A 72,089-nucleotide genomic window follows, 5' to 3' on the forward strand; every position below is an offset into this window, starting at 1 on the left:
CAATTTGTCTTCATCCGGTCGATCTTCTTCCATGGTGGAATCAGTAACATTTACACTTTGAGAGTCAGTGGGAAAATGCATTTCTTCGCCGTGCCATATCCATGTTGTATAGCATCTTAGAAAACCATCACATATAAGATGTTCTCTAATTTGAGTTGCGTTCAACTTTCTCCCATTCAAACAGTTCACACAAGGACATCTAAACTTCACTTCATCATCACTTCTCCCCTCATTACGTTGCGCAAATTGTATAAATCCCTCTACACCTCTCTCGTACTCAGCACTAATACGTGGTAAATTAATCCAATTTCGATCCATATTCCTAAATATTACATAAAAAGATAATATTTTAAGGTTTATAAATAATACAAGAACTACAACACACATTACCAAAACTATAGCAAAAACCATACCATACATTACCAAAACTATAGCAATTTCATGCATTACCAAAATTTTAGCAAAAACTATACCATACATTACCAAAACTATAGCAATTGTTATTATGCAAAAACTAATGAAGAAATCATGTTAAGAATGCAAAAGGGCATAAATACCTGGAACAGGGGCGGCGAAAAAGCTTGGTGCAAGAAAAACGAAATGGCAGCGGAGAGGAATGACAGGCGTTTCAAACGATTTTGATCGGCTAAAACTGTTTTTTATCGTCAAAAATGAGAAATGAACGAACAATTTTAAGTTTAAACGGTCAAAAATGAGGTATCGGAGATGATGGGTGTCGGAGGGAGAAGAAAAACGCGAAACAGAGAGCGCGCACGCGAAGAAGACGACACTGTTCCAAGTTTTATTTTTTAACTCTGAACTGGAGAATCTACCGTGGTTCACTACTTAACCGCGGTATAATATGGGTATATGTCGCGGTTTCACGCCCAACCGCGGCATATACTGATTAAAAAAATTAACCTAAATGGCATTTTTGAAATTATTTTCAAACTATATGCAGCGGTTCAGCGGGCAACCGCGGTATATACCTCGAAATATTTCAAATTCATTTTAAATTAATTTCAGGTAGGAGAATAGGTCGCGGTTGCTCGTAGAACCGCGGCCTATACCCCTGTAACGTGCTGAACACAACTGTCTCCCCAACTGCCTTTTGGGAAATTTCAGTAGATGACAGGGGTATATGCCGCGGTTGCTCTGCGAAACCGCGGCATATACCCCTGTAACTTCTGAAATTCTCTGACTAGCAGAGAATTTGAGAAGTTATTGCGGTATATGCCGCGGTTTCTCTGAGGACCGCGGCATATACCCTTGTAACTTTTTAAATTCTCTGACTCAGTCAGCCCCTGCAATAAATTGGCAGGGGTATATGCCGCGGTTGCTCTGAGGAACCGCGGCATATACCCTTGTACTTTTGAAATTCTCTGAATCAGTCAGCCCCTGCAATAAATTGGCAGGGTATATGCCGCGGGTGTCCAGAGAACCGCGGCAGATACTCTGTTATTTAATTTTTTATTCACACGTGGCGTCAAAGGGGATGGTTGACTGGAGTATATGACGCGGTTCCGCTCTGAACCGCAGCATATGTTTTCGATTTATTTACAAAACTGCCACCGCGCACCATTATGCTGCGGTTTCCGGTGAACCGTGGCATAATGTGCGCTGTAAAAACCCAATTTTTTACTAGTGCTAGATTTCCCCGTATGTGTCCATATCGACAAAATCAATAATCATGACATCGAATGAGTTAAACAATGCATGCTTTGAGCAAAGTGGAAAAACCCTAACTATGAATGAAAGAAAGCATGTATCTCAAATAAGATGTTTAAACACAAATTCCATATATGAGAGCTTCAAAAGATTACATTCATTCCCCAACAATAAGAAGAGTTTAGTTCACCATATTCATGGTGAAACTAGATGAACAATAATGAAATAGTGAAAGATAGAACCCTAGAAAGTTGAGTAGGTAGCCTTAGCATCCAAGATCTTCCTCCAAGGGGTGGAAAGGTGTGTGTTTACTTCTTACTCTGCCAAAGATACAAACCCTAGGACGTCAAAAAGCTTATATACTATTCTAATTAATATAGAAAATTAGGCTCAAGCCCATAAAGTAACAGAAAACTGGTCCAAGCCCATTTAGAATGGCGCTCAGCGGTATTTTACCGCTAAGCGGTACTAGCGCATGATCCATTTTGCCCCCCAGCTGTTGTTTTGCCCCTCAACGGTGATTTCGGCACCTGAAAACTGTCGCTCAGCGCAAAATTATCGCTCAGCGCCACTCGGTCGCAACTTTTTCTGCATTCTGGTTGACTTTTCAGCATTGTGGTTGACTTGTTGGCTTTTCTGGTTTCTGGTTGACTTTTCAGCATTCCAATCATTCGGTACTTCAATTCTTCTTTCAAATCATTCAATTAGCCTACAAAATCAAGGGAATCTTGCACAAAACCATTAAATTCACCTTCAACTCTCTTATTCACAAAACTAAAGCAAAAATATGAGTTCAAGCTAGTTTCTAAGTCTTAAAGGTTGCTTTTGGTATCAATTTTAAGCATAAAAATAACGGTGTTTCAACCGTTATCACCCAACAACATATTCATCCATATATTTCAATTCACGTGTTTTGTTTCTTCTCGCCCATTGATCATCACATGCATACATATTTACTTTTCAGTCTTTTGCATTTGAAACTTACAACAATTTGTTCATAGGATCATGATATTTCAACAACTTTTTTTAACAATTTTTTGACAACAGAACACTTGTCACCATTTTATTGGTTTGCTTGAATTTATTTTCAAAATAATATTTAAAACGGATCAATCATAAGTCACCACGTATGCGTTGTCAAAAAGTTGTCAAAAAACAGTTGTTAAAATAACTTTTTCCTTGTTCATAAGTCCTAATTAATCAATAAATCACATAACTGTCTAGGTCGTGAGTCCTTTGGGAGAATGATACTTGGTCTTACCAGGTTTATTACTTGATACGATTCGGTTACACTTGCCGAGGGTTAACAAGTTTTTGACTCCGTTTTCGGGGATTGAAAAATTTGTTCACCAAGTTTTCGGAGCCGTTGTCGGGGACTCGTGGTTTAACTAGTCTATTTGTGTGATTTTTTATTACTTTTGACTTGATTTTTTAATTTTGTATTTTCTGTTTTTATTTTTCTATTTTTATTTTTTGTTTTTATTTTCTGTTTTTATTTTTCTATTTTTATTTTCTGTTTTTATTTCCTATTTTCCTATATTTTCAATTATATCTTTTGATTTTTTTTATCTATCTTCTCTATCTTTTTGTGCTATCAAATATTTTCTAGAGTTTTGTGCCAAATGCTTGCAGGATGCAATTCGGACAAGAATTTAACTGTATGGGCACTCAATTCTACCAAAGTAATCTTAACCACTAATGGGAACCTCACTCGAGTACAGATCAAAGCCAATTTTGGCAAGCTGCCGGACAGTTTAAGAACCAATCACAACAATAATGGCAGCAACAAAGCTCTCTATCAGAAAGTTTGAGAACCGTTGTTGTCAAGATACCACAGAACCATGTTCAATCCCATCCATTGCTTCATGATCTACTATAAGCTGGAACGAGCCATCAACTGGACACCTAATCGATCAATCATATATCAACAACTAATGTCATACGCTTACTTAAGGAATATTTGCTTAAAGTAATGACAAAGCCTCCAAGACAATAATGATCAATTCAATCAGAATGCTCTACCAACATGACCGATCAATGTTTATTGTTGGTTCAGAATATTGTTGTTGTGGTCTATTGGCCCATCGGTCCATATACATAATTACCCTCAATTTCAATTTAGTTATTTAGTTATCCAATAACCAATCATTTCATGAAGCATCATCATAGTTTTAGTTATCCAAATTGTAAGCATAATTATGTTTTTTTCTTACTTCTTAATCTTCTAAATCACATGTCTTCTATTATTACCCTTCTTTTCCAAGGGACATAGAATCGCAAGTGTAGCCTTAAAAAGTTCCATGTTACACATTGATATCCCTACTCATTCAAGTTTCATATTAAGTTTTCCTTACTAAATAAGCATCTTATATATATATTTCATATCCCTTTTCACTAGCCACTTGCCGTGGAATTCTTAAGATCTTCAATTCAAAAAGTCTAACCCTAATTTTAAACGTGTAATCACTAAAGTTTGAAAAACATATTTACTTCACATACCACCGTCCTCAATCATTTAAGAAAAACAAGTTTCTTAAACTAGGTTTTACTCCAAACAAGGTATATTTTCTTTATTACATTTATGACAAGAATGTCTTACTATATATCCACACATAAGATAATAACATAATGTAATCAATTCTAGTTTTCTCATCTTTGACTTTTTCATTTGACCGACCAGCCAGATTTATAATTTTATTTCAATTCTATGCATGTGAAGTGATGATGTGAAGAACTATCTATATAAGCACCATACCCCATTGCCATTTTCATCAACCAAAAATCTCTTAGACCTTTCAAACCTAAAAGCTAAACAAAAGCTTCACTTGAAACCTAACTTTACATGGCACAACTCAACCTAACATTTTTTCTTGTGATCTTCCTCTCTTTCTCCTTCTCATTTCTTGCCACCCCAATTGAGCCATCATCATTGACAAGGCACCCTCTACCCTAATCTATGCATCCGTTGTCTTTCCCAATATGCCAAATCCCACTTAAATGGCCCACAACACTTGGCTCAACATGCTTTATCAGTGAGCCTCTCTAGGGCACTGCACACAAAAGGGTACCTTCTGAAAGTAGCAAAGGAGCTTCAAGCCATCAAGAGAAACAAAAGAGAGTACCTAACAGTGCAAGATTGTGTGAACCAAATAACTGATAGTGTGGAACAAATTAACCAAGCCATGAAAGAACTGCGTAGCTTCAACAAACATGATTCAAGCATGAATGATAACATGTGGCACATAAGCAATGTTGAGACATGGGTGAGCACAGCTTTGACAGATGCCAGTAGTTGTGTGTACTCATTTCCTGGGAATAGAATGAGTAAGAAAGTTGCTGCTATTAAGGTTAAGGCCAAGAATGTTGCAGAAGTTACAAGTAATGCTCTTTTCTTGTTCCATAGATATGCATCTACCTTCCAGAAAGCCACAATGAACACCAGTAATTCCTAACTTGGAACCTAACTTGGTTTATCTTGTTACCTGTTCATGTGTATGACACATGTTTTTTCTTTGGGTGGGTTATGATTCCTGTTACTTATGGTGTAATCATGATATTGATAAATTAATTTGATCATTATTTATGTTTATGTGTGCTATTAGCAAATTGTTATTGATTATCAGGGTCAAGGGAGAAATTTCCTTTAGGCTTCGAAAGTTATTTAAAAATTATATGTTTATATCAAAATGAGTTTAATTTTTATTTTTTAGTTTGAAAAAACACTACCAACTTATCCAAGAGGAAATTAATGACTCATTTTGTAATTTGCGATTTGACAAGTAAAAACAAAACTAGCTTTATATTAATGATAACTCTTGCAATAGCTATATATATTGTCGTTATTTTTATCTTCTTAATTATATCCATTTTTTGTGTAAGTAGTCTTGCAATTGTTATTTTTATCATTACTAGAAAATTATCTTTGGAGTAATTTACTAAATATATATATATATTATATTACGTATTAGGAAATGTAATGTATAAGGAAAAGAACATTGCAGTGAAAGGAATGTTATTCTTAACGTAAGAATGCGAACATAAATAACATGGTATGCTGAAACATAGTGTCAGAACCCATTTAAAACGCACCCAAAACCCTCTGAGCGGACGCCAGGTGTCAAGCAAAGGAAGTCTGAGATTCAGAAAGTGGAAGACAGGTGTGTGTCACAGATTGGACGAACGTTTTAACGGTAGAGTAAAACTGAAATTTTCTAAGTTTCGTGCCACTTCTCTGCATGCAACCTCTCTTCCAAATTCTGAAACTTCATTTTCTCCTCCTTCTCTCTAAAACCTCTTCCTTCTCTCTACAAAATCTCACCCTTTCTCTTCTCCGATTACCACTCAGACACCGTTGAAGCACTCCCGACGTTAGAGCTTTTGTGTAAACCGATGGGTTTATGATTCTGAGTCGGTGAGTCTCTTTTTCTCTAGTACGTTCGGTTACGTCTTGCATGCAACTATTTGGTTATGGTCGTCTGAGTGGGTGGTAGTTGTTTGAGTGTTTCTGGTTTTTCTCTGTAGTTCAGTATCCCTAACAATGTGATCGTCGAACGTTAGTTTTGTGAGAGATGAAAATGTAGTCTTCTTTGCGCAGTGAGAGAGGAAAAATGGGTGGGAATTTTGCCGCTCTTTTTACCGACGGATTTTGTTCGTCGGTAATTACCGAAGGCTTTACCGACGGATTTGGTGTGTCGCAATTACCGAAGGCTTTACCTACGGATTTTGTTCGTCAGGAATTACCGAAGGCCTTACCGATGGATTTTGACTTTTGATAATTACCGAAGATGAAAATCCGTCGGTAATCACTTTTTTTACATTCGTCGATAAAATTCGTCGGTAATGCATCCTTTATCGACCGAAATGATTCCATCGATAAAGTTTCGTCGGTAATTCCATGTATTTTTGTAGTGTACTAAAATTGGTATCCATTATATTTATCAAGCATTTTCTCTATAAGTTAGTAGTAGTTGGTCTTACACCAAGTGCTCGTGCTGAGTAAGTGTTTAGTCTTACACCAGGCACTCTTTCTCCTTTCTGTAATATATATATATATATATATATATATATATATATATATATAATAAGAACGTTCGTCCAAACTCAATAGGGTTCGCCCTTTTCGGTGCTCAGTCTTTGACTAGCATTCTGATTGTTCTTGATGTTTAACTCATTCAAAGGCTAAGCATATTTATTGACGTTTGGTTTATTCACCGGATCCAGTTAAGTACCTTATTTAATGTCCCTCAGTGTCTGTCTAAATTGGTTCCAGCCTAGAGTTTTAGTACTCGGCCTAGGCTTGTTGGTGTTCGGTCTAACTCGTGAGTCAGTTCATCCAATTGGCTCACTTAGTATATAAACGTTTGGTTCTAGTCATTCTCGAGAAATATTATGTTAATCACTCCCTTTCTTAAACCAATGATTCTCTCTCTCTCGGTTTTGGTCCGCTTGGAACAGGAGACCTTTGGTGTCACTCCAAGCGTTCGATCTTGTTCAGAGTACAAGTTAACGTTCGACATTTGGTATCTTCAGAGACTTTTATTCAAATTGATCTCATTGAGGTCTTATTAATGAAAGATGATGAAATATGATGTGTACGAAATGAATTGGATTATGAACGAGCGTTCCGGGGAGGAATAGCTCATGAATGAATATTGGAAATTTGGTAAAGTATGAATGTGGGCATGCTACGCTGGCGGTTCATCCTGATATTCCGTGATTACTCGTTCTCACGTAGAGAAGGGTAAGTCATGAGTGGGAATGGCAGGAGGTCCTAGTCCTTATGGTTAATTTGGACAGATAGGACTAACCTCGGGTGGCAGCTGTTGAGGGTATCCCAGTTACTACATCACCCGGGTGCACGAACGTCGTAGCTACACATAATTCATACAGTCCGAACAATCAGTCTAGTATTAGGCTTTGCATGAGCGAGTGATGAATTATTTTGTTTGGTTTTGATTGTGTGAAATATATGTTTGTACATGAATTAAATTACATAAGCTTACCCTATGTTTCATGTCTTGTCTGTTTTGTGCGATCGGTTGTCCTTCTGTTGCAATGATCATCCATGTGGATGTGAGCAGAAGGAGACGAGCTGCTAGAAGAAGTGCTGGAAGAAGAGAATTTAGTTGAGGTAGAAGTTAAGACCGAACAGTAGAACCGTTCGGTCAGTTTATTAACTTAGTTTTAAGATGATCGTTCGATCATCTTTTCCCTCTTCTTTTCATAGGACCGTTCGGTATAGTCTTTTTTTGTAAACCATTCGGTCGGGGTTTGCTTATGTAGTTCGATTTTAATTTTCTAGTTCTTTCTGTAAGGTCGTTCGGCCACAAGCTTACTTCTCTATTATGTAAGACTTAGCTGTAATATTATTAAATGTGATTATTCTATTATATAGTTTTACACTGTATTTTTGGGATGTTACACATAGGTATGACAAAACTATATTATTAAATATGTTTTTAATATTTAAACTTCGTTTCGAAATTAAAATTTATTTTGATATAAAATTTTAACCTATTTTATTTTTTAAAATTTTAAAAATAAATAAATATATTTTTTTAATTTAATTATTATGTTAATTTTTTTATGTGTCACTTGACATGTAAAAAGATATTAAATAATTGAATTAAAAATTTATATTTCTTTATTTTTTAAATTTGAGAACAAAAATGTATCAAAATTTAAACATTGGACGAATTTTAATTTTATATCAAGTTCGGACACTAAAAATATATTTAATTTTATAATTAATTATATTAATTATATTAATTATATTAATTATATTTGATTTGGTTACCTATTAAATTTTCGTAAGTGAAATAAAACTTAAACAAAATCAACTATGTTTTCTGAAAAACTAGAGCAAACCAAACTACCTTGTTTTCTGTTTATATTTTATGTTCAATATTTTTTTAACTTGGAACAATTTGAGTTTGGTAGAGCATACTCTGCTTTGGTCAGTTATCTAGAATTGCATTCGTTGATCATATTGTACTAGTAATTATTAACAAACTTAGGTTTTGAAAACACTCGTTCGAAGTATACAATCACTTGATAACATTTTTATGAAATAATGTAAGAACAATGATTCTTTTCATAGGAGCGGCACCAAATATTGGTTTAGTTATTACTTTGTTATTTTAATGTTATGGTATGAGGAAGCTTTCTTTCTCCTAATTTTAACTGATCTTTTTTATTTTGGACATTGTCGTAAATTTGTAGCTAGATCTAATTTTGTACATAGGTTACACACGTTTATGAATATATATTTTTCTTTGCGGATCAAAAGACAATAAGAAAGATTGTCATATTGTTGTAATATTGTTCATTGTCAACTTATTATCACTATTTTCAACAATAAAAAAATAAAAACATCCATCTTCTATTAAAATTTTCCCGATATAGAAATTACAATTCGCCAAACTTTACAAAGTGAATAGTCATTGAAATATAAAGATTTAATTATACCACATTTTTAAAATTCGAAATTTATAATAAAAGACTTATACTGATTCTTTAAAGTGCATTTATTTAACATTTAGATTTACTTTCCATAAAAAGAGAAGCGAAAAATATATTTCAGCAACTTATAAGCAAAGCTAAACTTTGAACAGAAGCACTTCAAATAATGAATAATAAGAAAAAACTGTGGAACTATTTCTGTCAAATGAAAACATGTTTAAAACAATAATCTTGATGATTAATTTGCATTGTTCAGGGAAGATAAGATAGAACTGATTATCACATAAATAATGAAAATGTTGCAAGAAATAGTACGTAAACAAGACATTAACCCAAAAATGTGGTAATTAAGACCTGGTGTTCAAAACTTGGCTAAAACATCATTATTGCCTTAACTACCAGAGCATAGAAAGAACACAAGGCAAAATTGTTGAATTAATTTTCACCTAAACAAAAATGAATTTTGCTTCTGTTTCTTTTTGTATACCTTACAAACACAATACCCAAAAGAGCCAACCAGAGAAATAGAGCAAAGAAATTCTTCCTATATTTAGAAACTGTGAGCATCTGTCCTCGTATTGATTCACCCAATTAAGAATTTAGCCAAGGAAAAACATCGGGTGATGTCTGCAACCTCTCTGTTAGAACTTCAACACCAGTATCTGTCACCTAATTATGATGAAAGCCATGAACTATTAAATAGGTACAATCAGCTAAAAACAGTCATGAACTACTAATGTATACACAATAAAGATAAAGAAACCACCATGGCTTTAAATCCAATTGAGAGGTGTAGAATTCAGATATTTTGCATGAGATTATAGGTTTGAACCCGCAATATACCCAAAAATTTAAACCTACATTGAACCAAGACATTTTTTGTTCTCTGGTATCTTAATAGTTTGCAAAGGCTTAGTCTCGCATGTTTGTATCACATCAATATCATTAACATTATATATAGAGGTGAGAAACTAAAGAACTAGTGGTTAATGAAAACTCCAACCAAAATTTAAAATTTCCATCATTTTCTCTAATTTATTATCACCTTTCAGCTCATCAAGACCGTGACAAAATGAAGAAAACAGATAGAATACTGTAATAGGACTCGGGAAAAAAACATAAATGGACTTACCAAAAGAGTGTGCTCAAATTGAGCACTTCGTTTACCATCAGCTGTAACAGCAGTCCATCCATCAGGCCACATACGATCACGCCAGACACCTATTAAAAAAATAATCTTACAACTGTTGCATGTATATCCATTCGTTATCTATTTAAGCGATTATAGAAAGTGTAAGCATACCAGCATTGATCATTGGTTCAATTGTAAAGGTTTGTCCAGCCTTCATCACACCAACTGCTTTATTTCCTGTTAAGTGGTTAAGGTGTATACATTCCACATGTTCTCTTTCTACTTTCTAGCTTTATTCTTTGTTGAAAGGGATAGAAAAGCAAGAGGTTCACATTGGATGATGTTTCAAGCAAGTGATGTTATGTACAAGATGATTGTCAATAGGAAGTGAAAGTCTAACATCTATACAACAATTTCTAAGTTTACAAGCCCTTTTATATGCCTAAGAAAAAAACAATTGGTCACTTTATATTAAAATAAATGTGTATACTGTGCTGAATGATAAGATCAATCAGAGGATGCAAAAAATAATTTCCAAAAAAAGCATTTCAATACCTTTGAATGCTTAAAAACTAAGGAAGGATACTAGCATAATGAGGAATGTTTGGTGCACAGTGGAAGAGCTCTCCAATTCCATGACCACAGTATGATTTTACCTAAGTGGAAAAAAACTAACAGAAGATAAGAATTCACTATAGTGAACTAATAACAATAAATAGATTAAGAAAATAAAGAAGCAAAAAGTAAAACATTACCACTGAGAAGCCAGACATTGAAGCATGACGATTAATAACTTCACCAATTTCACGGAATCTTATCCCAGGTTTAACTAAATTTAGCCAAAAAAGATGGATCAGGGTCCCCTAGTTTAAATTACTAAAATATTATATATACATTTTAATTATAAAATATTTCAAACCAAATAAACACAATATAATCCGAATGCAAAATGCATGCTTGTATGGTCATCCATAAACATCATTTATTAATACTTTCAATACATACTTATCTACAACATACCGAGTAGCTCATCCAGTATGATTCACTACTTTTTAGATTATTACAAATAGAGGATATGAGAATGTATTTTTCATGATTGATAATAATAAATAAGTCTTATTTTAAACTTGGTGTCAGAGCTCTAAATCTAGGGGCTCTCCATTCCGCTGCAACAGAGTCGCACCGCCGCCGCTGTCCGACCACCGCTGCTGCCGCCGTTGGTTGGGGTTGTTGATAGGGCAGAAAGGTGCGCCCAACACCGGCGATCACAACGCCGGCGCGTGTAGCCCACACGCTCACCTCCGGCGAGACCCACTCGCCACCGCCGCCACAGACAGGGTCGTCGGAGCCTCCTGAGTCTGTTCCTGGGGTCGGTGACGTCTCGTTTGGCCTATATTTGAGCATATATGATTTTGAAGGTTTTGCTCCTCTTCTCGGTGTGACCCACACGCCGTCATCGTCTCGGAAAAGGTCACCGGAGACTCCTAGTTCCGTTCTACAGGATGTTTGAAGTAAAAAGGGTTCCTTTGGGAGTACCTAATGACCTACCAAATATAGGAGGTACCGATCGGTTGGACGGTCAAAATTACTTACAATGGAGCCAATTTATTCGAAGGGTTCTCAAGGGTCTTTCAAAACTTGATCACATAGATGGAGGAGGACCAGAACCTGATGACACTTATTTCTCAATTTGGGACAATGAAGATTCATTAATTATGACTTGGATGTGGCAATCCATGATTCCTGAGATAAGGAGAAATTATATGTTGCATTCTTCTACAAGAGAAATATGGGATGATTTACAGAGCACTTTTTCTTTAAAAAAGGATCTTGCTGCTTACTATGACATTGAGTACAGGATATTTAATACAAAACAGGGCTCCCTTTCCGTATCAGAATATCACGGAATCCTAAGTGGTCTTTGGATGGAATTCGAACAGAACCAAACAATAAAGATGTGTAAAACAGATGCTGCTGCTCTTGCTGAATTCATTGAAAGGGGAAGAATCTTTAAATTTCTCCAGGGCTTGAATCATGAGTATGTCCCAATCCGGGTTCAGATTTTTGGAAGAGAAAAATTACTATCCCTGTCAGAAGTTTTTTTTTAAGGTAAGAGGAGAAGAAACTCGGAGAACTGTCATGCTAAATGGAGAAACTAGAGCGCTTGGAAGCAATGGTTGAATCAATGAGTAAGCCCTCTGGATCATGTACTCTGTTCATAAAAGGTAAGATTTGTCTCAATAGTGTTGGTCAAGTGTCTCAAGGTATTTGGATCCTTGATTCAGGTGCAACTGATCATATGACACCATTTAGTGGGTCTTTCGACTCATGGTAAAAGCAATAAAGCACAACTTATTATAGTTGCGAATGGTCAGGGTATACCTATATGAGGCTCTGGGAATATAATTTTGGACTCATCTATTATATTGAAGGATGTTTTACATGTTCCTCAATTAGCTAATAGTCTTATCTCTGTGCAAAAACTCACAAAGGATTTAAATTGTTCAGTAACATTTTTTCCAACTTATTGTGTTTTTCAGGACCTTGCCACGGGGAAGACGATTTTAACTGCTAAGGAGCAAAGTGGGTTGTATTTTTTAGAGTTTGATGACCAAAACAACACAAATTATGAGTCAACAAGCTACATCTGAGACGTGGGCAAATTCCCAAATATGGCTACATCATCAAAGGCTTGGGCATGTTTCATTTAGTCTTATCAAGTCCTTGTTTCCCCATTTGTTTACCAAAGAGTCTGTTGAGTCTTTTAATTGTGATATTTGTCAATTGTCAAAACACCATCATGCATCTTATCCTATTAGTAATAAAAAGAGTATTTCACCATTTGATATAATTCAGGGTCTTGTCATAGATTTTATTTCCGGAGCCAAATGGTTTGTTACCTTTATTGACGATTGTACCGTGTCACATGGACATATCTTATGAAAAATAAATCCGAAGTTTTTCAACTTTTTGTTAATTTTTCCATCTTGTCCAAAATCAATTTGGAAAAAATATCAAAAGAATTAGGTTTGATAATGGTACTGAATATGTGAATCATGAATTTCTCAATTTTTTGTCTCATAATGGTATTGTTCATGAACTCACCTGTGTTAACACCCCTCAACAAAATGGGGTTGCTGAAAAAAAGAATTGTCATCTTCTTGAAGTAACTAGAGCTATTCTTTTTCAAATGTCTGTTCCAAAAAACTACTGGGGAGAAGTTGTGTTAACTGCCACATATCTCATCAACACGTTACCCACTCGTATCTTAAATGGCATTAGTCCTATAGAGTCTATCTGTCAACGCCAACAGAAGGCAGGAAGACGAACGTACCGAGGGGAAAAACAGTGGGAGGAAACGGGTGGAGCTGCCCGTCTTCGAGGGGATCGATCCGCTAAACTAGATCAATCGCGCAGAGAAATTCTTTGACTTACAAGGGGTATCAAAGGACGAGAAGGTCCGATTAGCATACAGAAGTATGGAGGGTAGCGCAGGGTACTGGTTCCGATTCTGGAGGGAGAAGGCCAAGAACCATTCTTGGGCAGGATTGAAGGATGTGTCGATGGTAAGGTTTGGAACCATTGTTGAGCGTTTGGCAACATCAAAACAGACGGGGACGGTGGACGAGTATGTACAATACTTCAAGATATGGGCGGGTCGAACGAAGAGGGTGCCGGACGAGCAGCTGTTAGGATATTTTCTTAAAGGATTGCAAGAGGACATTCGGAATCAAGTCCGACCGCATGACCCGCAGGAATTGATGGTGGCGATGCGGATCGCAAGGGGTGTTGAAGAATTCCATGGAGGCGAAAAGGAGAGGAGCGGCTGGATCTGAACAGGAGAGGACTAACAGATTCACACGATAGAGGACTGTTGGATCCGAATGTGAGAGGACAAGCAGAACCGAACGGGAGAGAACCGCTGGATCTGAATGTGAGAGGACAAGCGGAACCAAACGGTCAAAGGCCGAACGGTCTTACAGTCAAAACGATCTCCCAGTCATTGGTTGAGCGGTCCGAGGCCATGAGCGATAGCCCAAGGCGATCGGGAGTTATCAAGCGGTCTGAGGCCATAGAAGACCAGTCGTTTGGGGGACGAACAAGCGGTGAGGTGACACAGTCCGAGGTTAATCGCTTATAACCCAGGCGGATCGAGTGTTGTCGAGCGGTTCGAGGCCATGCGCAATAGCCAATGTCGATCGATGGTTGACGAGCGGTCCGAGGCCAATCACCTAGGCCGATCAGGAGCCGCCGAGAATGCGGTGTCAGTATGGAGAGAGGAAAGAAGAGAGGAACTTCTGCAGGACATCAAGAAAGCACAACAACCCTCAAATAAAGGAGAAAATTCAATACAAACCCAACCTTCAAAGAACTTAGAAGACAAGACAAAACAGGGGTTCAAGTCCTGAGAGCAAAAATCCAAGGATTTTTCTTGGGAAGATCTTGTAGCAACTCTGCCAAGGGTTGTTAATGCAAGCCAAATGGTTGAAAGGAACAAGAGCCAAACGGTTGAAGGGAAGGGGAAGGAGACGAACGGTATAAAGGCAGGGGGAGCGAGCTGAATGGTATAAGAAGTTATTTTACCGGGAAGAATAAGAAGCTCCTCACCTTCAAGGAAATAATGAAAACACGAAAATGGTCACATAAATTTTGTCTCTCATTTTGACCACCACCCAAACCTCCAGACTTGAACTGGAGGGCAGTAGCCAGTGGGTGCCTTTCATAGGGTAACACGATGTGGAAGAGGAGCCCGGAAATCAAGCGTCACGGTTCCAACCTTGAGGACAAGGTTGTTTTGCAGCGAGGTGTAATGTTAGGATATAGAGTAAAAGGATATAATGGGTAATGGGTTTAGGATAGAAGGTGGAGAAATTGTATAAATAAGACCTTGTTATGTTGTCAGGGGCATCATTGAGTATTATTTTGTAAATCTGGACTTTGGCTAGAAGAGGGGGATCAGGCCTCCGTTACGGCTAAGGAGGGGATTAGGCATTAGCGCTATCAGCGTACATCATTCTCAATTTCAATATAGAAACCCATTCTTTCATTGTTCTTTCTATCTTCTGAGTGTGTTCTTGTTAGGTTCCAAACCTAGGTACCTAACAGGTACACATGAGAGATAAGACAAACAAGAGATCCATGACTGCTATAATGTTTCAAAAATACAATCATATTTGAAACTTAAACAACATATAGAAACATTAAAATTGATATCAAATGGATATATACCAATGGATATTGCCTTCTCCAAGCACTCATAAGTGCATTTTACTAGTTGGCGAGACTCTTCGTCAACATTTCCTACAAAGTATGTTTCATTGAGATCTCCTGCATAACAATTAACAAAATTATTCAATAATCAATTTATGAACTTCAAGCGAAACTGTGAAACATATATATGGTAAGCAACTTACCATGGACACCTTTATAGTACACAGTGACATCAACATTTACAATGTCACCATCCTCAAGCTTCCTGCATAATGACTATATTATAAAGAGAATCTCTAAAGTTTAATCTTATAATCTCTCAGTGAGTCTGTTAGGTTTCTCGGAAAGAAACCTACTCAAAAACAACACTCACACAACAATCAATGGTACACTCAAGAAAAAGAATAGTATTTGTATTCAATTCTCAAGAAAACATGTACAACTAATGTGTCCTGTAACTATCAAATGAAAGATACTCAACCAACCCCTTTACAAAACTGAACTCAACCCTTTATACACAGTTCCCCTTCCCGCCTTACCTCTAACTGTTAAACAGTTAGGCAGTTAGGTAATTAGTGCTTTCTCCTTCTCTCATACACTCTCCACTCTCTAGCATTACCCGCTGCTAGATGTGCAACCTTGGCCTCAAGGTTGAAATCCAGATATTGATCCTGGATCATTGAAACATCTTCCCATGTCGCCTCATTTCTTCCTCTTCATGCCATTCCACCAGTATCTGTTGCACCACATCCTCCCCTAACTGCGCTTGTCTCCTATATAAGATACGAAAAGGGCCAAAAGGTTGGTCCATCTGCTTGGAGATCTGGTTGGTAGTTCCTTTTCAACATTCCTAGTACCTACTGCCTTTTTCAACTGGGACACATGAAACACTAGATGGATCCTGGTTGTTTCTGGTAATTGGAGTTCTAGGGAGGCGCAAGGGTGGGGAATGGGAGTAGGATTGAAGAGCAATTGTCTTGGAGACAACCGAGCGGAGAGGTGACACTGTCCAAGGCCAATCGCTACAACCCAGGCCGATCAAGAGTTGCCAGCGGTCCAAAGCCAATCGCTATGACCCAGGCCGATCGGGAGTCGTCGAATGGTTAGAAGCCAATCACCCAGGTAGATCGGGAGTCGCCGAGCGGTCTGAGGCCAATCACCCAGGTAGATCCAAAGTCGCCGAGCGATCCGAGGCCAATCACCTAGGCAGATCGGGAGCCGTCGAGAGTGTGGGGTCAGTACTGAACACCCACAATATGTTGGATCCAAACAAGAGAGGACGACCGAATCCGAACAAGAAAGGACTACCAAATTCGCACGGAAGAGGACTATTGGACCCGAACGGTCTTACAGTTATAGTCAAAGGCCGAACGGTGTTACAGTCAAAATGGTCTCCAAGTCATTGGCTGAACAGTCTTACAATTAGAATGAAGGCTGGGTAGGGAAAGGTGGATGGAAGAATCAATGCCCGGGAGAGAAGGATGGATTCTATGAAGAGGTGGACCAGAAAAGAAAAAAGGGGCCTTGCGCTTGATACACCCGCAGAGGGGAAAGAGTTGTTTGAAGCATTAAAAGACATTGAAGACCATTTCCTCAGGGCTTATGATTCTGGAAAAGAGGTGACCAAAATGTTGGAAGCTAATAAAATCCAAGAAGAATGGAAGTCATTGGTGGAGGAATTGCCACCACCCAAACCTCCAGACATGAATTGGAGGGCAGTTGCCAGAGGGTTCCCTTCGTATGATTACACGATCATGAAGAGGAGCTAGGAGATCAAATTTCACGATTCCAACCTTGAGGACAAGGTTGTTCTGCAGCAGGGTGTAATGATAGGATCTAATATGAGAGGTTATAATGGGTAATAGATGTAGGGGAGACAAAACAGTTTAGGAATTAATTGTGTTGGGTAGTTAGAAGTGGGTTGCCTCTATAAGAAGGCAAGGGGGGTCTGGTAGAGAGGACACTTATATGGTCTAACATTCACCGAATTTGTTCCTTCTTGCAACGTTAGCTAGTGCACCTTGTCCCTGTCAGGAAGTAGTCCCTCGGGCTTACAAAAGACCTCTGACTGAAGCTCTAAGATTTGCTCCAGTTCCCCATTTTGCTTCCCAATTAGCCTTGTTCTTGTCCTTCCACTTGCCCACGTTCCATCTTCTCCAGACTCCATACCAGGGCCATGTTTCCACCTCCTTCATTTTCAGCAGTGCCTCGGGTTCCATCAGCACGGTCTTCTTCCCAACTCTCCCTTGCAGCTTCATTGTCTTTGGTTGGGTGAGCCCTTCGGCCGAAATGACTAATAACTCCATCAGTTTTTGTTCAACCTCGACCACCTCCTCTTCAGCATCCTCTTCTTCATCCTCTGCCAGTATTACTACTTGTAAGCTCCTCTCTGAGCAATGGTGCTCAGGGCTAAAAGGGCCCCCACACCTAAAACAATGCCCTTCCTCCCTCCACTTCAAGAATTCTGTTAAGGCAAATTTCTCGAGTTCTGCCACCTATTATCACTGCCCACTGTGTTTCCGCCCCTCGACGCACTGCTTCCCACGTTTCCTTCCCTCCTCATCGACCCCACACTCTCCGTCGCACATGTCCTCCCGAGGTTGCTTCTTATAGGCTCAGTTCTCGTCACCATGCCTCCTCCTCCCGTCTAATGCCCCCAAGAAGGAGTATTCTTGGTCGTTGCCCAACCACTCGCCCTCGACCCGCGTTGTGCGTCTTCAACATCGCGCGCAATCCTTATTGCTACTATCAGTTCTTGAAGATCGTGGGGTCTTATTTGGCACAGAAGCTCCTACCTTATCCTAGCCAGAAAATAACCCAACAGTTGTTCGTCCGAAAGCACCTTGGTCTGTCCCACCAACACGTCGAAATCTTGCACATATTCCTCCACTGTACCAGTTTGCTTTATCGCTGCCAATCTCTCAAAAATTTTGCCCCAATTCCTGCCTCCAAACCTGATAACCATAGCCTCTTTCAGACCCTCCCAAGATCGATTCCTACCCTTTTCTTTCCAGAATTTGAACCAATACCTTGTGCTTCCCTCCATGCTAATATACGCCAATTCGACCTTCTCCGATTCTGTCACCCTCCGGATCTCAAAAAACTTCTCTGGCCGGTTTATCCAATTCAGTGGGTCATGTCCTTCGAAAATGGGTAACTCCACCCTTCTCCGCTAACTGGGTGGCCCCGGTTACCATTAATAGACCCCTGACTCCTGTCTGAATTCCCATCCATTTGTCTGGTTTGCCCTCCCGTGATCCTTATCAATTCTTGCAAGTCTTTGCGCATCGTCGTTGAGTCTTGACGAATTGCCACCGTTTCCGCCTTCAAACCGTCCATGGCGATCTCCATATGTTCCAACTGTCCCTCGACTACCTTCATGCGCCCCTCCATTCTGATCTTCACGCTCAATAGGATCCGACAGGTCAGACCAATTGTTACACAACACTCACACACAACAATCAATGGTACACTCACGAAAAAGAATAGTATCTGTATTCAATTCTCAGGAAAAGATGTACAACTCGTAACTAAGGAGCCTAATCCCCCTCCCAGGACAATGTGCCCTACAACCCTTTATACACAGTTCCCCTTCCCGCCTTACCTAACTGCTAAACAGTTAGGCAGTTAGGTAATTAATGCTTTCTCCTCCTCTCATACACTCTTCACTCTCTAACAGTGGCACCTGCACTCATATAGTGTCAAGTACCAAGGAAACATTAGTTAGGAAAGTTAGTTTACAATAATTACAGCCACGAGAAAAACTGAATACCGGCAACAAAGAAAACCATAATATAGATAGATTAGAAAGGCAACAGAACACCTACCTTGCATCAGGAATTCCATGGCATATTACTTCATTAACTGACCTGTTAGATAGTGCAAATTTCACTCTTAAATATACCTAGAAAATATGACATTACAGAAGAAAAGTACCTACGTGCAGCAAGATTTAGGAAAGAAATGGTAATTAAGAGGTGATGGATATCCTCCTGCAAAAGTAAAAAGTAAAAAAGAAAATCTCATCACCAATCACTATCTGTAATGAACAAAACACAAAGACATCAAGAAACTCAAGGGACCATTAAGAAACAGAATTATAACAAGGTTCGTAAGCCTACTCTCAGTGTAACGCTCATCACTTTTCCAGGACTATGCGTTTCTGGTAAGCAGAGATATTGGGCACCTATTTTCTATGAAAGTAAATATATTTTTCCTATAAAAGATGATTGTACCGAATAGTATAACAAAAAGGGTGGAAGGGGCAAGAAGCAATTCTGCCAGATGTCTCTCTGCATTCTACAGTAAGTGATTATTAAATAACAGGAAATACAAACTCAACACTAACCAGCTAGAGTAATGCCAACATTATCTATATGAAAAAATAAAATAAACATACATCAGCGAAATGTGACAAATTATAAAAATTAGAAGACCTGACACATTTCAAATAAGGAATTGCAATATTCCTATTTCTATATGTTAGAATCTGTTTTATTTCTGTCGGAATCATTGTTTTTTATTAAATATATTTTTTCCTTATTTAGTAGATTATAATTATTGTGAATAATGGAGATATCCCTTAATCATAGGGATCTGGTTGTCTAGGAGTTATTATCATGCATCCTAAAATAGCTTCCTAGCCTTGTATACATGGATTGTATTCTCAGCATAATAATAATATAAGATTCTATCCTAAATTATGAGAGTATACATGTTTTAAAAAGAAAATGCAAAAGAAATTAAAAATAGATACTATGATTATTTGATTTATCGGTGCAGTGTTTGACATGGATATGTCAAATGTGGGTATGCCACAGAGAAAACTGCTACTTTGAAGTATCTTAGCTTCATTCATTGATTAATAAAAACTGATAGGTACCCAGATTTTATTAACACTGTAAAGACTTCTGAGAGGCTCTTGGATGTTTACCCAGAAAAACCAGACAGCTTTATTAACAATGAAAAACAAGCACACTAATCCAAACTATTACACTAGCCCTGGTCTTTCGGGAGGACCAAACTCTCCCTAGCCTTCCCTTTACAAAACTTTCTAAAAAACTACTAAAAACAACTGCCTACAAGGTGAAAGTATGGAACTTCTTTATTAATGCAGGCAACAGATTCCCCTAACTCCTGAAATTCCTCTTTCGAAATAAGCACATATGGAGCTTTTTATTTTTGCGAGTATGATTAGGCCTAAACTTTTTATCACACTTGAAGCATAAGCCCTTTTTTATCTTATCTTGCAATTCTTCTTGGGACAATTTTTTAAATGGTGCCCCTCCTTGTTGAGTCCCAGCATGAGAACTATTGATCGTGCTCACACAGCCATGCTCTCTCCACTTCCTTTGTTAGAGTTGGTAAAACCCACTAAATTTCCCCCTTCCTTTAAGGAAGGGCGAGTAGGTGGCAATTGTCTGTAGGTGTTACTTTGAAGTTGCACAGTTAGAGAGTCCCCCTCGATGGTGACTCAACTTTTCCTCCGCCATTTGAGCCTTAATCATTAACTCAGCAAGGCTCTTAGGCTCATACAACTTAACCTCTTCTCTTATTTCGTCCTTCAATCCATTCAGAAAATGTCAATCAAATAATCTTGCCTTATACCTCTCAAGAACCCCGCATATTGCTCAAATTGTTCAATATACTCTCCCACATGCCCAATTTGCCCCAGTCTAGACTTCAAAAGGATTTTGAATCACTATTGGTTGGAACCGTTGAACAACCACCTTTTTGAAAGCCTCCCATGTGGGATTCGAATAGCAGGTCTCCCACCATTGGAACCAAATCAGGGCTTTTCCCTCCAAAGCCACCAGAACAACCCTCGTCCTCTCTTCTTCATTGACTTCTTTCAACCAAAAACATCTCTTCAACCAATTAGTTAGTCCAGCCATAAGCATCTTCTCCTGCAAAAACAGGACTATCTAGCTTCTCCATGTTTCCTAAGTGAGTCCTAAACGACCACTTTCATTCCCTCCGTCATTCTCTAGACTGCCCGCACTACCTTCCTTAGCAACAGAAGCATTGTACGCTATTTGTCTATCAAAGGATGTGAAATGTTCCACCAACCCTGTCAACCTTGTAAGCATTTCCTCCAACCTTTGGAACCTTCTCTGATTTTCATGTTCTTGTTCTTTCATTATGCACTCCAATCGTATTTACCATGTCACAAAGCCACCACAACACTAGGAAAGTGGCTCTGAATACCAATGATAGGAACCCAGATTTTATTACCAGTGTAAAGACTTCCAACACAGGTTCTTGGATGTTCACCCAAACAAGTCAGGCAGCTTTATTAACAATGAAATAAGCACACTAATCCAAACTATTACACTAGCCTTGGTCTGTTGAGAGGACCAAACTCTCCCTAGCCTTCCCTTTACAAAACTTCCTAAAAAACTACTAAAAACAACTGCCTACCCAGACTTTATAAAAGTCCGAGACAACAAAACCTACCCACAAACAATTATAATTGTTTGTCCCTTTTATTTCTCCTAATATATGTTAGAATAATTAGTTGTTGTGTATTGGCTGTGTGTGAGTTGTGTTCCAACCAAGGTGAGTTGTCAAAAGAGTGGCTAGTTAATTTCTTCTTCCTATAAATGAAACCTTAAGATTAAAGAAGAGGCAAGCCCTCTAGAAATATATGTATCCATTTTAATTTTAAGTTGGTATCAGAGCGAGCTGTCCAGAACTATCTAAAGTGTCTGCCACTTTCCACCATTGTCCAATAGTGATTTACTACTTTCTACCTTTATCTGAAACTATCTAGCATTATCAACCACTATTGATGTTTCCTCACTGTCTGCACTGTCCGCAATCATAGGTCCGACAACCATCAGATGTGGATCGTCTCTCAACGCAATGACCAACCCTAATTGTGTCGATGTTCAGTTCTGCTTCACACACCGCCACACACATAATGTTTATGTTCAGAACCGACGCATGTTGTCCGCGCACCACCATCTGCTCATCGGAACACCACTGCATCACCTTCATAGTGTCCTCAAAACCTCCTCTCTCTGTCCTTACCCTTGAAACTTTATTTTAGTATAGTCCAGTAGCCACCCTTGTGGAAAGTCATATATTTTTCTGTTTTGCGTGGATATTTTTTGTTTCCTTGACCAAAAATGGCAACTGGCAGTGTTATTTCATTATCTGGAAGTCTCTCAATTACTTTCGAGAAACTAGATGGGAAAAATTACCTATCTTGGTCTGCTGCAGTCAAAATGTGGTTTCTTAGCCAAGGATATTATGACCACTTTGAGCAAGATGGAAGCCATGTGCCTGCCGAGAAAGTTGATAAGTGGAAACAAACAAATTTCCAGTTGTGTACCCTGTTATGGCAATCAGTAAAACCAAGACTCCTTATATCCTTGAGAACTTTCAGACTTTGTCACTCTTTTTGGAAGAAATCTCAAAGCATCTATGACAACGACATTCAACGTCTTTATGATACGGCAAACAAGCTTGCATCTCTTAGAATGATAAACCGTGATATGGTGTCTTTAATGACTGAAGCTCAATCTACGGTTGAAGAGCTTTGGATTTTTTGGAAGTGGAATCTTTGGAGGATATCAAGAAGAGGTTGGACAAGTATTATATGGTGATGATTCTTCGGGCTCTACATCTCGACTTTGCTCATATTAGAGATAAACTTCTAACCAGTCATGAAGTTCCCTCCATGGAAACCTTGACCACACGCCTTCTTCGAGTCCCGATGCCTCAAACTCAAAAAGCTCATGAAGTAGTAGAACCATCTATCATGGTTGCCACGCAACGAAGTGTAGAACGTGACACTAGAGGAGGACATGGAGGTCGAGGGCAAGGTTAGTGCACATATTACAAAAGAATGGGTCACACCCAAGAGAACTGCTACTTCCTTAATAGTTTTCCTCCCAAAACAGCTAACATCTCTCTGGCTGAATCTTCTAAATTCAAAGTTCACTAAGGATGAATATCAGGAGTATCTACGATTAAAATCCAACAGCATGGCACAAACATCTCATCCTCCAAGTACACCAATAGCTTGCAATTCTCAAACCCTAGAAGGTCAAAATTAATGGATAGTTGACTCGGGTGCTTCTGATCATATCTCTGGTAATACCTATTTGTTCTCAACCATTTCTTTTCAAGAAACACCTCAATTCATAACCCTTGCAAATGGTTCTAAAGTTTCTCCAAAGGGAGTCGATTAAGCCTCCATGTCTTTCTCTCTAAATCTCAAATTTGTCCTATTTGTCCCTAGCTCCTTTCAATTTGATTTCCTTAAATTAGTTAACCAAATCGTTAAATTGTTCAATAACCTTTGATAACAAATCTTTTGTTATATAAGACTGTGGGTCGGGGAGAGAGATTGTAGAAGGATATGAAATTAGAGGACTATACCATTTATCTCTTCCACATGTGTCATGTGTTACAGCTCCTAGTCCTAAAATGTTACATGATCGGTTTGGTAATCCCATTTGTTGAAATTCAAAAAAAAAATGTTTTCGGACCTTAGTAGTATCAAGACTTTAGAATGTGAGTCATGTCAACTAGGAAAACATGTTAGATCTTCTTCCTAAAAAGGTCACAATCAACGTGTGATTCTAGTTTTTCTATTATTCATTCTGATAACAGGGGACCTAGTCACGTCTTATGTTTTGGTTTTAGGTTTTTTGTTATGTACATTGATGAATATTCAAGATGCACTTGGGTTTATTTATGAAACATCATTTTGAATTGATATCCATCTTCACCTCCTTTCTGAATGAAGTCAAGAATCAATTCGGTCAAGTCATCAAAATCCTAAGTGACAATGCCAAAGAATACTTCTCATCCACTTTTTCTGCAGTTTTAAGTTCCTATGGTATATTGCATTAGTCCACCTATCCCCATACACCACAGCAAAATGGTTAGCAGAAAGGAAAAAAATAAGCACTTGGTTGAAACTGCTGGTCATCACTTCCTATCACGACTCCCGAAGATGATTCAAGGTGGCCTCTTGCTCTTAGAAAAAGTACTTGTTCCACTCGCAACCCACATCCCATTTATAGCTTTCTTAGCTATCACAAATTATTGCCTTCCTTTGGTTCTCTTGTATCTTCAGTGTCTTCTATAGATATACCCAAAAATGTGAAAGAAGCACTTGATCATCGTGGATGGAGACAAGCTATGATTGTAGAAATCCAAACTCTTGATCACAATAAAACTTGGAAATTGGTGCCCCTTCCACCATGCAAAAAGGCAATTGATTCTCTATGGGTGTATGCGGTTAAAATTGACTCTGATGGTAAAATTGATTGCCTCAAAGCTCGGTTAATTGCAATAGAATACACTCAAGTTTATGACCTTGATTATTGTTACACTTTCTCTCTCGTGGCCAAGATGACTATCATTCGTCTACTCTTTGCAATGGCAGCAATTCATAACTAGCCACTTCATCAACTAGATATAAAAAATGTCTTCCTCCATGATGATCTTGAAGAAGTTTATATGGAACAACCTACCAAATTTGTTACTCAGAGGGAGTGTGGTATGGTATGCAAGTTGCATCGCTATTTATATGGCTTCAAGCAGTCACCACTTGCTTAGTTTGGAAAATTCAGCTTTTTGTTCAACAATTTGGCCTAAAACGCAGTGAAGCAGATCATTCACTTTTTTACCATCATACATCTCTCATGAAATGCGTTTACTTAATAGTATATGCTCATGATATAGTTATCACAGGAAATGATACTGTTGGAATATCTCAACTGAAGAAACACTTATGTAGGCATTTTCAAACCAAGGATTTTGGAAGCCTCAAATACTTCTTGGGCACTGAAGTAGCTTAGTCAAAAAATGGAGTTGTAGTCTCCCAAAGGAAGTATGCTCTTGATATATTACAAGAAATAGGTATGATTGATTCTACACGGGTAGACGGTCCTATGGACCTAAATCAAAAATTAACTACAAAAGAAGGTGAATTATTCTTCAATCCAAATATTGGAGACTGGTTGGAAAAATGATTTATCTCACTATTACAAGACCGGATCTATCTTTTGCAGTTGGAGTGGCTAGTCAATTCATGCAGGCTCCATGTCTTGGCCATTGGAATGCTATCATTCGTATTCTAAGGTACCTCAAAAAGGCTCCTAGGTAAGGGTTGTTATATGAAGATAAAGGAAGTATTCAAGTCTCTGGGTATTCTGATGCAGATTAGGCAGGCTCGTCTATTGATAGGCAGTCTACTATTGGATATTGTGTTCTCCATGGAGGAAACATCATTTCATGAAAGAGTAAGAAACAAAATGTAGTAGCTCGATCAACAGCCGAAGTTAAATATATGGTTATGGCATCACTATCAAGTGAACTTAAATGGGTAAAGCAATTCCTTCAAAAGCTCAACTTATGTAACATTCAAACTATGAAGATGTATTGCAATAACCAAACTGCTCTCCACATTGCATCAAATACAATATTCCATGAGAGGACTAAACACATAAAAATTGACTACCATTTTGTTCGGGAAAAGTTATTGTCCAAAGAAATTTGTACTGAGCTTGTTGGGTCAAATGACCAACTTGCAGATATGTTAACTAAGTAGGAGGACCTCGAATTGAATTCATTAGTTCCAAGCTTAGTACATACAATTTGTATGCTCCAACTTGAGGGAAAGTGTTAGAATAATCAGTTGTTGTGTGTGAGCTATGTATAAGTTGTGTATGAGTTGTGTTTAAGTGTGTTCCAACTAGGGTGAGTTGTCAAAAGTGTGGCTGGTTACTTTCTTCTTCCTATAAATGTAACCTTAAGATTAGAGAAGAGGCAAGCCCTGTAGAAATATATGTATCCATTTTAATTTCAAGTATATAAACATTTCCCTTGAACCTACATAAACTTACTAAAACTAAATAACTAAAGCTGGTAAAATTTGAGGTGTTAAAAAAGTCTCGGTACAATTAGCACCTGCAGCAATAGTTGCTTCATGAACAACTCTATCAATCTCATCAGTCGTCACACCAGGCTGAATAATACGTGCAGCAGCATCCAAAACCTCCCTCGCAATCTACATAGTATAAATCAATTAACCGTCTTGAGACACTAAAGTTTACACACACACAGTAGAAAATAAACAACTATTTAAAAGACCTACCATCACCAAAGTTTACTCGCATTAAACAGCTCCTCAATTTGTTATTCAATTCAAAACGTGATTTTTTAAGTATTTTTTCTATTTTCTAACAAATATGAAAAAAATCAGAAAAACAGTCATCCTACTATCCAGTATACTGCTATCCCATTTTAAGATATGATAGTCTGCTGTTCTGCACCACTACCTGTGATTTATAGCTATGATAGAGATGGAAGACGGGCAAAAATATCTTCCTTTTAAAGAATCTACAGAGGCAAAGAGTGGCAAGGAACTTACCCGACAAGTTTCCCTCATTCTCTCAATTTGATCTGGAGTTTTAACCTACATATTAATACAAGTAAGAATGTAGAATAAAAATAAAATGTCCAATTTGATCTTTCATTTCATAATAAATCATCTACTCGTGTATTGCAAAATTATCCACCTCAACAGTATGCTGCAGACCACTATTGGGCTCGAGTTTTGGGATTCCCTAGAACAAATACAAATAAAAACGATTCAACAACCTATGGACCCTCCTCTAAGTAATAAAAAGATAACTTCCAACGGTATTTAAAGAAAATAAGTTAAACCAGATAACTTACATCATCAGCCCAGTCAGGTTTATCAATTTGACCTGGGACAATCCGTTTACTAGAAATGGGATATGGCCGCAGTGATCTTGCAAGAGCAAAAATTAAATTTTAGTTTCAACAAATAAACAAGTAATAAGCACATTAAGCTCAAAAAATAAGAATAATGAAAAGGAGAACAATGAACAATCACAAAAGGCAACAGAAATGAAAAAACAGAAAATACTACTACTGATAATGAACACAACATCTTGTATTAATTAAATTGTGGGGATTTGAAAGTTGAGTACGAAGATATTCAAAGCCCTACCCAGTCCAATCAAAGTAAGGAAGCTTTGGAGTTCGAGCCTGCCCTCTTTTCAAACAATATAGCCAACCTTCACCAACTGAGCCTGAATTTTGTGTGTCAGGTGGGGATAGTTTTGCCTTAAGATGCACTGATTTGTGCGAGCTCCACGAAGACTTGAAACATTCCTGAGAGCTGTCAAAAGATATCAAAATTGGCTCGAGTATAAAGGATATAAAGACTGAGAAATAAATTTCAGCAATAGTAAATATCTAGTAATTCACTGTTCTCTCATTAGCAACCATGCTCAACCCCAATTTCTACATGGTTCCATTTGGAGCAACAATGCCATTCACTAAATCTCCAATGCCTAATAACTAAATCAATCTTCTATGGATATTAAATCAGATCAAACACAACTTTTTATATTACAATGGTCAAAAGGTATTACTAGTCAGCACCAACTCATGCATGTTGCACTTGTAAACTAATAGAATTCTAAATTTCACCAGTGTGGTTTAGTGCAACAGCTGTACTCGATCAAATGGCAGGCTGAATAGCAACTACAGCAGACGCTAGTTGTTGAATTCAGAAATGCCCATTAAGAACAGAGGTGGCAGATTTTAAAGGGGCTAATTTTTGGGTTTCAATTTCCAAATACGAAATCTACAGCCATAATGGTTGTAAAAATGATGGAGACAACTTGGATTTAGAAGATGCTTGATAATTTCTATCTAGAAAACTTGTATTACACTTTTCTGGGTATTTGCTTGTATGCTTTATTTAAGACATCAATGCTTTGTATTGTCACCAATGGAAGTCGTGAATCAAGCACTTTTTATCATTTTGGAAAACTTTTAAGTATTAGTATGCATCATATAAATATAAACTACATAAAAAATATTCAGAACAGCCGCTATCTCACTCTAGTGGTTTTGGGGCTAGATGCTATGTGGTATGTAAAACACATATGGCATTCTATGGTAAACATAGAATACTGGTATTATACTCTATGAAGATTATGGAGACAATGAGCATTCTATAGGAGCCAGAACAGCCAATTATCTCTTTCAAATATTTAAAGAACTTAAGTCTTGTGTAGAATCATTGCCTAAAACTAAACAGAAAAAAGACCTTCACAACTCCCGTACATTTAGTCTAAAAGATTTTGTTAGGAAACCAGAATTGGAAAGAGAAAGAAGAGTAATCTTTTTTATTGGAAAGACTAAATAAAAAGAATACAAAAATAGGAGAGCCCTCTCTCCTCCAAGGGTTTCCCCTTCAAACAAGGTGCTAATGATCAAGATTGTCAAACTCGAGAGTTTACGTAAACTCATGATGGTAACGATCAAGGTTAGTGATCAAGGTTAGTAACCACAGCTCTAGTTCTGGAGTAACCAAACTTCTCAAAAACATTCCATGTGGAATGTGACGCATCAGGAAAGGGTATAGGAGTTGTTCTATCTTAGAACAAATCCTATACCCGAGAGAAAGAAGAGTAATCTTTTTTATTGGAAAGACTAAATAAAAAGAATACAAAAATAGGAGAGCCCTCTCTCCTCCAAGGGTTTCCCCTTCAAACAAGGTGGTAATGATCAAGATTGTCAAACTCGAGAGTTTATGTAAACTCGAGAGTTTACGTAAACTCCAGAATATGATGGTAACGATCAAGGTTAGTAACCACAGCTCTAGTTCTGGCATAACCAAACTTCTCAAAAACATTCCATGTGGAATGTGACGCATCAGGAAAGGGTATAGGAGTTGTTCTATCTTAGAACAAAAGGTCGATTGCCTACTTTAGCAAGGCATTGTTAGAAGCATCCCTCACCAAATCAGTTTATGAGAAGGAGTTGATGGCTCTTGTGTTGGACATCCAACATTGGCACCCTTATCTTTTGGGTCAGCTATTCAAAGTCCATACAAACCAAAGGAGTCTAAAATATCTGTTAGAGCAACGTATCACGACTCAAAACCAGCAAAATTGGCTAGCCAAGCTGATGGGGTACAAGTTTGACATTGTTTACAAGACAGGGGCATCCAATCGTGTAGTTGATGGTTTATCGAGAAAAGGGGAGGAATTGGAGGAAGAAGATAAGGTCTTGAAGATGATTACCAAGCCATTGGCCAGGGTTTCAAGAAGTAGTGCAGGAGGTGGAGGGTGATGCAAGCTTGAAGAAGATTATAGAAGTGAAAGCAGATCCGAATTCCCACTCTGCTTATACACTAGAGAATGGGAAGTTGCATTTTAAGGGAAGGCTAGTACTCTTGGCCATGTCTGGGTGGATACCGAAGCTATTAGCAAAATTTCATAACAAGGCTACAGGGGGCATTCTGGAGTGAATAGAACATATAGGAGGATTGCCCAATCTCTCCACTGGGTGGGCATGAAGAAGATAGTGACAGACTATGTGGTTGCGTGTTTAGTCTGTCAACAACATAAGTATCTAGCTTCTTGTCCCTAGGGACTTGTTCAACCCTTACCTATTCCTAAGGGGGAGGAGGTTAGGAAGAAGGTTCAAAATAAGAAGTATTGATAAGACCTTTAAGGTGTATGTTAGGAAGAAGGTTCAAAATAAGAAATTTCATGATAGTTAATGGTGGTTGGGAAGTTTAGGGCAGTTTAGGGGTGGTTAAAGGTAGTTATTCAGTTTAATAAGGGTTATCTTTTAAGGAGGAGAATGTTCCTTCTGGTGGGTGTGTTATATTTTCTTAAGTTTGGACAGGGTTTATCTTGTATGAAGTGATTTATTTCCCTTGGATGCTATTGAATGTTCCCTTAATTACGTTTTCCATTAATGTTAATGTGAACTTATGTTGAATTGTCAGTTTTGAGTGTTTAATCCTAATATATGATCTATAGATTAGTTAGTTAGTAGTGTGAAGGGGTAAATACTATAAAGAGGAGGTATTTTGTAAAGGGGAGTAGTTAGTGATTTTGTACATTTGGTATAGTCTGGATAATTGTTCTAGTGGAGGTAGAGAGGCTTCCTTGGGGTGATTCTTTGTACACTGAATTCTTTCATACATCAATAAAATACATACTATTCAGTTCTGTTTGTGTGTTCTTGAGAGAAAGAGAGGGTTGATCAACTTCTTGACTAAAGAAGTTTATCAAGTGGAAGGAGGTGAGCCCAGGAGACGAGACGCTCGAGTGCGATGACAGGCACGACGGTAAGCTCGAACTAGGCGTGACGACAACCATGAATAGAGCGCAAAGAGATTGCAAACAAGCACGACAACGACCTGAAGGAGGTGAGGCGATGGCGAATGAGATGGCCATAGAGAGACCGTGTCAATCAGGACATGAAACCCTAAACCCAAAATGAGCTTGTTTTTCTTAATTTTTTCCCTTTTCAAGCTTGCAAAATCGCTCCAAAATCACGATTTTACATGAAACTTCTAGTTTACAAGTCCGTTCCATCGAGTTTACTTAAAAAACAAGTTTACTTCCGAGTTAACTCGAAAGCAAGGTCTAGAAAAAAAGACTGAAAAGAATACAAAATTAGGAGAGCCCTCTCTCCTCCAAAGGTTTCCCCTTCACACAGGATGGTAATGATCCTGTCAACAATTCTCTAAACATCCCCTACCTACACCCCCCAAGAATATAAAGTAAGTCTCACTCCACCTAACAATTCAACTAACAACTAATTCCTACTCTGTTTCCTTCTATCCTTCACACATTATACCCAGCCTTAGTGGTTATATCAAATTGTATCATCCATTGAGACTCAATGCATGTTGGGTTTAACATATCTCCCAAAAGAGGTTCCAAGTGAAACGGAAATCTATTTGTCTTTGTTCCCATGTTTTAGATGTGGTTTCCCAAGATTATTGAGAAGCTTGTAGTTATATACAGCTTCCACATGGTTTTTCACTTTTAAACAGTTGTCCAACACACATTATATTTGGTTTGGCAAAAATATAGCAATTAGACACCGGTACAAACACACTACCATCATGACAACAGAACAACAAAGGATCTCGAAATGCAAATATAACAGGTAAAGTAGGGAGAGTCACAAACCAGAAGGCAGAACCTTCACGAGGAAGCTTCAATTCCATGCATTTTGGGCACCTGAGGAAAAAATGAAAAAAAAAGTAAATTAAAAATAACCCCTTTCAAGTTTTCTTTATCATCATCATACCAAACCATAATCACTCAATGGCAACATCACCATAAACAACCCGAAGATTGCTTTTTTCTCACCACTAAATGATCAAAATCACTAGCATATCAATGCAACACTATTGGGTGAAGGAAAAAATAAAAAATTACAAGCTTCCCGCCGCAGCAAGAACAACAACAACTTATTATGCTAAAACCAAGAAACCCTCTTTTAATCAAAGCCAAAAGCTAACACCTTGCCACATATCAATTACAAAAACATCCAATCCAAAACAAAAATAAATTAGAGAAAAAGTGTGGCCACAGTTATTGTTACTAGTGAGGAGCAATAAACCAGAGAGAGATAAAAATAGAGAAGAAAGAGTACTGGAGATTGGCGGGTTTTCCACAGTTAGCGCAAGAGAGGGTGTTTTCCGGCACATTAGATTCATCAGCCATCGATTGCCAAGAGCTTAAAGTTAGGGTTGCTGAGGAGGAACAGAAAATAGAACAATCTACCGAAGAAAGAGGAAAACATTTTATAACTTCGTGTTGGTGAAGCAAAAGTCTGTCTTCCAGTTTGGGCCTAACCTTGTTCTGTTTTCCTACTACGCGTATTGGACCTTCCGCTATTTCTTCCTGCACCTCCTTTCTCTTCCTGCATCCCATAAAACCCATAAATCCTAGATTTTCTTAGGCTAAAAAAGTAAAAATTACCTTATATGTTTTTTTTAAAAGATTAAATATGATTTAAGTCTCTAAACTGTAAAATTAAATTTTATTTTTATTTCAGATTTTAATGTAGTTTGATTTTCAAACTTAAAAAATAAATAGATGTAATGTGTGTTACTTAATGGTGTTAAATATTTGTTGACGTCACAACTAAAATTCCATGCTAACATTTCTACTATTGGCATGTGTATTTTCTAATACATTTTTCATAAACAGGATTTCTTAATCGATTAGTTTTGAAATCTGATGACCCAAATCCGATGACTTTGGCTAGCTTTTGAAATCCACTTTGTTTCCTAAACAGTGCGTATGGCTTAAATAACTACATTAAGCTAAACAAACTTAAACTCTTATATCTGTATGATGTCAAATGAAGAAGAAAATGAACCATTCAAGACTAATGAAAAAGCAAGTAAAATTCTCCACCACACAACAACGAAGCAAAGAGACAAACAGAAAAATGAAAATTTGAACATGAGGGTAGGGGTGCAAAAGAACAGAAAATATTTAAGTAAAAGTAAATGTGATTTGATAAATAATAATTACTTCTTACCTAAGTTTTTTTTTAACATTTTACTCTCTCTTTTTTCTTTTACATTTTACTTTGCCGAAGGAGACAATGATCTACTTGAAAGTGCAGGAAGAAGTACCAAGGAATATTGCTAAAGTTTCAATTGTCCTCATCCGAGCTTAGGACTAATATATATGGATAAAAATCATAAGGCAGACATGCTTTACATTTTTCACATGTGTTAATATATGTTTGGATTGAAATTGAAGAGTATATTTTATTTTACATATATATATATATATATATATATATATATATATATATATATATATATATATATATATATATATATACACTTTAACTGATCTTTCTTTTAATTGAAACTCATTCATTAAGAAGTACGAGGTGCACTTAAAAATATTTGTAACTTTTAATTGAGTTTGGATTTTGTTTTATTGAAACCTTTTTCATCAAGAAAGTAAATAAATGCTACAATTGAATAAAAAAATAATGTAAAGACTTGTTCTTTTCTTCTTTTCCTCTGTCACTCTCCTTCTTGTCTTCTTCTTCTCTCATCAATTTCTCTTTTTCTTCTTTCATTTCTCTGAAAACCCTAGGGTCATAGAAGGATGTGGGCTTGAGGGAAAAGGAGTTGCAGGAGGAAACTCATTTCTCTTTACGATGCAACTGTCTCCGTTCGGGGGTGCTACGACAACGACATTCTCTTCACGATAGTAGAGTTGCGACTTCTTCACGGTGAGTTTTCGGTGACTCTGACACGACATTCTTTCCCGATCGTTTTAGGGTTTGAATTTGGGGTTTCTTTCCTCTTTCTGATTTGTGGTGATTTAGGGTTTAGGGTTTCAAAGAGGGTTTCCTTCCACGTCCCGTGATCTTGAATGCTGCCGTGAAGAACAGTTTTAGGTAAGGGAAGCTAGTTTTGTATGTTTAAATTATGTTGGTTGTATAAGTTTGGTGCTTGCATGTAGGATAAATTGATTTAATTAGAATTTCACTTGCATGTTTGTGTTGGATCATTTTAATGGGTATATTTGGTTAGTTTATGATTGATTTTATGATAATATGTGATATTGATGTTATTGTGATGATGAACCGTGTGTTATTAAGTTGTGTTGATCTTGTGATTTGACTAAAATGTTCAAGTTGCACTAAGCTATCAAAGTTCTGAATTTGCGTAGTTAAAAGTGGAGATTTGATAGGCAAATTTGAAAGATAAGGGTTTGAGTTGTATACATGGTATTTCAGGTCTTGTTTTATGTCATTTGAAACTTGTTAGAGGTGTCTTTTGATTTAAATGAGATGAAATAAATAGGAGTAATTCATTAGGGATATTTTGTAGTGTTTTTAGTGTAAAAGTGGGGTTTTGAGTAATGAGATTTTGAGGAAAGGGTTGTGAACGATCTCGGGAAGTTTATAGAGTGTCTTGTTAGACCTATTATGATGTGTCTAGACTTTTAAATAAGTTAAATCTGGTGTGGAAGAGATAAGAGTAGATATTAGCATGATAAAATTGAGTTTAGACACTTTTGAATTGAATTGGTTTGGTACATCTAATTCCTATTCAAATGAGCAATATAGTACTCTATTTCATCTATAAACATGTTTTCGTATCAATATTAGTATTATATATTCTAAATTGATGATTTGCATATGTCTAAGATGCAACCAAAACCATAAAAATCAGGTTGTTGTCAAAAACAGATAAGAATAATCGATTATCTCATTTGATAATCGATTATTTTAGTCAGAGAGTTGTATCTTCTTCAAAGCTCTCGCAAATATTATCACATGATAATCGATTATTGTCGTTAGAAAATCATGCAGGACAGTTTTTGGTGGTTTTCGGGGTTCTGGATACCATTTTTGGACGTTCTTTAGGTCGTTTTGGGGGTTTTGGACCTTTTCGGAATTGTTGGTGATGGTTTCAAAGTTGTTTTCCTTGTCTAAGTATGAGTTTAAGGGGTTTTGTGTTGTTTAGTGGTTCTTCTTGGACTGTTATTGTCTGTTAACGTACATGGAATGGTTTCATATGATTTTTGATGACTTGTTAAGTTGTTTGTGGTCTTTTGAAGTATAATTAGTATTATATCTATGTTTATATGCAATGTAAAAGTGAAATATTATATGTATAGGATTTCATATGGATTCAAATGGGTTCACGGTTGGTAAAATCGGTTCCACAGAGGAACTTCTTGGTGTTGGTTTCAAAGTAAGTTCCAAAAGTGAATTCTCTTGGTGAGGTTCAAGTATGTTTAGAATGATTGCAGGGAGCTCAGTCTTGGGCGTTATCCTGAAACTCCAATGGTCTTTCATTCTCACATAGAGAGGATTGATCCATGTCGTGAGGAGTAGCAGGAGGTCTTAGTCTTCGAGGTTACCAATATGCTCCAAGGCCCAGAACAGACTAACATCATGAGTGTGGTAGGGTGAAATGTTACCAATAAGGAGTATTGGTAAATCTTGAAGAAAATTGTTTTGATGATGCTGCAAGAAGTTTTAGTTGAAGAATATATTAGAATTATTTAAAAGCAATTTGTAGAAACTAAATATAGTAGGAAAGTCTTGTAAACTTTGTAAAACTTGCATTTTTAACTGAAATAATCGATTATGGAATGGCAATAATCGATTATCACAAAGTCATCCAGGAATAATCGATTATCACCTCATATAATCGATTATCACATTTTTTGAAAAATCTGTAACGGACTTGAATAATCGATTATCACATTTTTTGAAAAACCTGTAACGGACTTGAATAATCGATTATTCGTGGCAGTTGGGACTTAACCTTAGATATTCATAACATCTGGCTATATATTGGGTTTCTGTGAAGTTCAAAATGAGATCAGTTGAACAGAAGCTCTTGCAGAATACTGTTTGTCAGAGGAAGTTCTCAGAAGCTATAGTTCAAGTTCCCTTGCTTGGTCTCGTGAACAGGAGGGGCTCGCGTTTCGTGTGTCGATAGTCGGAGCAAGCTCTCTTCGAGTTAGCAAGGTGCTCTGCCTGGTCTCGTGAATAGGAGAAGCTCGCGTTTCGTTTGTCGATAGTCGGAGCGGTTCTCTTCGAGTTGGCGGAGTGTTCTTCTTCCGGTTCTTTCGTCGAAGGAAGGTTTATTTATCTGTTTTATTCACTATTTGTTGTAATCTGTGAAACATCTTTTTAGTGGAACTGTTAATCACTTTTTATAGTGATTAACGACTGGATGTAGATTATGTTGAATCGAACCAGTATAAAAATTACTCGTGTGATTTTCTATTCCCTACATTTTTTATCTTTTACGCATATCAACTGTTCAATAAATTTTCTGAAAGAAAATTGATTTTTTAAAAACAGACCAATTTATTTTACAAAGGTGACCAAACACGCTTTCTGCTACTCTAAGCTTTATTCCGCTGCGTTACACTCTGTCTGGTACCAATCAACATGAAACTCATTGGCAATGACTTTGCAAAGCAGTAGAAGCCACCATGAGTGCACGACCCGCCATAATTCGGTAATCATTCTAAGTCCGGACAGTCCATTCATAACAAGTGTCCTGCATAAAGTGTTTGATGATTGTGGAGTGATATGTTTGTTGTATGTAACATGTTTTACAGGTGTTTATAAATATATATTGTTCCTCAATTGTAAATTAACTTACCCTTGCTTCTTTATTGTACATTGTATGGTGTTTTCTCTTTTGCAATGATCACCTTAACCGGTGTAAGCTTAGGAAGGACATCTTTCAGGAGACTCAACGTTTGGTTGAAAGGAAAAAGCAACAGGATAGATAATCTTTGGTCCGTCAAGGATAGGATCTCTCGTTCTAATAGCCTCAAGTTACTTGTAAGTTTTCATTTATGTACGTCTTATTTTATTAGTTTTATACTACTAAAATAGGATGTTACAAGTAAACTTTAATTACATTAATCTTTAATTAGATTTAGATTTTATTTGAACTGAACCATTCACTCAAAAGATCTGATGATGATTTACATAATTTTATAATTTTGTTGACTATCTAACAATTTTACTGTGCTGATTTGAATCAGAAATACTGTATAAAATCATTTAATTAAAAAAACAAATAATACAAAAAGCATAAGGCAAAATTATTAAAATTAATCTTTCCTTAAATTGCACAAACATGTCATTGATCACACTTTACACCTCAACTCAATTAAATTTTTCTTATGTTTTATTTATCTTTTTTTGTATACCTTACAAACATGATACCCAAAAGAGGCAACCATGGAAATAGAGCAAATAAATGTTGCCCAGTTAATTTATGGTAATTTTAGAAAATGGCAGACTCTATCACCATATTGATTCACCCAATTATGAATTTAGCCAAGGAAAAACATTGGGTGATGTCTGCAACCTCCCTGTTAAAACTTCAACACCAGTATCTGTCACCTAATTATGATGAAAACCATAAGCTATGTTAAATAGGTACAACCAGATAAAAATAATCGTGAACTACTAATGTAGACCAAATATAAGTCTAAATTCAAATTACTAATTCACTGACCAAAACAAATATAAACAAAGTAGCCACGGTTTTGTAGCTCTATGTAATAGACACATGATTAAATTAGTGGTCAATGATTTGGACAATATGCATGAGATTATACGTTTAAACTTGCATTATACGTTTAAACTTGCATTATCCAAAAATAAAAAAATTCAAACTAACATCATACCAAGACACTGTACTCTCTATGATATTTTTCAAAGGCTTAGTCCAAAGCATATTATTGATGTTTCATTTGTTTCACACCAAAATGAATAGAGGTGAGGTGAGAAAGTAAATGGCTAATCGTTACCGTATCTTTCTCTTGAAAACCTCATCCAAAATTACAACTATGATCATTTTCTCTCATTTATTATTACTTTTCAGCACATCAAGACCGTGTTTTACTTGGCAGGATTATGCAGAAATAACCAGACTTAGTATGGAGAAAACACAAGGACTAACCAGCAGAGTATGCTCAAATTGAGCACTTCGTTTACCATCGGTTGTAACAACAGTCCATCCATCAGGCCACATTCGATCACGCCAGACACCTATTAAAAAATAATATTGGAGCTGCCACATGGATTCATAAAAACCATTTGTAAGAAATTTTATGAATTATAAGTATACCAGCATTGATCATTGGTTCAATTGTAAAGGTCTGTCCAGCCTTCATCACACCAACTGCTTTATTTCCTGACAGTGGTTAAGGAGTATAAATTCCACAAGTTTTCTTTCTACTTTCTAGCAATCTTTGTTCTTTGTTGGTAGAGATAATAAATCAAGAGGTGCACATTGCCTGTTGCTTGGAATTAATGGTATTTATAACAGGGTTGTCAATAGAAAGTGAATGACTAACATATAGAACGATTTCTAAACTGGTCACTTGATGTTAGAAGGAAAGTATACACTGCAAAATCATTTTTGACAGACTGTGGTCTACTACTCAAGATGTTTCAGAAGTTGGTTCCATTCTGGAACAATGCAGGAAAATTCTTAGACTAATTGAAACTTTGAGGTCAAGTTTTTAGGGAGACAAGCCAACAGGGTAGCTCATGCTCTTGCTAAAGCTTCCTTAACTTATGCTAGTTCCACTATTTGTTTTAATATGTTCCTAGTTGTATTGCTTCTTTCATTATCAATGCCGAGTTAAGTTTGTTGTAAAAGAAAATTATAAACTGTGGTGAATGTTAATATCAAACATCAGTTGACGAAAAAGACCATTTCTAAATATTTCTTACAATTCCCTGCAGTGCTAAAAAACTAGGGAAGGATACTTGCATAATGAGGAATGTCTGGTGCACAATGGAAGAGCTCTCCAATTCCATGACCACAATATGATCTTGCCTAACGGGTCCAAGGGAAAAAAAATAGGGAACAGATGATTAGCATCAACTATAGTGAAGGAATAATGATAAACAGATTTAAAAAACTGTTAGATTCCTTTATGCAAGGAACCAAACAGCAGCAAATAATACTCACACACTCAACAGTATAAGGAATATGTATGTATATGTATTGATATTTCCTCTGTAATGATAAGAAAAGATGAATACAGGTATCTCACTCTCCCCCAAGGAAGCCTCCCTTCCTCCACTGGCCAAGAGGTCCAGTCTTAATTCCAAAATCCTCCTCTACCTCTCTCAAACTATTTGTCATTTATACTCTCTCACTCTTCTAACAAACTCACCCTCTCTCCTCTAACTGATTTCCCCTCTACCCGCCACTAACTCTCTCTTCTTTTATTCCTCCTCACATACACTTTTAATTGTCTAACATTACCCTCCTCCCCAAGATCAACCTTGTCCTCAAGGTTGAAATCAGGGAACTGCTGTCGAATGTATTGTTCCTCTTCCCAAGTAGCTCCATCCAACCCCCCTTCTTGCCATTGTATTAGAACTTGGGGAATTTCCTCTCCTTGTTGCGGCTGGTTCCTGCGCTCTAATACCTTTAGAGGTGTGTACATAGGGCTGTCAACCTGCAGTTCAGTGGGAAGATGCCCTTCCACCGAATGATCCCCTATAGCTAGCTTCAATTGGGAAACATGAAAAACAGGGTGGATTCTTGATGTTGTAGGTAACTGCAAGCGAAAAACAACGGGTCCTAATTGTTTCTCCACCACAAATGGTCCATAATACCGTGCAGAAAGTTTTGGGTGTAAGCGTGTGGCCACAGAAGTTTGTCTATGAGGCCGGATTTTCAAGAATACCCAATCTCCCTCCTTGATCTTGGTGTCCATTCTCTTCCTGTTGGCATAGTGGGTCATCTGATCTTGAGCTCTGGCCAGATGATATTTAAGTTGTGTCAAAGCCTCATCTCTTGTTTGTAAGTCTTGTGCAACGGCTTCCACCACTGTTTCTCCAGGAATGAAACGTGTGAGAGTTGGAGGGGGTCTTCCATACACAGTTTCAAAAGGTGTGCATTTTGAAGCTCCTTGGTAAGTAGTATTGTACCAATATTCCGCCCAAGGCAAGACTGTACTCCAATTTTTTGGTTGTTCAGAACTAAAACAACGCAAATAAGTTCCCAGCACCCTATTCAGCACCTCCGTTTGGCCATCTGACTCTGGATGATAAGCAGTACTCATGTTCAGCTGAGTTCCCTGCAGGCGAAAAATCTCCTGCCAAAAAACACTCATGAATGTTGAGTCGCGATCACTTACAATGGTCATGGGTATCCCGTGAAGCCGAATCACTTCCTTCACCAACAATGCAGCGATGGATCTGGCTGTATAAGGGTGTTTGACTGGGATGAAATGACCATATTTGCTAAGTCTGTCCACCACCACCAATATAGTATCAAACCCATGAGATTTGGGTAATTTTACAATAAAATCCATACTAATCTCCTCCCAAATGGCTTTGGGTATTGGTAAAGGCTGCAACAATCCTTGGGGAGAAGCTGCCAAGTATTTATGTTGTTGGCATACTAGACATGCAGCCACAAAATCTGTAACAGTTTTCTTCATTCCTATCCAATGCAAAGATTGGGCCACCCTTCTATAGGTTCTGTAAACTCCAGAATGCCCTCCCGTGACACTACTATGGAATTCAGCCAACAAGCGAGGGATCCAAACAGATTTTGCTGATAAGACAAGTCTCCCCTTGTAATGTAATCTTCCATGCTCCAACGTATAAGCTAGATGAGAGTTAGGGTCTACCCTTAAGTCCTCCAACACTTTCTGCAAACTCTCATCTTTTTCCACCTCCTCCATGATCTCTTGAAATTCAAGCCAATATGGTCGTGATATCATCCGTAGCATCTTATCTGTTTCTTCCTCCTCCATGCCTTTTCTGGATAACCCATCCGCCACATGATTGGAAGCACCTGTCCTATATTTGATTTCAAATTCGTACCCCAAAAGTTTAGCTAGCCAATTTTGTTGACTTTGAGTTGTAATGCGTTGTTCCAGTAAATAACGCAAACTCTTCTGGTCAGTAAAGACAACAAACTTTTGACCCAATAGATACGGCCTCCAATGTTGTATAGCAAGCACAAGTGCCATTAATTCCTTCTCATAAATGGACTTGGTTAAGGAAGAGTCAGATAACGCCTTACTAAAGAAGGCTATGGGTCTGTTTTTCTGGGACAAAACAGCTCCAACACCTGTACCCGAAGCATCACATTCTACAACAAAAGGTTGCTCAAAATCAGGGAGAATCAACACTGGAGCTGTAGTCACTGCCTCTTTAAGCTTCTGCAGTGCCATGGCCCCCTCTTTAGACCATTTAAACATTCCTTTTTTCAACAATTCAGTAAGGGGTTTAGCCATTTTCCCATAATCTCTAATGAACCTGCGATAATACCCAGTTAACCCAAGGAACCCTCTTAACTCCTTGATGTTTCTGGGTTCTGGCCATTCCAAGACAGCTGCCACCTTCTCCCTGTCCATCTCCACCCCTGCTGCCGATATCTTGTGCCCCAAATATCTCACTTGTCTTCTCCCAAATTCACACTTTTTTTTGTTTGCAAAAAGTTCATGTCCAGCCAAGACTTTTAAGACTTGAGTGAGGTGTTGAGAATGCTCCTCCCAAGTCTTGCTATAGATAAGTATATCGTCAAAAAATACTAACACGAACCTCCTCAATAGCGGCCTTAAAACTGAATTCATCATGTCCTGGAATGTGGCTGGTGCATTTGTTAATCCAAAGGGCATCACAAGGAATTCATAATGCCCTTGATGTGTCCGAAAAGCAGTTTTTGGAATGTCTTCCCTCTTCATTCTTATTTGATGATACCCAGCCTTTAAATCAATTTTAGAAAAATATGACGCACCTTGAAGTTCATCCAGCAGCTCCTCAATGACTGGAATGGGATATTTATCAGCCACTGTTACTCTGTTCAATGCCCTATAATCCACACAAAACCTCCAACTTCCATCCTTCTTTTTCACCAATATTACAGGACTAGAGTAGGGACTGTTACTGGGCCTGATAATGCCCAAATTCAACATCTCTTCCACCTGACGCTCTATCTCATCCTTCATTCCATGAGGGTACCTGTATGGCCGCACATTGACGGGCTCACTACCCTCTTTTAAAGGGATTCTGTGATCCACTCTCCTCTCGGGTGGGAGGCCTTGGGGGTCTCGGAATACCCCTTCAAAAGCATTCAGAATTTGTTCCAGCTCTACCTCCTCCTCTTGCATTAAGCCACTCTCTTCCGTCTTCTCATCCACCAATTCTGTTTGGCTTAAGCTCCATACTAAAGACAGCATTTCAATCCCTTTTTCTTTTATAAGAGCTTCAGGAGTCACTACCCTACGTGTCAATGATGGATCCCCCTTTACCTCCACTTCTCTTCCTCCATGCGCCACCTTCATGATGAGCTGTCCCCAATCTACTTTGATTTCTCCTAGGGAGGATAACCAGGTCATTCCCAATATTATGTCCACACCGCCTAATTCAAAGAGATATAACTTATCTCTAACTTCTAAGTTTTCTAATAACACCGAGAATCCTGTGCAATACCCGCTGGTTTCTTTCCTTTGTCCATCCCCTAAACATACTTTATAAGGGCGTGTGTCGGTGCACTCCAGACCCAGTTCTTCCACCAATCGGGTGGATATAAAACTATGGGTAGCTCCACTGTCAATAAGCACCAGAACTTTCTTCCCCTGCACCCAACCTTGCAGCTTCATCGTGTTCGATTGCGAGAGGCCACCCGCGGACAATCCCGACAACTCCATAGTCTTCTGTTCTACTTCGACACTTGCCTCCGCTTCTTCATCTTCATCCTCCTCTGCCAAGATCATCACCCGCATGCTCCGTTCAGCGCAACGATGACCTGGACTGTAAGGTCCGCCGCAGTGGAAACAACGTCCTTCTTCTCGCTGTTTCATGTATTCTTGATAAGGCAGGGTCCGAATGCCTCGTCCCGCGGTTCCTCCTCCACTGTTACCAGCCTTCGAAGCCACAGTATTCGCACTAACGTCCTTCTTCATTCCTTGCCCTCCGCCGCCATTCACCGATCCCTCTGACGGTCCGCGAAAAGTTTCTGTCCTCGCCACCGTCCCTGAACTCGCGGAATATCTTCCCCACGTCGCTCCGCTTCTTCCTCCCACTCCACTACTTCCTCGCGACGTCCATCCCACTTGTTCGATGTCCCTAGCTCTCTCCATTGCCGTCAACAAATCGCGTGGGTCATGCGGTCTCACAGCATTTCGTAATCCCTCCTGCAAACCCGCGAAAAAATATCCCAGCAATTGGTCTTCGGTTACTCCGGTCGCCTGCGCCACGAGTACCTCGAACTCCTGGATATACTCATCGACGCCCCCTCTCTGTCGCACCGCGGCCAACTTCTCAAAGACGGTTCCCCTAATTAATCCGCCGAACCTCCTCGTCAACGCCTCCGTGAACGCCTTCCATGTTGGATGTCGGGTTTTCTTCCGCCAGAAGCGGAACCAGTAGTTAGCGCTTCCGTCCATGCATATATACACTAACTTCATCTTCTCTTTCTCCGTCACTCCTTGTATGTCAAAAAATTTCTCAGCCTTCGCTATCCATCCCGTTGGATCAGTACCTTCAAAAGTTGGAAGCTCAACTCGCTTCATCCAACTGCGTTGTACGTCGTTCCGGTCCTCCTCCGATTCTTCATCAGAGCTCTCTGTCAACCTTCGTTCTCGATCACCCTGGACGGAATTTCGACTCCCCTCAGAACTCCTATCACGGGTTCCAGAACGTCTTCCGAGGGCTCGTCGAAACTCGAGAGTCATCGCTCGCATTTCTGCCTTCAACTCCTCCATCGTCGACTCCACAGCCACCATTCGCCCCTCCATTCTTCTCTGATCATGCGCACTCCTCTTCCCTCCGAAATGATCCGGCAGGTCGGACCAAATCTGTTAGATTCCTTTATGCAAGGAACCAAACAGCAGCAAATAATACTCACACACTCAACAGTATAAGGAATATGTATGTATATGTATTGATATTTCCTCTGTAATGATAAGAAAAGATGAATACAGGTATCTCACTCTCCCCCAAGGAAGCCTCCCTTCCTCCACTGGCCAAGAGGTCCAGTCTTAATTCCAAAATCCTCCTCTACCTCTCTCAAACTATTTGTTATTTATACTCTCTCACTCTTCTAACAAACTCACCCTCTCTCCTCTAACTGATTTCCCCTCTACCCGCCACTAACTCTCTCTTCTTTTATTCCTCCTCACATACACTTTTAATTGTCTAACAAAAACTAAAGAACCAATAAGTAAAAAATTACCACTGAGAAGCCAGACACTGAAGCATGACGACTAATAACTTCACCAATTTCCCGGAACCGTACTCCTGGTTTAACTGAATTTGATTGCAGAAGAAGAATTAGGATCCTATATTTCAGTGTTTTAAAAAATATTATATACATTCCAATTACAAGATGTATTTTAAACACCCAAAACACATTATAATCCAAATGCATACTTGTATAGTATGGCAATCTGTAAACATCAATTATCAACATTTCAATACATGTTTACAACATAATAAGTAGCTAATATGATATGATCATGTTAGTTATTCAACATGTCCTTCTGTCCTTAATTTATATTTTTAATTTTTAAATGATTTATAACCTTAAAATACGGGATTAAGGAGATGGGACCAAATCAACATTTTAAAGACTAAATTTGTAGTTTGAGTTATGAATTCATAATGAAACTTTAAGGTACACGTCAAACAAAAGACAAACAAGAGATCCAAGACTGTTATTATATTTGAAAGTTAAAGAAGAGACAGAATTGGCAATGGATGTATACCAATGGATATTGCCTTCTCCAGGCACTCATATGTGCATTTTACTAATTGGCAAGACTCTTCATCGACGTTTCCCACAAAGTATGTTTCATTGAGATCAGCTGCACAACAACCCACAAAATTAACCAGTTGTTGATTTATGAACTTCAAAATTGGAAACTGTGAAGCATAAATAAGCTAACCAACTTACCATGAACACCTTTATAGTACACAGAGACATCAACATTTACAATGTCACCATCCTCAAGCTTCCTGCACAATGACTATATTAAAAAGAGGAGTTCTCAAGTACCCAGCCAATGAAGCATCAGTTGAGGAAGTTGGTTTATAATAATTACAGCCACAAATAAAACAACTAGCAACAACGAAAAACCATAATATGAATAGACTAAAAAGGCACAGAATAGTTTACCTTGCGTCAGGAATTCCATGGCAGATTACTTCATTAACTGAACTGTTAGATAGTGCAAAATTCCGTCTTAAAATATACTTAGACAATGAGAAAAATATGACATTACAGAAGAAAAGTACCTACGTGCAGCAAGATTTAGGGAAGAAATTATAATTGAGAGGTGATGGATACCCTCCTGCAAAGGTAAAAAGTAAAAACAGTATCACCACCGGCAACTATCTGTAATAACCAAATGACAGTCACATCAAGAAACTCACGCAAGCAATTGGAAACATAGTTATAAGGTTGGGAAGCCCGCTCTCTAATGCTCATGGCCTTTTTAGAACTTCTAATTTCTGGTAAGCAGAGAGATGAAGCACCTAGTTGCTATGAAATTAAATTTCTTTTTCCTATAAAAAATGTTTGTTGTGATTTGTACAACAAAATGTGGGAGAAAAAAAGAAAGCGATCCTTTCAAAGCTATACAATACATGAACCAGTTTGTTAGGTTTTCACGAGGAGAGACACCAGGAAGATTCAACACCAATGGACTATAAGCATTCCATACAAGAGAGACCAAGAAACCATTTCTAATCCAAAACCTTAAGACAATTAAGACAATGAATTTATGAGTCTTCTTTTTTATATACTGTCATTTTGCTCATTACTAATCAATATAGGACAAAACTCATTACTCTAGATAACAGAGGATGCATGCTCAACACTCACTAGATGCAGTAATGCCAAAACATTCTATACAAGAACTATAAAAAATTCATAATAGAAGTTGTCCCACTATACCAAATTTTTGGGCATGACAAAACAACTTTTATTATGGATTTCTTTTATTGTTTACATAATGCATAAATTCCCAAAAATTATAAAAATTACTCTAAATTAATAACATCTATAATTAATAGTAAAAAGTCAGTGTCTTAAACAGAACATACAAGTAAACACCAACAAAAGATAAATACAAATTCTCTAGATTGGAATTTTCAGTCATCGTCCTAATCCAACTCTTCTTCATCATTTTCACAATTTTAACATCTATAGATTTTAATTTTGAAAATTAAGACTTTGTTCTTTTGTAGGGATTTGGGAGAGACGATTTGGGGGAGATGATTTGAATGAATTTGAGTTGATTTGAGGGTAATTTTTTTGTTGTTTTTTTGAGTGGATTTGTGGGTAATTGAGGGTGAATTTGGAAGTAAAGTGTGTGAGAATTACTGTAGGATTTGATTGATGGGACACATTTAAAAAATTTGTTTAATTGGTAAAAATTAAAGATTACCAAAATGCCCCTAGTTATTAAAATAATATAAAATGATAATTGTTAATATTATATTTAATTGTAAAAATGTTTATAAAGAGTAAAAAATTAAAAATAATTATTAATATTATTTTTTAAAATGTAATAAAATTGTAATTTAATAAATTAAAATAATTATTTTTAATCATGAGGGAATTGTGAAAAAATTAAAATAATTATTTTTATAAGACAGCATATTAAAGTAGTTGTATTTTTTATATCATATTTTAATTCTTATAATAATTAAAATACTAATAATGTAATAATATTAGTACTCTATTACCAGTAACAACAATATTCATAGTAACAACAATTCTTATAATAATTAAAATACTAATAATGTAATAATATTACTATTCTATTCACAGTAACAACAATATTCACAGTAACAACAATGTAATAGTAATTTGCTGTCAACATAATAAAAAACGAGGTCCATGTGTTGACGAGGGAAGAGCTACGCATAGCAACTCACATCTCCCTCTATGCAATCGAAAATTTTCATTCCCCAGGAACTCTTGTTGCACTAACCAACAGGGATTTGAATCTGAAAATTCTATCTTCAATTTCACGGCTTTCATCAATGCAGCAACGAAAGTCGAAGTGGGGGTGGTGAAATTTCTATTGGGTTCAAAGTTGATAAATTTCAGTGGTTTTTGTTGGTGGGGTGGGGAAACATGGTGTTGTCGGCTTCGCCATGTTCCTTGGCGAGAAGCTCGCTGGAGCAGATGCTGGATTCACTTCGACGTAGGGACGAGGAGGAAAAGAAGAAGGATGCGCCACCGACCTTGCCTTCGACACCGACCTCGCGCAAGGCTTCCTCCGGCACGGCGGTCGCTGTCGAATGATTTTAATGAGGAGAAGCAGTGAGCGCTGTGTCGTGCAGGAGAACGGAGTTGCTTCTAATGAGGAGAGTGAAGTGAAGGAGATGGATTTGGGGCAGAAGAGGAGAAAGTGCCGTTTTGGGAGCAAGAGGTTGAAGAAGGATGTGGAGTCTACTTATATGGCAATTTCTTCTAGTTCATTTGGGAAGGTTTGGGAATTGGATGGTGATGATCTCTCTTCTTCGTCTTTTTCACTCTCTTCACGCTGAACTCGTTCTCTGCTTCGTCTTCTTCATCTTCAACGTCTCTCATCTTCATCCTCAACCTCCATTCTTCTTCACAATGAACCGATTATATTAAGTATAAAAAATCATCTGGGAATTATTTTGAGAGCAAGAGGTTGAAGAAGGATGTGGAGTCTACTTATATGGCAATTTCTTCTAGTTCATTTGGGAAGGTTTGGGAATTGGATGGTGATGATCTCTCTTCTTCGTCTTTTTCACTCTCTTCACGCTGAACTCGTTCTCTGCTTCGTCTTCTTCATCTTCAACGTCTCTCATCTTCATCCTCAACCTCCATTCTTCTTCACAATGAACCGATTATATTAAGTATAAAAAATCATCTGGGAATTATTTTGAGAGCAAGAGGTTGAAGAAGGATGTGGAGTCTACTTATATGGCAATTTCTTCTAGTTCATTTGGGAAGGTTTGGGAATTGGATGGTGATGATCTCTCTTCTTCGTCTTTTTCACTCTCTTCACGCTGAACTCGTTCTCTGCTTCGTCTTCTTCATCTTCAACGTCTCTCATCTTCATCCTCAACCTCCATTCTTCTTCACAATGAACCGATTATATTAAGTATAAAAAATCATCTGGGAATTATTTTGAGTTATAGGGACATTTAAGAGAATTTGCATTCCATCCCTCCAAATCTCATCACCCGCGGGTGACTGAACAGTACGTCTGCGCATTTCACTTCAACCGAACACAATAAGCTTAATTCCTCGCTCGCAAAACTGTGTGACTTTGTTTTGAGGCAGTTTTTTGGAATCAACACAAAGTGCCACTATTCAGCCATTCATCAGATCCAGTACAGCAGCCCTTTAGCCAGTCGCGACTGCTCTGCACCACTACATCACTGACACGCTATTTAAAACCCTAATGTAGACATAATTTAATGTCACAAACTTATGTAGTAGCCACCGAGAAGTTTATATTTTCGAGAAATAATAGCTGTTGAAAAAGAAAAATATTATTTTCCAAAAACTTAATCCCAAATATGTATTTATTTGTATAAAGGTTTCCAAAAGAAATTGTAGAATAGCTAGTAGGAATATTTGATTGTGAAGGGTTTGACATAGACATACATAAAAAATAGGTACGCCACAAAGAAGGCTACTAAGCTGAAGTATCTGAGCTTCATTGATTGATAAACCTACTAAAAATCAATAAATAAAAAAGTGGTAAGACTTGAAGTGTTTCAAAAGGAAACTCAATAAAAATTTAGCACCTGCAGCAATAGTTGCCTCATGAACAACTTTATCAATCTCATCAGTTGTCACACCAGGCTGAATAATCCTAGCAGCTTCATCCAATACCTCCCTTGCAATCTATATAAAGTAGAAATCAATTCAGCCAAATTAGAGGCTAAAGTCTACACCAACACAAAATAGAAAATAAATAAATATTTAAAAGACCTTTCATTTTACTCAAGTTTACAGTTTCTGAATTTGTCATCATTCAATTCAAAACTCATTATTTTTAAGTAATTTTTCTATTTTTGAGCATTGGTATATGCATAGTATTAGTAATTTAATGTATATAAAAATTTCAGGAAAAACAGTCATCCTACTATCCACCATCCTGCTATCCCATTTTCTGGGCCAGCAGCTCTGCACCGTTATCCTGAATTCATAACTATGATTGAGATGGTAGACGAGTGAAAACAACTTATATATAAGAGAATCTACAGAGAGAAAGAGTGGCAAGTAGTTTACATGACAAGTTTCCCTCATTCTCTCGATTTGATCTGGAGTTTTGACCTATAGATTAGTATGAGTTAGAAAGTAGAATAAAAAGAATAAAGACAATTTTTGGACCTACTCATGTATTTTAAAATTACCCACCTCAACGGTATACTGCAGAACACTATTGGGCTCAATTATTGGAATTCCCTAGAAGTTAAACACAGAAGAAATAAAAAGATTTCAGCAACCAATGGACCCTCCTTGTATTTAAGCAAAATGAGTTAAATAAGAGAAGGCACAAAGCATTTAAATAAGAAGAACTGGGATAACTTACATCATCAGCCCAATCAGGTTTATCAATATGACATGGGACAATCCGTTTATTAGAAATCGGAGACGGCCGCAGCGATCTTGCAAGAGCAAAAGTTATATTTTGGTTTCAACAAATAAACAAGTAATTAGCAGTAAGCTTGAAAGAGAAAAATTAATGAAAAGAGGGGGAACAATAAAAATCACAGAAGGCCTCTGAATGAAAAATTGTGAAAAAGCACTACTAATAATGAACACAACATCTTGTATTAATTAAATTGTGGGGATTTGAAAGTTTAGAGTATGAAGATGTTCAAAGCCCTACCCGGTCCAATCAAAGTAAGGAAGCTTTGGTGTCCAAGCCTGCCCACTCTTCAAACAATATAACCAACCTTCACTGAGTGAGCCTGAATTTTGTGTGTCAGGTGAGGATAACTTTGCCTTCAGATGCACTGATTTGTGCGAGCTCCATGAAGACTTGAAACATTCCTGAGAGCTGTCAAAAGATATCAAAATTGGCTCAAGTATGAAGGATATGAAGACTACGAGATGTATATTTCAGGGTGATTCAGTAACAGTAATTAACTAGTGATTCACTGTTCTCTATTAGAACCATGGTCAACCTCAACTTCTTCTACAGGACTCCACTTGGAGGAACAATGTCATCTCTTCACCAAATTGACAATCCCTAATAACTAAATCAATATGCTGTGGATATTAAATTAGATCAATCAGAACTTAGTTTTTTATTTACAATGGTCGATAAGTATTACTAGTCAGCACCAACTGATGCACTATATTGTACCGATACATTAACAGTAGCATTCATGATTTTAAATAGCACGCTATATAGCAACTTTAGTGCTCACTTCAGTGGTGTGGTTTAGCATAGCAGATGTACTGGACCAAATGGCTCGCTGAATAGCAACTATAGCAGAAGCAAGGTATTGATTCCAAAGACATCCTTTTAAAAATGAAATCTACAGCTCTAGTAGTGGTCAAAATGATTAAGACAACTTGGATTTAGAAGATGATGATTGATAATTCCCATCTACAAACTTGTATTTGACTTTATTTGGTATTTGTCAAGAAGCTGCCAATTCAGAATTGATTATCGATAGAAAATTATGACACCAAAGATAAAAAATCTGTAAGAGGAGATCCGGGAATCCCAGATATGAGAAGAAATCTGAGGCAGAAACTAACAGAATAGCGACTGAAAGATGTGTGCACAGACACTCTATAAGAGAAAGACACCGAATAACGAGGGAAGATGGGTTGATATTCATTTCCCTACATTCTTCTCAGACTCTATTGGTTGTTCCATATCATTTTCCCTACACCATTGTAATTGGTTACTATTCGTCCTCCTATTTCATACACTGGAAGTTTATTGTTGATAGCTGATAGGGTATGGAGAGTTATTGAAAGGAAGAAAAAAAGGGAATAAAGAGGGGGAGAGACATTAGGCAGTTATATTTGCTTCTTTCAATCAGGTTTGACTTCTTTTTTTTCCTTCTGGCCTTTTTGTCTTTTACCTTGGTTGACATCTTTAATGCTTTGACTGACTTTGTTATGTTCGACTTCTCAATAACTTTGACCAACTCGTTTCTGACCTTAGACGATTTCTCAACAATCTTGGCCGTCATCTTCATCTTCCTCGTTTGGTTCAATAACACTAGATGTTTTCTCTTCTTTTTCAAGAGCCGCCTTCTTTAGCTCCTCAAGCTCAACCCTCTCTTTATTCATAATCTCATTAGCTTCATCTAGTAGCCTCTCTATCTGCTTAATCTCTTCATCCATAGCTTTCTTCCGTCTTTCATCAAGCACAACTTCTTCAAATTTTATATCTTCTGCACTTGTTAACAAACATGTTACATTTACCTCATCATGGAGTTATCCAAGCTCTTGCTAGTCATATCTTGCTTCAAACACCTTTTATGCAAGATCTTCAGCTGCAGTTCATACAACCGGTTTTTCTTCGCTTTTTCCTTGGTTGCTAGACGACCATGCTTATCCTTTAAATACAGTACCTGGTCTTTCATAAAAACTGAATTACCTTTTAAAATTATCTGACCCATGCGTAAAATATTACGCTTTAACTCGGGAACATAGTAAACGTCCCTAATGGTGAAAGATAGGCTTCCTTGGGGGAGATTACACTTGTAATTTTCTATACCTTACAGAATCAATAATACATACATACTTTCTTTTTTTCTGTTATTCGATGGTTGATGCGAGAGTAGAGTATAGATTTAGGTTACTCGCATAAAGTAACCTAACAGAATCATCTGGATTGATATGTCGTCTTCACAAATCCTTATATGGCCTAAAACAGTCTCCTCGGGCCTGGTTTGGTAAATTCAACTGTGTTGTTCAACAATTTGGTATGTCTCGCAGTGAAGCGGATCATTCAGTGTTCTATCGCCACTCAAGTGCTGATCTATCTACTTAATAGTGTATGTCGATGATATTGTTCTCACAGGAAGCAACTATCTTGGCATTTCTCAGATGAAACAACACCTTTGTCATCATTTTCAAACCAAAGATCTTGGCAAACTCCGGTACTTTTTGGGTATTGAAGTAGCACAATCCAACACTGGTATTGTCATATCTCAGAGGAAGTATGCGCTAGACATCTTGGAGGAAACAGGGTTAATGAACTCTAAATCTGTTGAGACACCTATGGATCCTAACATCAAACTCCTACCAAATCTGGGGGAGCCTTTCTCAGATCCTGAATGGTACAGAAGATTAGTTGATAAATTAAACTACCTTACTGTTACACGTCAATTCCTAAACTCCCCATGTGAAGACCATTGGGATGCAGTTGTTCGGATACTGAAGTATATTAAAGGATCACCTGGAAAAGGTTTGCTATATGATCCTAACATTGATACAAAAATCGTTTGCTATTCAGATGCTGATTGGGTTGGTTTCCCTTCTAATAGGAGGTCTACTTCTGGATATTGTGTCTCTATTGGTGGCAACCTGATATCTTGGAAAAGTGAGAAGCAAAGTGTTGTGGCAAGGTCCAGCGCAGAAGCAGAATATAAAGCTATGGCATCAGCTACTTGCGAGCTTGTGTGGCTTAAACAATTACTTAGTGAATTGAGATTTGGAGATGTCACTCACATGACACTTATATGTGATAATCAAACTACTTTCCATATTAGCTCTATTCCTGTCTTCCATGAGAGAACCAAGCGCATTGAAGTTGATTGTCATTTTATTCGAGAAAAAATCATATTTGGAGATATCAAGACTGAGTTCGTTAACTCAAGCAACCAGTTGGCATACATATTCACTAAGTCCTTACGAGGACCTAGAATTGACTATCTTTGTAACAAGCTTGGAACATATGATTTATATGCTCCAGCTTGAGGGGGAGTGTTAGATGTTAAGATGTGTGTTTATGTTAATTGGGTTCAACCCATTCTGTATTAAGGGCCTTGGCCCATATCTTACATTATAAATAAACTACCCTATGTGTATGCAAAACACACAAGGGATATTTCTCCCAATCTTCTCTATTTCTCATAAATACAAAACAGGGCTCCCTTTCCGTATCAGAATATCACAGAATCCTGAATGGTCTTTGGATGGAACTCGATCAGATCCAAACAATAAAGATGTGTAAAACAGATGTTGCCGCTCTTGCTGAATTCATTGAAAGGGAAAGAATCTTTAAATTTCTCTAGGCCATGAATCATGAGTACGACCCAATCTGGATTCAGATTTTTGGAAGAGAAAAATTACCATCCCTGTCAAAAGTTTTTTTTATGGTAAGAGGAGAAGAAACTCAGAGAACTGTCATGCTTAATGGAGGGATCTCCAACACAAGCTCTGCCATGACAACTGGAAAGGGAATCCACAAGGGCACAAATGCTGGGGGAAAGACGTTTGAAAAAGGTACTCATGGGGACTATTGTTCATACTGTAAAAGATCTGGACCTACCAAGGAAACATGCTTCAAACTCCATGGAAGAAAGAATGTTCTCGAGCGCATGGGAAACAACAAAGGGTCTACTCAAAGATGGGTAAATCATACTACCTCAGAATGGGAAGCCACCAATCCATCTAGTCCTTCACCCACACCACCGGATCTTGATATGAAAGCTTATAAGGAGAAACTCGAGCGCTTGGAAACAATGGTTGAATCAATGAGTAAGCCCTCTGGATCATGTACTCTGTCCATAAAAGGTAAGATTTGTCTCAATATTGTTGGTCATGTTTCTCAATTGGATCCTTGATTCGGTGCAACTGACCATATGACACCTTTTAGTGGGTCTTTCGACTCATGGAAAAAGCAATAAAGAACAACTTATTACAGTTGTGAATGGTCAGAGTATACCTATATGCGGCTCTGGTAATATAATTTTTGACTCATCTATTATATTAAATGATGTTTTACATGTTCCTCAATTAGCTAATAGTCTTATCTCTGTGCAAAAACTCACAAAGGATTTAAATAATTCAGTAACATTTTTTCCAACTTATAGTGTTTTTTAGGACCTTTCCACAGGGAAGACGATTTTAACTTGTAAGGAGCAAAGTGGGTGTTAGGATATTTATCCTATTTTATCATCATTATAGTGTGTCAAGGGTTACCCTATTTATCATGATTATATTGTGTCTAGGATTACCCTATTTATCATGATTATAATGGGTCTAGGGTTACCCTATTTATCATGTACTTGTGTATCAATTATTTCTTATAAATAGAAGATTGTGAGAGGGATCAATTAAGCGCTCTAGAATTATTTTACAGTTTCAATCTTAAGGTGGTATCAGAGCGGGTCGATCCCGCTCTGGTTTCTGTCTCGTAATATATATCTGTCCGGCACCACAGTTCTTCGTCGCCCGCCACCGTCCGCCGCTGCCCGCCGCCGGCCACCGTCCGGCCACCGTCTTCGCCGGCCACCGTCGTCCATCACTGTCACAGTTTCCTTCGTCTAAACCCTTAAGGTTTTCTTGTTCCTCGCTAGTACTATTCGTCTTTTTCAGAAATGGGTCTGGCAGTACTCTGTCCTTCTCCGAAAGTCCATCAATTACCTCCGAGAAGCTAAATGGAAAAAATTATCTATCATGGTCTGCTGCCGTTGAAATGTGGTTCCTTAGCCAAGGGCATTATGACCACCTTGAGCGAGATGGAAGTCATGTGCCTACTGAAAAAGCTGATCAGTGGAAACAAGCAAATTTCTAGTTGTGTGCCCTATTATGGCAATCAGTGGAACCCAAACTTCTTGTATCTTTGAGGGCTTTTAAAACTTGTCACTCCTTTTGGAAGAAAGCCCAAAGCATTTATGCCAACGATATTCAACGTCTCTATGACACTACGAACTAGCTTGCATCTCTTAAAATGGCAGACCATGATATGGTGTCCTTCATGGCTGAAGCCCAATCTGTTGTCGAAGAACTTAGGATGTTTTTGGAAGTAGATCCATTAGAGGATATCAAAAAGAAACTAGACAAATTTTACATGGTGTTGATCCTTCGTGCCCTACATCCCAATTTTGATCATCTCAGAGATCAACTTCTAACTAGTCATGAGGTCCCCTCTATGGAAACATTGACCACTCGCCTTCTGCGTGTCCCGGTACCTCAAACTCAAGAAGCGCATGAACTAGTGGAACCATCTATCATGGTTGCCACACGAGGAAGAGGAGGACATGGCACTAGAGGAGGAGGACGAGGAGGTCGGGAACGTCCTCAATGCACATACTGTAAAAGGATGAGTCATATTCAAGAGAATTGCTACTCCTTACATGGTTTCCCTTCCAAAACCGCCAATATTTCGAAGACTGAAACTTCCACTTCGAAGACTGAAACTTCCACTTCTATGTTTTCTGAGGATGAATATCACGAGTATTTAAAGTTAAAGTCTAACAGCATGAAACAACCATCTCAATCTCCCAATACATCAACAGCCTGCGTTTCTCAATCTATGGAAGGTCAAAATTCATGGGTAATTGACTCAGGTGCTTCTGATCACATTTCTGGTAATACCTCTTTGTTCTCATCTATTTCCTTTCGAGAAAAACCTCATTTCATAACCCTTGCAAATGGATCTAAAACTTCTTCCAAAGGAGAGGTCATGTTTCTTTGTCTCCCTCCCTCAATCTCAACTCAGTCCTTTTTGTCCCTAATTGTCCTTTTAATTTAATTTCCTTAAATCAGTTGACTAAAATGTTAAATTGTTCAATAACCTTTGATCATAAATCTTTTGTTATACAGGAGTGTGGTTCGGGGAGACAGATTGGAGAAGGATATGAAGCTGACGGATTATACCATTTTGGATCTCGTCCAAAGGTGTCCTGTGTTGCTGCTCATAATCCTAAAGTGCTACATGACTTGGCCATCCTCATTTGTCCAAATTAAAAAAGATGTGTCCTGAACTTAGTGGTCTCCAAACCTTAGAATGTGAGTCATGTCAATTAGGAAAACATGTTAGAGCTTCCTTTCCTAAAAGGTCCCAATCAATATGTAATTCTAGTTTTTCCATCATCCATTCTGATATATGGGGACCTAGTTGTATCTCCTCCTTTGGTTTTAGATATTTTGTTACCTTTATTGATGAATATTCAAGATGTACTTGGGTTTATCTTATGAAAAATCGTTCTGAATTGTTAGCTATCTTTACATCATTTTTGAATGAAATCAAGAATCAATTTGGTCAAGTAATCAAAATATTAAGAAGTGATAATGCAAAAGAGTATTTCTCATCCTCCTTTTCTGCCATCTTGAGTTCCCATGGTATCTTACATCAGTCTACTTATCCTCATACACCACAGCAAAATGGTATAGCAGAACGAAAAAATAGACACTTGGTTGAAACTGCTCGTACCCTTTTGCTTGGTGCCCATATTCCTATCCATCACTGGGGGATGCCATCTTAACTGCATGTTATCTTATTAATAGGATGCCCTCCTCCTCTCTTAATAATAAAGTCCCTTTCTCCATTTTGTTTCCTAATGATCCTTTCTTTCATACATCTCCCCGAGTGTTTGGCTGTGTATGCTTTGTTCATGACATGTCGCCAGGTCTAGACAAACTCTCCGCTCGCGCTCTCAAATGAGTCTTCTTAGGCTATTCTCGACTTCAAAAAGGATATCACCATGTCTAGACAAACCCTTATCACACATTTGTATCATTGAGATGTGGACTCCTGAACAAAGCGTATTATGTAACATTTGTTTCCTGATGGTTTTGAGGCTTGTTGTACCCCTCAAAACAAGTCTCCTTCCCTGCACCGTAAATTCCATTGTTAACTTTTCAAAGTTCCACGTGATATCCCCTAAGGTAATCAGCCATTCTATACCAAGAACCATGTCACAAAACCCTAATGGTAACAACATCATATTTGATCTAAAGGATGCATTATGTAATATCAAAGAAAAATTTTTAACCATCATGTTAATCTGGACTTTAGCACTGTCTGCCACTGTGACACCCAAAGGATCCATGTTCACAATTCTGCATCCCAGTTTCTTGGCTATGTGAACGTCCAAGAAATTATGAGTACTTCCACTATCAATGAGGATATGTAGAGGTTTCTTTTTGCAAAGACCAATGACTCTCATAGTTTTGAAACTAGCAACTCGTGTCAATGCGTTAACCGAAATCAATGGCTCTTCCCCCTTGTTTTCCTTCGTTTCAACTGGGTTTGTAGTGTCTTCTTCAGAAACAGTGTCGTCTTCTAATTCCAGGACATGAATCCGAAGTTTTTTGTGGGTTAAACTATGGGCGGGGGTGAACGGTTCATCATAGAAATAACACAAACCTTTGGCCCTTCTTTCATTCATAAAGGCAGGGGTAAGATTCCTCGAGAGCAGTCTTGGCCGAGGATCTTCCGCGCGTTGTGCGGGGTTAGGCAACAAAGGTGGTTTGAGTTGCTTGTGGAATGGCTTCGCTTGCGAAGTGGTGTTGCTAGTAGATTCATACATTTTGGCTAGCGAGAAGGCTTTCATCACCGAAATGGGCTGAAACATCTGAACCATTATCTGGACGTCTTGCTTCAACCCGCCCAGAAAGCAACTTAATTGATTCGTCTCCAAGAGTTCCACTTGTGACACTATTCGATCAAAGGTGTCATGGTAATCTTGGACAAAATTTTTTTGACGCAACCTCATCAAATCAGCCATAGGATCCTCACAAACCTCCCTGAATCTATCAATCAAGATCTTAGTGTAAGACTCCCAAGAAGGAAGATTGAATAACCCTATATTCTTGACATATGCGCTTGCCATTGTAGAGCTTTTCCTTCAAAATGGACGACTGCCAAACGGACCTTGTAATCATCCGGTGTGCCATCAACGGAGAAGAAAATTTCACATTGAATTAACCATTGTTTCACCCCATCCCCATTGAATCGAGGAAAATCTAACTTAGCCAATCTAGTACTACAAGAATAAGGTCAAGAATGGTTACCGTTATTGGCGATAGAAAGCGTTTCGCGATTACCAATTATTTCTACAAGATTGCTCTTCAAAGATACACCAATTTCCATGAAACGAGCCTCCAGCGACGTGCCGAGCTCCAAGAAGCGAGACTCCATTGAATCTTTGAAATGGTCAAAATCTTCACGTACAGAATGGGTATTGGCAACCATTGGAATGGCGTGGTTGGAAGGTCACCTTCTGATACCAATTGATATGGTTCTTCTAGGAAGACAATAGTCTCGAACAAGAACCCAGGATATAGGGACTCCAGGTAAGAAGAAAGGAATCCAAACAAGAGTGTATAGATTTGAAAAAGTAAGAAATTCTGATATTATGCATTAACTTCTTTCAATTTTACAGTATACCATTGTTTATATAGCAAAAGACTACAGAGTCTAGTTAATTTTGTAAACTAACAGAATTAACTGAACTATTTATAATGTTGTATAACTCTTCGACCACTTTGACCGATCGTCTATGTGCTTCTACCGTTCGGTAGCCTGACCTCTTCCACCGATCGGTAGCCTATTCAATAATATCCTATAACATTTCAAAATGCAAAAAACAGGCAAAGTAATAGTCACAAACCAGAAGGCAGAACCTGCACGAGGAAGCTTCAATTTCACGCATTTTGGGCACCTGAAGAAAAAAAAAAGGAAAAGTAAACTAAACTTGTCAATAGATTGTTTCTACAACCATAGCATACCAAACCACAATCACCCGATTGCAAGACCATCATAATAAACTTGAAAATTCAATTTTTCAGCACCCAGTTGACCAAAACTACCAGCAATTAAATGCAACAAATTTGGGTACTGTAAAATTGAAAATATCAAAATTGCAAGTTGCCAGCAACAGCAACAACGGCTTGAGCTGAAACTATGACAACCCCATTTGATCATAGCACAAGCTTAGTCCTTACCACACATGTCAAATACCAAAAAGAAAAACAGAAACGGGCAACCCAAAACAAAACAAATTAAAAAATAAAAATAAAAATAAAATAAAAGTGGGGTCACAGTTATTGTGACTTGTGAGCATCTACAGAACACGGAGAGAGAAGAAAGAGTACTGAAGATTGGCGGGTTTGGCACAGTTAACACAACAGAGGTTGTTTTCGGGCTCATCAGATTCACCAGCCATTGATTGCAAACAGGCGAAAGCGGGGATGGCAGACGAAGAGACAGAGCGAGGAGACAGTTTATGACTTCGTGTTGGTCAAGCAATGTTTCGAATCTTAATCACGGAACTTTCAAAGAGCAACACCTTTGTCAAAGACATTTCAAACTTCTAGAAATTATGATATTTTAATTACTAAACAAGTGTTTCGAAAAAATATAATACTTATTTGTATAATGTTTTCATGATACTTCTTTTTCTTATATAATTATATAATATTTATAGAATAATGCCTAAATTTTCTTCTTCCATTTTCGCATCTGTAAATAAAATTTTGCTATATATGTAATTAGAATCTTATTGTCAAGTGATAATGTTATAATTTTTTCGTTCTTAAGTGATAATGTGATAATTAGAATCTCATTGTTAATCTACGAATTAGAACATACCACTCATAATATGACATTTACAGATCAATTTTTCATTAAAATGAGAAAATAAAAAAATATATATTATAGAAATCATACATTTAATATAAAACTTTTTACAAATTAATATTTATTATTTTTATAATATTTTTAGAATACTATGTTATTTATATATTATAAAAACTATTTATAACTTCTTTCAAATTTACCCTTGTTTCGGTAGATTTTTTTTTGGGACCGAGACACTTGACTTTGCCGTTTTTGCATGACTCTGCCGCTCGCTCTCCTGCAATATAGAGCGAACGCTCTCCTGCCGTTTAATAAGATATATTTGGTTTTATCTTCTATTGGATTATTGGCCCAATAATAACGTAAGTGTTGGCCCAATTATCATTTGAAGTAGCTTATTAGCGTTGTAGGCCCAATTACGGCCCAATACCAATGAAAACCATTTGACCAGGTTGACCAACGGCGGATAGACCGATCAACCTTATTCAATAACCGCCCGGTCCATATTTCATACTATACATCATACCCCCAAGTCCGAGTTAAGCGTTCGACTTTAGCCATGGTTAACTATAGGACTTATGAGTTTGAGGGAGGCTGTATTTGTTGTACCTGTACCAATTAGGAAAAATAATTGAATTTGAAGTAAAAGAAAGTAGATGGTTATACCATGTAAGCAAGACCGTTCGGCTGTGATTGTGGTGTGAATGATCGTTCGACTTTGACGTAGAAGTTCTTCCTAGAGAGCAGGCTTTCTCGTTCGGCTTTGCACTAGGAGTTCCTGGAGAACTTCCTAGTGAGAGGGCTTTACCTCTTTACTTTGACTTTGACCTAGGAGTTCTTCCTAGGGAACGGGCTTTACTGTTCGGCTTTGCACTAGGAGTTCTTAGAGAATTTACTAGCGAGAGGGCTTTACCTTTTTGCTTTGACTTTGACCTAGGAGTTCCTCCTAGGGAACGGGCTTTACCGTTTGGCTTGGACGAGAGTGAGCGTTCATTTAGAACGTTTCCCACTACTCGGTTTAGGACGAGAGTGAGCGTTCACTTAGAACGTTCCCCACCGCTCGGTTTAGTACGAGAGTGAGGTCGTATAGAACCTCACTGCTCGGTTTAGGACGAGAGTGAGGCCGTATAGAACCTCACCGCTCGATTTAGGACGAGAGTGAGGCCTTATAAAACCTCACCGCTTGGTTTAGGACCAGGGATTCTCAGAGAGCGTTCCCTGGGTTTTGTTGATGCCAGTGATGGCTTACTTCTAAGAGGGATTTACCTCTTCGGTCTTCGTCTTCAACGAGAGGGATTTACCTCTCGGCCGAGAGGGATTTACCTCTCGGTCTTTGACTTTGACTTTCTGGCGAGAAGAATTTACCTCTCGGCCGAGAGGGATTTACCTCTTGGTCTTTGACTTCAACTTTCCGGCGAGAGGGATTTATCTCTCGCCCGAGAGGGATTTACCTCTCGGTCTTTTCTTCAACTTTCTGGCGAGAGGGATTTACCTCTCGGTCTTTTCTTCAATGAGAGGGGATTTACCTCTCAGCTCTTGCATGGTCCTGCCACCTTCGATGTGAAGCCGGATGACTGAAAACCAATGAGGCCGAAGGGCCGAGCTGTTGCATGGTTGAACACTTGATGCCACATTTGGCTAAGTGGTGAGTATATTAATAAATCTTGAACAATATTATAATATTGAATTAAGATATTTTAAATTAAATCATATAAATTAAATAATAAAAGGAATTTATATCAAAATAATTATCTGTAAAGCCGTAGAAGCTTGTTGACGTTGATGGTGAGACTGCATCCTTGTCCTGTTCCTTGTGGCTATAAGGGATGCCCCCTGGCCCCATGGTGGGCGCCAAAATGTTTCGGTTGATATTTTTATGGGACCGACTAACCTGTTCCGACGTGTCTTCCTCGCTTCCGAACGCTTGGATCGCCTGCCTTCTATGTGGACCGCTCAGTCACCTTCAATCTCCTGCCTCTGACCAATCGGTCTCTTTCTTGACGAGGGGGATGTACCTGCAAAAGATACTCTGACGCTCAAGTTAGGCGTGTGATTTGAAGAGCCTCGGCTCTTGGTTGAGTATTTAGTGAATGGTTATCAGTATTTGAATATTTGAGAATATGAGTTGAGTGTGAGTAGACCCTGAATGGAATGTAAGTGTAACGTACCTGGCTTTTGGCCCTATCAATGTATTTATAAATGTTTCATGGATAAAATAAAAACAACCTTACCTGGAGATCCGGTTAGTTACTCATAAACAACTTTACGAATATCTTTAATAAGATATCTTTGATTTTATCTTCTACTAGATTATTGGCCCAGTAACAACTTAAGCGCTGGCCCAATTACCATTTGAAGTAGCTTATTAGCGCTGTAGGCCCAATTACGACCCAATACCAATGAAAACCATTTGACCAGGTTGACCAACAGCGGATAGACCGATCGACCTTATTCAATAACCGCTCGGTCCATATTTTATACTATACAACACTTAATTTTACATTAATTAAAAATGTTACTGTTATTCTTGAATTGAAAACGAAAATAAAGAATTGTGATTTCTAAGTCGATCAAACTTACAAAATGGTAAATGTTTGATTTCAAATCAATTAAGTTTTATGATTGTAATTTTACATTTTGTTAAGTTTATTATTGATTGTGAAGGTGAAGCTCTAAGTATGATCAGAGAACTACATTACAATACATAAGTTATTCCATGTAAGTTCTTTCTTTACAAAATTTCAATTGTAATTTTGTCTAATGCTATAATTAAAATTATTCATATTTTTACATATATATACATAATGGTTATGATTCAAGAAAAAGCTTACATGCATAATTTCAACTATATAAGTTCTATTTAATGTTATTATTCATAAAAATTCCTATGGTTATGATTTGGAGTAATTTAAAAAGGAAAAAGTGTCACTACACCAGCGTCCCTAACCCACGGACTTGTAGTCCCGCGAACTCAAGGTTTTGTAATTGTCACAACCCATTCTTCTTCATTCTCTTTCTTCTTCGCAAACATTGATGGGTTGGCATTCTCCATTTGGATTATTCCTCAGATTTTTAGCTTTGAATCAGTATATTTGGAAGTTTCAAAAGAAACCGTGTGTGTTGGAGGTTCAAAAAACCTAACAACCCATCAATAGGAGTAGGAAGGAATTCTCCTCCAAAGCTTAAACACAATGACAAATGAAAGAAATGAGAGATTGATATTTTGATTTTGCATTTAGATGATGAAAATGGGTTTTTGGTATGATTGTTTAATACTTTATTATATTGATTCAATATGCACTTAACAGAGAACAAAACCCGGTGTTATGGTGAGGAGAACCATGTGTAGAGATTGTAATCCCCACTGCGTACCTTCTTAATTGAGAAGTATCCTTTCTCCTTTGGTTTGCTCCAAAATTGGTTATTAAAGAAAACATAACTCAAATTTTGGGTTATTAAAGAAGGATGCTTAAACCTTGCATTCTCTTTGCCATGATCCAGATTCTCCTAGTGCTGCCACTCATATGTACTCATCACTCAAAAACATGACAAAAAATTGTCATAGGAAACATATTAGTAACTCACTTTAATCTTTGGCTTTTGCAAAAAGTTTCGTATTGTTTCCTCAGCGCCAGAGTACACTGTCCCACGCTTGGTTGCCCATTTTTCGAGCCCTCAACGTAGGATGCTCCGGGCTCGCGCCCGGACAGTCTTTCAGGGGCGTTGAGCGTAACTTCGACGAGTCGCACACCGCTTGCTTGCCTTCTGAGCTGACCCTGAGCTCAACTTTTGACTCGCTGATAACGGTTGAAAAACCGTTATTTTTATGTTTAAATTTAATACCAAAAGCAACCTTTAAGATTTAGAAACTAGCTTGAACTCATATTTTTGCTTTAGTTTTGAGAATAAGAGAGTTGAAAGTGAATTTAATGGTTTTGTGCAAGATTCCCTTGATTTTGTAGGCTAATTGAATGATTTGAAAGAAGAATTGAAATATCGAATGATTGGAGTGCTGAAAAGTCAACCAGAAACCAGAAAAGTCAACCAGAAAAGTCAACCAGTCAACCAGAAAAGTCAACCAGAATTTTGAAAAACCAACCAGAACGCAGAAAAAGTCTGACCGAGTGGCGCTGAGCGGAAAAATACCGCCGAGCGGCACTTTTCGGGTGCCGAAATCATCGCTGAGGGGCAAAACAGCAGCTGGGGGGCAAAATGGATCATGCGCTAGTACCGCTCAGCGGTAAAATACCGCTGAGCGCCATTCTAAGTGGGCTTGGACCGGTTTTCTTTTGTTTTTATGGGCTTGGACTTGTTTTATGTTATTTTTATGCCCTATTTAAGGACTTGCATGTCCTAGGGTTTGTATCTTTGGCAGAAACGAAGCAAACACTCTCTCTTCCACCCCTTTGAAGGAGGATCTTGGATGCTCAGGCTACCTCTTCACCTTTCTAGGGTTTTATCTTTCATTCTTTCATTATTGTTCAGCTAGGTTCACCATGAATATGGTGAACTAAACCTTGTATGTTTGTTGGGGAATCAATGTAATCTTTTGAAGCTCTCATATATGGAATTTGTGCTTGCATCTTAATCTAAGACTTATGCTTTCTTTCATCATTAGTTAGGGTTTTTCCTCTTTGCTCAATGCTTGCTTTGTTTAACTCATTCAATGCATGATTATTGATTTTGTCGATACGGGAACGTACGGGGAAGTCTAGATCCGGGGAATTTCTCCCAATAGTATATTGGTTGCCTTAAGCTCCTGTGCTAAAAAAACTAATTATTAGGAATGCTAGGAATCGTATGAACTCGTAATTAGGGAGAAGCCTTCTTGAAAGGTAATTTAGAGAGTGACATTAACAATGATGACTTGAATGTTGAATTCCTAAAATATATGAGAGTGGATAAGATGAAATTGATAACCCCAACAACATACTCACCCATATATTCCATTGAAAGTGCTTGTCTTTTGTTTTAGCCATTGATCAACCTCATGCATACATGTTTATTTTCGTCTTTTGCATAGTAAAATCCAATTATTTTGTTCTTAAGTCTTATCTAATCAACAAATCACATAACTAAACTAGGCTGTGAGTCCTTTGGGAGAACGATACTTGGTCTTACCGAGTTTATTACTTGAAACGATTCGGTCATACTTGCCGATTGTTAATCAAGTTTGTGACATCATATTTTGGTGATCATAAATTTGTGCATGACTCGCACACCGCTGAGCGCCAGTCTCGTGGGCTTGGACCCGTTTTCTGTTATTTTTATGTTCTATTTAAGGACTTGGACGTCCTAGGGTTCATATCTTTGGATGAAATAAGCTTAGAAACACACTCTTTGCTCCCTTGAAGGCGAATTTGGATGCAGAAGCTCTTATCTTCAATTTCTAGGGTTCTATCTTTCATTCTTTTTCCATTGTTCATCTAGTTTCACCATGTCAATGGTGAACTAAACTCTATTTGTTGTTGCGGATGATGTAACCTTTTGTAAACTCTCTTGTATTTAATTGATTCTTGATTATATATGCTTCTTTCATTAATTGTTAGGGTAATTCTTCTTTGCATAATGCTTGCTTTGTTTAACTCATTATTTAGCATGATGTATGATTTGCATGAGTACCGAAAGGTATCTTACAATTCGTGATTCGGAGAATTATTCCCAGAAGCAGTATTGTTCAGGAATGGGGGTATGAGTTTTGGTTGTCTTAAGCTACTAATCGTAATGCAGAATTAATTGTTAGGGATGCAAGGAATTGTGACCTAGTAATTAAGGATAGACTTTCTTCACCGAGGAATCGGGTTTTAAGTACTTTAGATAGTGACGTTAACATTAATGAAGAAGTAGAATTCATATATGCATGAGAGTAAACTAGGTGAAATCTAACCCCAACAACATATTCATTCCATAATATCAAACACGTTCATCTTTGCACTTTTGTCCAATTGATCAAATTGCATTCATATGTACTTTTCAGTATATGCATTCTAAACCTAAAAGAGTTTGTTTTCAAGTCTTATTTAATCAAGAAATCACATAATTGTTTAGGCCGTGAGTCCTTTGGGATACGATACTTGGTCTTACCATTTTATATTACTTGATACGATTCGGTACACTTGCCGGAGTCTTAACACCTTCGCCGGTCAACTCCCTTTTGTGGACGTTCCCCTTTCGGAGTTAGGATTTTTGTTCCAGTGAACCATTGATTTGACCCGCTTCAAAAAAGCTCCATAGGAGTGGAGGTAAGAGCTAACCTAAGTTTACTCTTTTTTGTTTAACTGAGTGAAGTATAAAATTCTAGAGTGTATATTTGGTTCGGTTTACAATCTAAACTTTGAATGCTTCAATTATTTTATTTTTAAGATGATTGGTATGCAATCTTCTTATTTGAGTGTTCTCCTCTTTGTTCTGTTGTTCGTCACTCTCTGAAGAAAAAAAAAAGCACTAATGGAGGTTCCCTAGGCTTCTCTATTTTTCTTTGTAAGATTCGACTCATTCTTTTGCTTCTTGAAAGTCTATGGGATTGCGTGGTTTTATTTATTGATTGTAATTGAAATTTGTCTGACAGTGAGCGAGTATGGTGAGGGTTAGTGTGTTGAACAGAACTCTGAAGAGCATGTACAATGCTGAGAAAAGAGGAAAGCACCAAGTCATGATTAGGCCATCGTCCAAGGTCATTATCAAATTTCTTTTGGTGATGCAAAAGCACGATATCTCCCAGTAATCAAACTTTTTTATTTTTTGTTGCATCATTTAGTCTACGTTCTGAATTTTAGTTGTGTCTAGTGATGATTTATTGTGTAGGTTACATTGGAGAGTTTGAGTATGTTGATGACCATAGGACTGGTAAAATCGTGGTTGAATTGAATGGTAGACTGAACAACTGTGGGGTTATTAGCCCCCGTTTTGATGTGAGTGTCAAAGATATAGAACCTTGGACTGCTAGGCTTCTCCCCTCAAGACTGGTTAGTTAAAGTGTTTTCTTTTTCTTTCACCCTTTTGTGTGTTGTGTTCAAATGCATGTCTTTATGAACATAGTGCCATGGATTAAGAGTTTATTCTTTATTTACATGGTTTTACCGATCTGTTAAGATTAGTTAATTAATTTAGAACTGTGGTTCTTAATGTAAAAGGGTAGACATTTCTTCCTTGTGGAGATAAAATTACATGTATGATGTGAAATTTTTGTTGAATGGTTTTGTTAGATTGGTTAAGGTCTAGTTGTTTATTTGTTAAGTTTAAGGTTAAATTCTTTCTATTGAGTTTCCTATCATCAGATTAAACATTTATCTTTATGATTTGGTTCCTCTACTTATTGCATTTTTCTAATTATGCAATTTGGTTATATTGTATTGACTACCTTTGTTGGCATCATGGATCATGAAGAGGCTAGGAGAAATAATGTTGGTGTTAAGGTCCTAGGTTTCTTCTACTACGTTATTTTCAATTGAGGATGGCAGTGGTTTCAATTTTGAGATTCACTAGTTGTAATGGAGGATATGGTAATCCCTTAGAAATATCAAGCATAGCAGGAGTTGTTTTGTTATGTTCTTTATTTTGGTTTGCAATGTATTGTTTTCAAAGATAACTGTTTCAAATTCTGTCAGATACTAAACTTTCTTGTGCTTCATTTTTTGATGTTAATAAGAAAATAATTTTTGTGTGCAGGATAAATGAGAATGATCTATTTAAGCATTACTGGAGGAGCAGATCAAGAGTTCAAGTGTTGTAGTACATATTCTTGAAATGGTTACTTGCATTCCTTGTTGGACTTCTCACTGGTATTATATAGCCACTTTGATCAATCTTGCTATTCAGAACATTATATTGGGTACAAGCTTCTGGCTGTTTTTAAATACATCCACAAAGAAAGGTGAATGATTTCTAGTTTCATTAAGTATTGACAATGTGATGAGTTATTTGTGTGTGATTGAGTGAATGTGCATGGACCAGGTACTTGACAGGTTTCCTACATTTCACGGGCATTAATTTCATTTTGACATTTGTTGCTGCTATTCTGTGCGTGTGTTTTGCACCCATAGCAGCAGGACCTGGAATTCTTGAAATCAAAGCTTATCTTAATGGTGTTGATACTCAACATGTTTGGTGCTACAACATTGATTATCAAAGTAAGTTGATTGTATGCAATTCGTCGTTTCTCATTGAACTCACAACAAACCATTTTAAAGGTTCAAAACTCGTTTATAAGGGTTGCTTATGGGTAAGGGTGGGCAAGAATTCAAAATTTTAAAATCTAATCTATATTCGATATAAATTCAATAAATTTGATTTTATTTGAAATTTAGATCCATTTAGTTGGACTAATTTGATTGGATGTTTTAATCTGATTTAAATTAGAGTAAATTATATTTGTTCAACCATTTAATTTAGATAAAATTGACATTTAATTACATATGATGAATTTAAATTCAGTTTTATTTCCAATTAATTTTGAATCACTCTTAGCACAATGCTTCAGGAATGCAGTACAAAATGCGTATTAATTACCGACGGCTTCAATCCGTCGATAACAAAAACATGTCGTTGGTAAACATACAATACCGACGGATTATCGACGACTATTAAGCTCACGATAAGAAGTTCGTCAAAAATATTTGTCGACGGATTCTGACCATCGATAAATTTATCGACAAATATTAGCGAAGGCGGGAAACCGTCGATAATTACCAACGACAATTACCGAAGACTTATTGCCTTCGGTAATTACCGACGGCTTTCGTCCTTCGGTAATTACCGACGGAGCTGGCCTTTGGTAATATCAGTAGAAAATTATCGACGGTTTGCGGCCTTCGGTAATTGTTTTCTGACGGCAGTGTGTCAAAGACTTTATGCTATTACCGACGTTAGTATCCGTCGGCAAGGCCGTCGGTGATGTACAAAGCAGATTCCAGTGGTGTTTCTTCACTCCCTACCCACCACAATACACCTGGCAATCAATATCATCATACATCAATGCACTCAATATTTGTTTCATAAAATGAAGGTTGCACTACTATTTGTACATTGCCTACCCACCACAATACACCTGTCAATCAATATCATCATACATCAATGCACTCAATATTTGTTTTATAAAATTCAATCAATATCAAGAAACATAAAAACATCAAACATCAAATATATCATTAATACCATATAAGTACTTGTTAATAGTAATAAACGTCAAAACACAAATGTTTTTAAACTAAGCAACTAAGTTTTAAAAGTTTATCGACTATTAATACCATAAAAGTAGTTGTTAATAGTAATAAACGTTAAAACTCAAAAAAGTTTTTAAACTAAGCAACTAAGTTTTAAAAGTTCATCAACTCCTAATAGTCAGTATAGTCATAAGAATCATCTTCTTCTTCTTGTTGCTGAGGCAGTTGTTGCTGGACAGGTGGTTGCACTGGACAGGGCTGCATGGGCTAGAGAGGTGGTTGCACTGGAGTGGGCTGCATGGGCTGTGTTGGTGAGTGTGGCTGGTGGGAAGATGATGGGCCGGATACTTCTTCCTGAGGTATGTATTTCCTGAACATATCTTCAAGAGTCTTCAATCTGGTTATAACTGCATCATAAGCTTCTCTACTAACCATGTTGATTTGCTCAGTATTGTTGGATGTAGATGGTTGATGGACAAATTTGTAAGCACCAAAATATGATGTCACAAACTTGTTTCACAATCGGCAAGTATGACCGAATCGTTCAAGTAATAAAACTTGGTAAGACCAAGTATCGTTCTTCCCAAAGGACTCACGGCCTAGTTTAGTTATGTGGTTTCTTGATTAACTAAGACTTACAAACGAAATATTTGAGTTTAAAATGCAAGACAGAAAATAAACATGTATGCATGAATTTTGATCAATGGCAAAGACAAAAGATAAACACTTTCAATGGAATATATGAATGAATATGTTGTTGGGGGTCAATTTCATCTCATCCACTCTCATATATTTTAGGAATTCAACATTCAAATCATCATTGTTAATGCCACTCTCTAATGTACCATTCTAGATGGCTTCTCCCTAATCAAATAGTTCATACAATTCCTAGCATTCCTAATGATTAGTTCATGAGTGCAGGAGCTTAAAGGCAACCAATAGAATATTGTCAGTATAATATTGGGAGAAATTCCCCGGATCTAGACTTCCCCGTACGTGTCCGTATCGACAAAACCAATAATCATGCATTAGAATGAGTTAAACAATGCAAGCATTGAGCAAAGAGGAAAAACCCTAACTAATGATGAAAGAAAGCATATGTCTTAATTCAAAGATGTACTCAACAGATTCCATATATGAGAGCTTCAAGAGATTACATTGATTCCCCAACAAACATACAAGGTTTAGTTCACCATATTCATGGTGAACCTAGATGAATAACAATGAAAGTATGAAAGAATAAACCCAATAAAGTGGAAGAGGTAGCCTGAGCATCCAAGATCCTCCTTCAAAGGGGTGAAAGAGAGAGTGTTTGCCTCGTTTCTGCCAAAGATCCCTAACTAAAGGACGTGCAAGCCCTTATATACTAATCTAGAGTTACAAAAGATTACAAAAGCCCAAGCCCAAAAAGTGCCGCTCAGCGCCATTTACCGCTCAGCGGTGGTTACGCGTCTTCTTTCTTCCCCTCAGCGGCCATTTGCCCCTCAGCGGTTCCAACGCCACCTCTTGAGTGCCGCTCAGCGGTAGTTTGCCGCTGAGCGGTGCCTTCGACTTCTCTTTTTGCACTCTTTCTTGTCTTTTCTAATGTCCTCTCTCTCATTCTTCACTTCTTTCACCAAATTCACCTCAAAACCTGCACAAAAACACTCAAATCAAGCATAAACCTGTCCAGCTCTCTTATTTCTGAAAATATAAACAAAATGCATGATTTCAAGCTAATTTCTAAGTCTAAAGGTTGCTTTTAGTATCACTTTTAAGCATGAAAATAACAGTTTTTCAACTGTTATCACAACCCCAAACTTAGAACTTTGCTTGTCCTCAAGCAAACAAAATGTAACTCCATCTCCAATCAATTCATATGATGGTTCACTCATTCAAAATCCTCTTTTCAAGATAAGTAATAACTTCACTCAAACTTATGACCAAGAGTTAATTCAAGATGTGCACATGCTTTAGTGTTCACAAAGTCATTTAAGTTCCAACAAATGCTATTTTTCATGAATGATCAATCAATTAAGCATGGATGTTCATGTGCTTATGGAATCTTTCCTCACTAGGTAAAGTGTTTCACTCAACACACAAGTGTATAAGAGGTAAAGTGTTTCACTCATTCACTCCACTATCACAATGTCACATGAATCAACTTTGCCTTTCATTTTACCACAATCAAAAACATTCACAAGCATGCATCATCACAAGGACTTTTCAATGGCTTATAATGTGGCTGGGCTAACAAGAAAATTGGTTTTTCTGGATCACAAAATCCTTGAGTTAAGAGAATCATAACAACACAATCTTCTTATTCATTCCCAACTTTCTTTTGCCTTTGCTTTTGCATTTGCATTGAGCTTTGCTTCTTTTTCTTTTCTTTTCTTTTGCATATTCTTACTTTTTAGCTGTTAGCTCAATGCTTTTTCCTTTTTCATGTTTCCCCAATAACCCCAAACTTGAACATTTAACAATACCACACAAGATCTTCTACTTAACTCAAGGTAAAGATTTTCAATCAAGGGTGTTCAGTGTATATTTAAGGCTAAGGGTTCAAAGGATAGAACACAACGTGTTCTCTTTTAGAAGGCTAACTTTATGAATTTGGCCAATAAAAAGGGTTTCAAAAACACGACCTTTGATCATATGATGCAAAACAAGCAATTTATTCAATCATAGAAAACCTGGGCAAAGTCATTCATGCTTTCAAAGTAATAGCATTCAACAATAACAACTCTGGAGCTCAAAACCTCACATATAAGCTCATTCACATTTGACATGCACATCCTGCTTAATTTCACAATCACAATCATGATATTATGCATTTGTTCACAAAGCTTGTGAATCACCTGTATAAGCATTTTAATGTGCACATCACCTCAACATCAATCAATCAATAAGCATCATTCAATCATTACTTATCACACAATCACAGTTAATAGCAAACCATCATAAGGAACCAGGTGTTCAATAGAGTACATCAAACCCTAATCTAAAAAACAAAAACAAAAAAGTTCAGAAAACTTAAACCACAAAAGCATAATCATATGATAGCATTCATCAGTAAATGCTATCTCAGCTCCTCATCAGTCCGAGCTCTCTGTATCTTCCTCTTCCTCTTCATCATCATCTTCATCAAATGCATCCTCCTCCTCAGCTTCATCTTCATCCATGTCTCGGGCTGAAGCTTCAGCTGCTTCAGCTCCTCCATGTACTGGTTCTTCTGGCCAAGCTACCACATTATGGAATTCATCCATAGTCCACCTGTGTGCTGGAGGGGTATCATACATCCCCACTATCATCTCAGCCGTGGCCACCTGCCCTCTGTGGATGGACTGCAACTGAGCACCTATAAGAGACATATACATGTCCCTCATCTGGAATGGTTCTGCCTCATGAGTATCAGCAGAAGTCCTGCCCTGTGCTGGCCTTCTCTCTCTACGAGCCTGGCGTGGTGGAACTGGCTGGGCTGCCTCCTCACCTCCACAGTACTGTCTATAATAGGCCTCATCTATAGCTTTTCGTGGCCTCTCAAATGGTGGAACAGAAGTATCCACCCCAGCTAGCTTGCAAAGGTGAGTGATCAAA

The 72,089-nt window shown here is 37.7% G+C and overlaps 3 protein-coding genes and 1 pseudogene across 8 annotated transcripts; 2 read left to right on the forward strand and 2 right to left on the reverse strand.

Annotated features, from left to right (window-relative positions):
* The first annotated feature begins 4,459 nt into the window (after nt 1-4,459).
* Nucleotides 4,460-5,173, forward strand: LOC124842090 (pectinesterase inhibitor 9-like; annotated as a pseudogene).
* Nucleotides 5,174-9,391: 4,218 nt separating this feature from the next.
* On the reverse strand, nt 9,392-32,091 carry LOC124842089 (methionine aminopeptidase 1A-like). Its single transcript, XM_088101735.1, has 16 exons — nt 31,940-32,091; nt 31,471-31,521; nt 27,471-27,641; nt 27,173-27,248; nt 27,013-27,060; nt 26,865-26,909; nt 26,402-26,501; nt 19,413-19,464; nt 19,300-19,341; nt 15,676-15,737; nt 15,491-15,589; nt 11,017-11,090; nt 10,848-10,917; nt 10,433-10,498; nt 10,262-10,350; nt 9,392-9,798 (listed from the first exon to the last, which is right to left on the reverse strand). Exons 1-16 carry the CDS (start codon nt 32,008-32,010, stop codon nt 9,721-9,723), a joined length of 1,194 nt encoding a protein of 397 aa, XP_087957861.1. The 5' UTR covers nt 32,011-32,091; the 3' UTR covers nt 9,392-9,720.
* A 4,791-nt stretch (nt 32,092-36,882) lies between these two features.
* LOC124846965 (methionine aminopeptidase 1A-like) lies at nt 36,883-59,066 on the reverse strand. 6 transcript variants are annotated; one of them, XM_088101730.1, is made up of 17 exons: nt 58,869-59,057; nt 58,385-58,435; nt 49,681-49,851; nt 49,381-49,456; nt 49,206-49,253; nt 49,077-49,121; nt 48,590-48,689; nt 48,447-48,514; nt 45,086-45,141; nt 44,967-45,008; nt 44,745-44,806; nt 44,557-44,655; nt 44,025-44,098; nt 38,588-38,657; nt 37,941-38,006; nt 37,773-37,861; nt 36,883-37,210 (listed from the first exon to the last, which is right to left on the reverse strand). In XM_088101730.1, the coding sequence occupies exons 1-17, from the start codon at nt 58,937-58,939 to the stop codon at nt 37,133-37,135; spliced, it is 1,266 nt and encodes a 421-aa protein (XP_087957856.1). In that variant the 5' UTR covers nt 58,940-59,057; the 3' UTR covers nt 36,883-37,132. The 6 variants fall into 6 exon arrangements, 5 of the variants coding, with proteins under 5 accessions (XP_087957856.1, XP_087957855.1, XP_087957860.1 ...); XM_088101729.1 differs by having other exon boundaries at nt 48,447-48,517; XM_088101734.1 differs by having other exon boundaries at nt 48,447-48,517; nt 58,398-58,435; nt 58,869-59,025.
* A 6,863-nt stretch (nt 59,067-65,929) lies between these two features.
* Nucleotides 65,930-68,977, forward strand: LOC124840433 (small ribosomal subunit protein uS8-like). Its single transcript, XM_088101272.1, has 5 exons — nt 65,930-66,061; nt 66,156-66,313; nt 66,686-66,788; nt 68,753-68,872; nt 68,963-68,977. Exons 1-5 carry the CDS (start codon nt 65,930-65,932, stop codon nt 68,975-68,977), a joined length of 528 nt encoding a protein of 175 aa, XP_087957398.1.
* Nucleotides 68,978-72,089: the final 3,112 nt, after the last annotated feature.

Source organism: Vigna umbellata, chromosome 11, assembly GCF_029865625.1.
Source record: "Vigna umbellata cultivar VRB3 chromosome 11, Vumbellata_1.0, whole genome shotgun sequence".
Classification (NCBI taxonomy): Eukaryota; Viridiplantae; Streptophyta; class Magnoliopsida; order Fabales; family Fabaceae; genus Vigna; species Vigna umbellata.

What these genes read in the sequence shown, in the direction of transcription:
- LOC124840433 (XM_088101272.1), top strand. Translation starts at nt 65,930, where the DNA reads ATGGTGAGGGTTAGTGTGTTGAACAGAACTCTGAAGAGCATGTACAAT. An exon ending in TTTTGGTGATGCAAAAGCAC is followed by an intron (nt 66,062 to 66,155) that starts GATATCTCCCAG and finishes ATTTATTGTGTA; the next exon opens with GGTTACATTGGAGAGTTTGA. An exon ending in GCTAGGCTTCTCCCCTCAAG is followed by an intron (nt 66,314 to 66,685) that starts ACTGGTTAGTTA and finishes TTTTCTAATTAT; the next exon opens with GCAATTTGGTTATATTGTAT.
- LOC124846965 (XM_088101729.1), bottom strand. Translation starts at nt 58,939, where the DNA reads ATGGCTGGTGAATCTGATGAGCCCGAAAACAACCTCTGTTGTGTTAAC. An exon ending in CCTTACTTTGATTGGACCGG is followed by an intron (nt 49,457 to 49,680) that starts GTAGGGCTTTGA and finishes TGCTCTTGCAAG; the next exon opens with ATCGCTGCGGCCGTCTCCGA. An exon ending in TTCTGCAGTATACCGTTGAG is followed by an intron (nt 49,122 to 49,205) that starts GTGGGTAATTTT and finishes ACTAATCTATAG; the next exon opens with GTCAAAACTCCAGATCAAAT.
- LOC124842089 (XM_088101735.1), bottom strand. Translation starts at nt 32,010, where the DNA reads ATGGCTGATGAATCTAATGTGCCGGAAAACACCCTCTCTTGCGCTAAC. An exon ending in CGTGAAGGTTCTGCCTTCTG is followed by an intron (nt 27,642 to 31,470) that starts GTTTGTGACTCT and finishes ATCTTTTGACAG; the next exon opens with CTCTCAGGAATGTTTCAAGT. An exon ending in GGAGAAGGCAATATCCATTG is followed by an intron (nt 11,091 to 15,490) that starts GTATATATCCAT and finishes GGCTAAATTTAG; the next exon opens with TTAAACCTGGGATAAGATTC.